Source organism: Bidens hawaiensis, unplaced genomic scaffold, assembly GCF_021521415.1.
Source record: "Bidens hawaiensis isolate Kalapana, Puna unplaced genomic scaffold, B.hawaiensis_p1.1 tig00006538_1, whole genome shotgun sequence".
Classification (NCBI taxonomy): Eukaryota; Viridiplantae; Streptophyta; class Magnoliopsida; order Asterales; family Asteraceae; genus Bidens; species Bidens hawaiensis.
In genome coordinates this window covers 253897-325985 of record NW_027491440.1, presented here as the reverse complement: position 1 = coordinate 325985, position 72089 = coordinate 253897, and the positions used below count along the sequence as shown (strand labels likewise).

Below are 72089 nucleotides of genomic sequence, written 5' to 3'. Positions count from 1 at the left end.
ATGCATGCTTGAGAACATAAATTAGAGTTTACCTCAGATGATTTGGTGGAGGTGAAGGCCATGAAATTACCTCGTATGACTGGCCCAATGAATCATAAGCCCACTTGAGCAAAATCCAAAGCTCACCTAAGCTGGGCCCGACACTACCAGAAACCCGAGAACCAAATACTTAACCCGAGAACCCAATTGATGATCCAAGAACTAACCCGTCTATCCGAGAACACAATTAGTTGCCCGAGAACCCGAATAATGACCCGAGAACTGCTGAATCAACCAGAGAACTAGAGAACCAGTGAACTAGTAAACTATCCCGAGAACCCTCAATCTTGGCAGAAAACTCACTTTACCCACCGAGAACGTTCAAAATTGGCCGAAAACGGTCAAAGTCTTCCCGAGAACCACTTTTGAAATGTTTTTAGATAAGAAAACAACCTCAAATCCCTAAAAATCAGGGATTTGAATTTCAGTTTTGATTTTGGTCAATCTTGTGTTCAAAATAGTCAAAAGAATTCCGATGAACACGATGAACACAACTTTAACAGCCACCACACTTGTAATTCCAGAAAACACACCAAAACATCAACCAAGAACCCAATAATTGAATCTTGATATCACAACCGAGCCTAGAATAGCTCTATAGGCTCTGATACCAATTGTAAGTCCCGTGTCGGAGGATTTTGCAATGTGATACCAAATACACGATGAAATGCGGAAAATGACAACGTGTTGATTCAATACGTGACTAATAATAGCAATGAGAACACACAAGAAAGGCTTCAAAACACACTATATAATAATCGGGTGCTTAAGCCCTTAAGGGTTACACAAGGTCATGGCTTCAATACTAACAAAATGACCAACCCTAAAATGATTTACATACACCATATATATAGACTACAAACCTAGGCCCAAAAGAAAGTAAAGCCCACCAAAATTAGTATATTTCGGTTTACATATAAATGCCTAACTAAGCCCAAAAATAAAGCATAAACCATAAATATAGCCCAACAACTATTGGAGCTCGAAAGTTTCTAGTCAATAAATATTGTCTTAGGGCATATATAGGACAAGGTCTAATAATATTTTGGACATGCTTGTACGACCTCACTTGACCTATCATCCATTAATTCCATCTAAGTGCATTTTCTTCTTACCATTAAGGGGTTGTTATCTTTTGGTGATATGTTGAACCAGTTTGCTTCAACCCGATTATTTTTAATTGTCTTTACTATGCTTGAGATGGGGTAGGTGGATCTTAACTCTAAAGGTGTGAGACCCACAGGTTTTTGATATCAAATGAACTTAAATGCTTAATGTGTGTGGGGGCTTGATAGGCTGGTGGCTGGGTTTAAGTGGACAACAATATCGGCAATCGCGGTTTTTACGTTTATCTGTGCTTTGAGATAACATAATATGTTTTTAAGACCGTATTTCTCCGATTCTGATCCCGTTGCAATTAGAGTTTTTCTGGGACGAAAAGAGATAAGTGTGGGGATATTTGATATAAGGCTAAATATATATAAATACATTGTATATTTAATATAATATTTTATTAGATTTCGTTTGGTTTTAATTAGAATTTGTATATTACTAATTTATTTGAATATTTTAGGTTCCGGGTTTCAATCATATCGAAAAGAGGGCGAAAAAAAACGAAAACAAGCAAAATGGGAGAAGGCTCGTCGCGCGGCACTTTGGGCTCAGTTTTCTAGAATCTTCTATAAATATTAAGTCTATAGGCTACGATTTCTAGAATCTTCTACAATTATTAAATTTATGGGCTCAGATTTCCAGAATCTTCTACTAATTTTAAGTTTATGGGCCTTGAAATTCTATATAAACACCCATAAACTTAACCCTAATCATAACCTGAATACCCTAGACGGCTTGGAAGAATTTGGGAGCTCAAGAGGTGATCTTTTGGAGGGTTTGAAAGCAAGGAATCAGCCAGTGACGTGCTTATTATTCAAGGACGAAGACCACGGGTTTTATCACCTTTAATCTTCCGTTCTTATTTATTTTCGCCATGAATTCCTTTAATATTGTTATGTTTGATTTATTATGCTAGGCTAAACTTTATAGACTGCCTAGGCTTATGATGAACCTTTGTTGATGTTTGATTTGACTTGGGATTTATTTATCGTTATGGTTTTATGAACTAGTAAAACGTTTAATTATATTAAATTGATGCATATGTGTGCTTAGGGTTGTTTATTGAGTTTTATTATTCCATAGTTGCCTTGAATATTGTTTGTCATTAAGATAGGTCGCTATTAGGTCATCTACTTTGTGTCTTTGACTATTTTATGATTGATTTCGAATAAGATCATAGGAATAATATTATTTAATTAAATAAACCTAAGTGTGCTGCTAACCTAAATAGCTGTAAGGTGCTAGGTTATTGATAGGTATTTGTTGATTAGGATTGCTAGATTTAGTTCTTCGTAAGGAGTTCGTCTAGGTTTGATTGACTAACTTTGTCTGTCGAGTCAATTGAATATATTAGACTGCCTTTGATTTCCGTGCTGTAAGGTAGGATTTCGTATAGAGGAACTAGTTTGTAATTAATTAGGTGACCGTAAGGAAACTTGATTTTTAATACTGGTGTGCGTTAAAACTTATTACAAACCTATAGGTGTCTCTTGAGAAGTGTCAGCGGTCCTGTTCGGGTTTTCTTTTAAGCGTCTATTTTACGATCCCAGTTCCATAACTAATATTTTCCCGATTAATTGATAACTGAAACTTAGGGGATTCTAACCTAGGTGGTTGTTTGTCATCATCAGAATTAAGTCCAAGTTTTAAGTTTAGTCGTCTTTAGTTTCCTTAATTAGTTTAAATTAGTTTAAAATTAGTTTATTAGTAAAACCCCCCTTAAACAAATAATAAATAAATAGTTGTGTCTGTAGTTGAGTCTAATTTAGCTAGTTTAATGTATGTAACTTTTTCTCTCCGTACAACCAACCCACCTTTTATCTCCGTACAAATTCCCAGCCGGACCCAACGTTCACATCTACAAGGTTCTCCGGCAATACCACCGGCAGAGCTTCCGGCACCAGGTAAGTATCTCTTCTCCACTCCTCTCGTATTCTCCACCACAGGTTCCCAACAAACCACCAACACGCCACCGCTTGAAAAACCGAAGGAGCGAGCAAACGGGATTGTAAGACGGCCGTCGACTTGTTACGTCAAGCGGCTTTCAAGCTACTAGGGAGTTCGTTTTTTGGTCAACGCGCACACATCTCCAACGGTCGGGCCGATCTTTCACTTACAGAGGGAACACCATCTCCGACGACCGGTACAATCTTTCACCTACAGAGGGAGCAGTGGTTAAGTTTGGGTTGAATTGGTGTTCCGATTACCCGGGTTTTATTTTTAGTTTTGTGACAAAAAAAAATTACTCGTTACCCACATCCTAAAACTTGGTCCCAAATTAAAAAATATTCTATTATTATACTTTGAACAATAGACTCATAACATATAAACAAAACAATTCTTTAACACAATACGACCAGTTAATTGGCTAAACATTTTTGTCTTGAAATATTATTTCACTAAAAAAAATATAAATTTAATACTCAAATAATACAAATTATAAATACAACATTATTAAAACATATTTGTGTGTTGTGACTTGTGAGCACTTGTGCTCGTATTGCTTTGGCGATTTATTGTGCTTTATCACTTGTACTTGTGTGATTAGCTGCAATCATAGACCGTAGTAGCCATGATGATCATCTGAGACCATGTCCGGAAACGAGGGGTGTAGGTAAAGGAAAAGAAAACGGGCATACATTACATTTGGCTTCTTGGAATGTAGGATCCCTAACTGGTAAGTTGCTAGAGTTGGTAGATGTGCTTAAAAGGCGTAGGGTCCATATAGCAAGCCTTCAAGAGACTAGATGGAAAGGTAATAGAGGAACCGAGTGTAATGGGTATAAGTTGTGGTACTCGGGTTCTGACGGGGCTAAGAATGGGGTGGGTTTTCTAGTGGCTAAGGAACTTCACACTAGTGTGGTAGAGGTGATAAGGCATAATGATAGGATTATGGTGCTAAGATTAGTACTAGGGGAGGAAGTAGTGGGTAGTTTGCGCTTATGCACCTCATGTCGGACTAGGGGATCAGGAAAAGAGAGAATTTTGGGATTGCTTAGAGGTAGTTGTGAGGGGCATACCTAGGGAAGAGAAGATTTGTATAGGAGGTGATTTCAATGGACACATTGGCAAGGATAGAAATGATTTTCAAGCTATACATGGGGGTTTCGGTTTTGGTGATAGGAATGAGACTGGGCTTGATCTTCTAAACTTTGCGATGGCCAATAATCTAGGTATTGTAAACTCGTACTTTAAGAAAAGAGAACCTCATTTGATAACCTTTAGTAGTGGGGGACGCAACACGCAAATAGATTATCTATTGTTGAGGCAAGGAGACCGGCGTTGGTGGAAGGATTGTAAGGTGATACCGGGGGAGACAGTCGTGACCCAGCATCGATTGTTGGTGGCAGATATAGGCTTCAGAAATAAGCTGACAAAGCGGGAGAGGAAATGCGCTCCTAGGATTAAATGGGGAAACTTGAAGGATGGCATGATTCCGTTGTTTAAGGATAGGCTTATCTCGTCGAACTTGTTTAGACTAGATGGGGACTCGAATCAGATGTGGGAGGCTATGGAGACGAAGATTACTCATGTGGCGAAAGAGACTCTCGGGGTCACAACAAGAAAGAAAGGTGGGCATAAAGAGTCTTGGTGGTGGAATGAGGTTGTACAAGACAAGATAAAGGACAAACAAGAAAGTTTTAGGGTATTTATGAGTTGCACAAATGCTGAGGAGCGCAAGGGTTTGAGGGAGAAATACAACAGAGCCAAAAGAGAGGTGAAGAAAGCGGTGGCGGAAGCAAAGACCACAAGCCTGTAAACGAATGTATGAACGATTACAAACAAAAGAGGGGGAACACGATATGTTTAAGATTGCCAAAGCCAGGAAGCATAGAAGGTAAGATCTAAGGGCTGTGAGGTTTATAAAGGGCGAGGATGGGCGGGTACTTGTTAAGGAGCAAGACATCAAGCTAAGATGGCAAACTTATTTCCACAACCTTTTCAACAATGAGAGGGCCTACCAAGAAGAATCTGACAGCACAATCACACAACCACAACAACGAAATAACTGCTACTGTCGACGTATCACACAGGAAGGGGTGAGGACTGCAGTTAAGAGGATGGGAAGGGCTAAGGCAGTTGGCCTAGATAATATACCCATTGAGGTATGAAAATGTCTGGGAGAGGAAGGGGTCGAGTGGTTAACTAGATTGTTCAATGTCATCTTCAAATCCGGTAAGATGCCAGATCATTGGAGGAGCAGCGTCGTAGTCCCTATTTATAAGAACAAAGGAGAAGCCCAATGTTGTGGGAACTACAGAGGTATCAAGCTACTAAGCCACACTATGAAGCTATGGGAAAGAGTTATTGAGGTTAGAGTTAGACGGAAAACTCAAGTCACGATTAACCAATTTGGTTTCATGCCAGGAAGGTCTACTACGGAGGCAATACACATCCTAAGAAGGCTTATGGAAAAGTATAGGGAGAAGAAACGTGATTTGCATATGGTGTTCATAGATCTAGAAAAGGTGTACGAAAGTGTGCCACGTAAACTGCTTTGGGAGAGCCTAGAGGGGAGAGGGATTCTGGGGAAATACATAGAGATAATCATGGATATGTATGCCAAGACTGCAACTAGTGTCCGTGCACCCGTGGGGGATACTGATTTCTTCCCGGTGGAGGTAGGCCTTCATCAGGGCTCAGCGTTGAGCCCATTTCTCTTTGCAGTAGTCTTAGACGAGTTGTCAAAGTCGATTCAAGAGTCAGTCCCGTGGTGCATGATGTTTGCAGATGATATTGTGTTAGTTGGTGAGAGAAAACAATATCTGAACATGAGGCTAGAGGAATGGCGATATGCTTTAGAGATGAAAGGTTTAAGGATTAGCCGTGCAAAGACCAAGTATCTCTGCTGTGACTTTGGTGGGGTAATCGACGATGAAGAGGTGCAGATCAACATTGAGGGCCAAGTGGTGCCGCAGTTAACGAAGTTCAAGTACCTAGGTTCGTTTGTCTAGAGTGATGGGGAAATAGATAGTGATGTGGCTCACCGCGTGCAGGTAGGTTGGTGCAGATGGAGAGCAGCTACAAGAGTTTTATGCGACAAGAGATTTCCAGCTAAACTAAAAGGAAGATTTTACAGGGTTGCGGTTAGACCAGCCATGTTATATGGAACAGATTGTTGGGCCATCCAGAAGACGCATTCACAAAAGTTGGAGGTAGCAGAGATGAGAATGCTAAGGTGGATGTGTGGGAACACAAGGTTGGACCGAATCAAAAATAACGTAGTTCGGGAGAGATTAGGGGTGACTTGCATATCAAATAAGATAAGGGAGGGGAGATTGAGATGGTTTGGACATGTGAAGAGAAGGCAGATGACGGCTCCTGTTAGATTGGTAGAAAATATTACTATAGAGGGGAGGATTGGTAGAGGTAGACCCAAGATGACATGGGAGGAGAGGATTAGACATGATTTGATAGATATGCACCTCTCCGAGGACATGGTTGAGGATAGAAACTCTTGGAGATGTAGGATTAAGGTTAAAGACCTCTAGGTCAATGCATAGTTTCTTGTTAGAAATGTATTTTAGGGTTTTTCTTTCCCTTTTTGTTTTGTGACGCTTCGTTTTTTGTCATATTTTCTTTTTGATTTTAACTCAACCTAATGTAATATGTTTAAGTATCCATCTATTTATTTGCAAGGTCTGAATGATATACTATTATAATATTTTATTTTATTTTGACATTATTTTCTACTATTTTAATATCTAGCACTATTATCAACGCCTTCATGTATCTATTTAGTATTAGACTATTATTATTCGCATTATCATAACAAACTATTATTATTATTATTATTTATTTATTCTTTTTCTCCTTTTTTTATTTTATCTTATTTATTTATTTATATTGTTATATAGTAGCCTAGTGTTGCACTTATGTTTTTCCTTTATATGGTTTCATACGTATTCTTTTAGAGCTGGTGGTCTCTCTGGAAACAACCTCTTTATTCTTTGGATAGAGGTGCAGTTTGTCTACATCCCACCCTCCCCAGACCCTGGTAATAGCTTTGCTATTGGTGTGACTTTTACTGGGTACGGTTTGTTGTTGTGTACATAATTAAAAGAGTCTCGTGGGTTCGATATCCGAACTTACTTAGCTGTACTAGAGTCGACCGGTTCACTTGCCGGTTAGTAGTTTAGATAAGTTTAAGAGTCTGGAATTTATTACTTAGTGTCTAGATTAGCGTAATTTTAGTTAATAATATTAAACTACTTTAAGAACATCAAGTTTTTGGCGCCGTTGCCGGGGACTCTTGGCAATTGCGTTATTAGCTTTGATTAGCCTTACTTGCTATATACGTGCTATTTGTATTTTGTTTTGTTTTTGAGTCGTAGGAGTTAGGTTAATATAGTTTAGTTTAATTGTTAGTTTTATTTAGGAGTATTTTAGTAGGAGTCTACTTCGTTTTATTTTATTTTGAGTCGTAGGAGTCTAATTGTCTGTGTCTTTTATTTGTCTTGAGTCTCGTAAATATGTGTGAGATTTGTACTATATTAAACTTATGTTTAATATAGTGTTGCACTTATGTTTTTCCTTTATATGGTTTCATACGTATTCTTTTAGAGCTGGTGGTCTCTCTGGAAACAACCTCTTTATTCTTTGGATAGAGGTACAGTTTGTCTACATCCCACCCTCCCCAGACCCTGGTAATAGCTTTGCTATTGGTGTGACTTTTACTGGGTACGGTTTGTTGTTGTGTACATAATTAAAAGAGTCTCGTGGGTTCGATATCCGAACTTACTTAGCTGTACTAGAGTCGACCGGTTCACTTGCCGGTTAGTTGTTTAGATAAGTTTAAGAGTCTGGAATTTATTACTTAGTGTCTAGATTAGCGTAATTTTAGTTAATAATATTAAACTACTTTAAGCACATCAAGTTTTTGGCGCCGTTGCCGGGGACTCTTGGCAATTGCGTTATTAGCTTTGATTAGCCTTACTTGCTATATACGTGCTATTTGTATTTTGTTTTGTTTTTGAGTCGTAGGAGTTAGGTTAATATAGTTTAGTTTAATTGTTAGTTTTATTTAGGAGTATTTTAGTAGGAGTCTACTTCGTTTTATTTTATTTTGAGTCGTAGGAGTCTAATTGTCTGTGTCTTTTATTTGTCTTGAGTCTCGTAAATATGTGTGAGATTTGTGGTGGATCCCATTTTACGCTTATATGTCCTCAATATGTGGGGTGCTTGGCACATTATTATACTAACCCTCCTGTGCAGCCGCAATAAAATTTTTGGCAGGGGCCTTCTTCGTATTATTATGATGATCTATCTCAGCAGCCTCAGCATATTCAGGGTCGATTTGATGGTCAGTATTCTAATAACAACCATGTTGAGAATAGTTTGTCCGAGAATAGTATGAAGAATTTAGAGAACATGTTAGCTCAATATTTGGCCTCAGATTCCCAACAGAAGTTAGTTGAGCAGGACATCATCTTGAAAAATCAGCAGAGCGTTATTACAGATCTCTAACGTACAATAGAAATCATTACTAGGAGATTGGTTGAAGAAGAGGAAGAAGAAAAGAGATTGAAGTTACTAGAGTGACTCTGATGATGAAATAGATGAAGAAGAGTAGGCTGCTTATCAGAGGTATTTAGTGAAGAAAGAAGAAATAGAGGAGGAAGTGGATTTGGAAGATTCACTTGAGTTGATGTTTGGTGTTAAAGAATAAATAGAGGAGGAAGTGGATTTGGAAGACTCGCATGAGTTGATGTTTGGTGTTGAAGAAAAGATAGAGGATGAAGTGGATTTGGGAGATTCACTTGAGTTAAGGTTTGGTGTTGAGGAAGAGGTTGAGAATACTTTATGTGAGGAAGATGAGTTTTTGGATTTGGAGTTAGAAGGGTTGCCTGAGTATGATGATATAGTTTAGTTCAATTCGGAGGGTGACTTGGCATTTTCTGAATCCCTATTAGATGATATGGAAATAGTGGTGGTGGAAGAGCATCACAGCTGGCCCGTGACACTTATAATAAAGGTTGCTCATAAATCAAAACCACGGCAGAAGGTGAAGAGAAGAGCATCTACGAACCGAAATAATTTGCAAGTCAGAAGATGGTCTATAGGAAAGAAGAAGCCATTGAAATTCAAGAATGATCAGTCTTCTCGATACATGTCATGCATCCGGTTCTTGCCAGGTGAGTTTAAATTTTGGTGGTCTGACCCGTTAAGATTTTTAAATCATTTTTCAATTCCACCGAGAAAATTTTAATGTTTAACAAGTACCGGGTGGCGCTGAACGGGTTATATAGGGTCCAGATCAAAGAGAAACCTCCTGATTAAGTTTAAGTGTGGGGAGGCTCCGTGGAGTTTGTGTAATTGTTGAGTCACTAACGTAGTCTTTTGTAGTTTTTCTTTGTTTTTGTGTTTTTAAGTTTTTGTGGGATTTGAGCTAGAAGAGCATCCCCATGAAATGTATTGCAAAATTCAAGTGTGGGGATGGAGCAGCAGGAGCTGTATACTTTTTTATTTATCTATTTGCTGCTATTATTCTTATTATATATTGGTTGTGTTGGTTGGTTTGGTAATACTTTGAATGTTTAACATTTATCAAGATTGATAAGATAAGCTTTTAGATCTTGTTTTTTTTGTCGCTTCCATTCGTGTGTGTGAGAAGGAGATACAGTTTGCTGAGTACGTTCGGAATTAGAGGGCATTCATAGAAGAAGACTATGGCATCATATTTCATGCGCATATTTCTAGCTAAGTCTTTTCCATTTATCTATCTTGCTTGTTTATTTTTATTTTTGTTTTTCTTTTTAGATTTTTAGTTTTTTGTATTTTGAATTTTTTTTTATTTTTTCGTCCTTATCCTTGCATTGAGGATAATGAAAAATTTAAGTGTAGGGATAGGACATTTGAGTCGTAGTTAAATTTTATTTTAATTATATTAAAAAAAAGTTTTGAAAAATGTCCCTTGATTTTGTCTCTTTTTGCATTTAAATGGGAGATGAGGATACTTATCGGGAATCGGTTTTTCAAACTACTAATAATATGATATAATATTAAAGAAAGCGTACTTAGCTTGGGATGTGTCGGTAGGCCCAACTATTCTTGAAAGGTTTCCCATTACATATTCTTAATTAACCTAATTAATCTTAGATTTTGTGGGTTCTCGTCCTAAGGGGGGACAGTGAAGCTGAAATTTGATAAGGCATAGAGAGTATTACTTACCCTAAGGTGGTGAGAATTAAATGCACTTTAAAATTAGCACGTCATTCCGTTTTATGAAAATAAATAAAGAGTGGTGGCGCCCTGCAAATGTCCAATTTTATACAAGATTTAGTCTTTAGTTATATATTTTTAGGTAAAAGATGCCTAAGTGCACAATAAAAAAACAATAATATATATATATAATAAATAAGAAAAGAAAAGGTGAGAAAAGTTATGTAATGAAAAATGTCAAAGAAGCATTCTCAAAAATAGAAAACGATGCCAAATTGCACATACTAGACGAGACTGAGAGTTTACGTGTTACCAAGGGGATGGCGACTCTGAGGATACACTATTAGGGCTCGAAAGTTTCTAGTCACTAAATATTGTCTTAGGGCATATATAGGACAAGGTCTAATAATATTTAGGACATGCTCGTACGACCTCACGTGACCTATCATCCATTAATTCCATCTAAGTGCATTTTCTTCTTACCATTAAGGGGTTGTTATCTTACGGTGATATGTTGAACCAGTTTGCTTCAACTCGATTATTTTTAATTGTCTTTACTATGCTTGAGATGGGGTAGGTTGATCTTAACTCTAAAGGTGTGAGACCCATAGGTTTTTGATATCACATGAACTTAAATGCTTAATGTACGTGGGGGCTTGATAGGCTGGTGGCTGGGTTTAAGTGGACAACAATATCGGCAATTGCGGTTTTTACGTTTATCTGAGCTTTAAGATATCCTAATATGTTTTTAGGACCGTATTTCTCCAATTCTAATCCCATTGCAATTAGAGTTTTTCAGGGACGAAAAAAGATAACTGTGGGGATATTTGATATAAGGCTAAGTATATATAAATCCCTTATATGTTCAATATAATATTTTATTAGTTTTCGTTCGGTTTTAATTAGAATTTGTATATTACTAATTTATATGAATATTTTTGGTTCTGGGTTTCAATCATATCGAAAAGAGGGCGAAAACCAAGCGAAAACAAGCAAAATGGGAGAAGGCTCGTCGCGCGGCACTTTGGGCTCAGTTTTCTAGAATCTTCTACAAATATTAAGTCTATAGGCTACGATTTCTAGAATCTTCTACAAATAATATTATTCAATTAAATAAATCTTAGTGTGCTGCTAACCTAATTGAATATATTAGACTGCCTTTGATTTTCGCGCTGTAAGGTAGGATTTCGTATAGACGAACTAGTTTGTAATTAATTAGGTGACCGTAAGGAAACTTGATTTTTAATATTGGTGTGCATTAAACTTATTAGAAACCCATAGGTGTCTCTTGAGAAGGGTCAGGGGTCCTGTTCGGGTTTTCTCTTAAGCGTGTGTTTTACGATCCCAGTTCCATAACTAATATTCTCCCGGTTAATTGATAACTGAAACTTAGGGGATTCTAGCCTATGTGGTTGTTTGTCATCATGTGAGTTAAGTCCAAGTTTTAAGTTTAGTCGTCTTTAGTTTCCTTAATTAGTTTAAATTAGTTTAAAATTAGTTTATTAGTAAAACCCCCCTTAAACAGATAATAAATAAATAGTCGTGTCTGTAGTTGAGTCTAATTTAGCTAGTTTACATAATTAAAAGAGTCTCATGGGTTCGATATCCGGACTTACTTAGCTATACTAGAGTCGACCGGTTCACTTGCCAGTTAGTAGTTTAGTTAAGTTTAAGAGTCTAGAATTTATTACTTAGTGTCTAGATTAGCGTAATTTTAGTTAATAATATTAAACTACTTTAAGCACATCATATATCTTGTTAAAACATTTATCAGATGACCTTGAAAGTATCTGTAGAGGCAGCGGGATGCATAAACCAACGCTAAAACTAACTTTTCAAGCATGGAATATCTGGTTTCAGCATCCGCCAACGTTCTCCTTATATAGTAGATAGGAGTTTGGATAGATTTTCTATCAATCAAGAGGACTGCACCAATCGCAATGACAAATGCAGACAAGTATAATGTCAATGGCTCTCCCATTTGAGGCGCATTCAAGGTTGGTAGCTCTATTAAACACCTTTTTACTTCCAAGAAAGTCTGTTCTGCTTCAGTAATCCACTAGAAATGAGTTTTCTTAAGACAATTCCGAAGCATGGATACAAAAAGGAATGATTTTGGCGCGTGATTAGCCAAGAACCTGTTTAAGGCAACCAGCCTGCCATTTAAAGTTTGAACCTCTTTGAGGGAAGAAGGAGATGGCATCCACGCTATAGCTTGTACTTTTTTAGGGTTAACTTTAAAACCATCATTTGTAACTATGACCCCCAGAAATTTTCCTTCCTCCATACCAAAAGAACATTTACTTGGGTTGAGTTTCATGTTTATTTCCTTTAGTGTCCGGAACATCTCTTCGATGTCCCGCAACATTTGATCTTCCTCAATATTCTTAATCACAAGATCATCCATATAAACTTCTAAATTGTTTCCAATTTGTTCTTTGAATGCGTTATCCATAAAACGCTGATAAGTAGCTCTCACGTTTTTTAGACCAAATAGCATCATTTTGTAGCAAAAAGTGCCCTGATCAATACGGAAAGCAGTCTTGTCTTCATCTCTCACTGCCATACAGATCTGATGGTAACCTTTGTAAGCGTCCAAAAAGCATTTTAACTTGAATGGAGCTACCACAACTGCTTTCAAATTGATTTCTGGCAGCGGATAACAATCATTTGGACACGCTTTATTCAAATCTTTGAAGTTGATGCACATCCGCCAACTCCCATTACTGTTGGCAACCATGAGACGTGGTACTGAATTTCAAGGATGATCCCTGCATTCAACAATTCTTGAACTTGTTCATTCATGTCTTTAGTTTGATCAGGATGCATCTTCCTCTTCTTCTGAATTATTAACGTGAACGCCGGATTTACACGCAGCTTATGTTCAGCCCTGCTTCATGATACGCCAGTCATGTCTGCAAGTTGCCATGCAATAACATAAATATTCTTTGTAAGTAGTTGCTTCAAGAACGTGTGCACAATATCTGACACAGTAGGTCCTATCACGACCATCTGCTCTGGGAATTTGGGGTTTAAAACCCATTTCCCTGGCTTGGTTCTTGCGGATAATTTTGGTGTTTTGACTGGTTTTGACCCTTCAGTTGGGAAGCAATGTTTGTTAACGTGAATTATAGTTATCCATGTCCATGTGGGAACTCCCACTGCACCATGCGTAGTTGACGGGTTAGCGTTGAAATCACTAATCGATTCCCGACCTAGGATCACATCATGTTTGGAACGCACAGAAAATACTAGGAATTCAACATATTCTATTCTCGAGTGAACCCCATCAATAAGCATTACTAGAAAAGTAATTACTCCTCGCGGATGCATAACTTCATAACCAAATCCTGACACTAGAGCGTGGATGGGTTTCAATCAAGCCTTATCCTCTCCTCAAGTTGATCAAATCATTGTTCATACATAATATCTGATGAGCTTCCCGAGTCAAAAACACATATTAGGATCGGTACGGGCCAATTAACACCGTGATCAACAATGGGTTTTTCATACAAGGGCCACACTTTACACTTGGAAAAACAACTGGTTCTGCCTTCCAATCATCACTATCAATTTCGAACCTCTTGTACCCACGAATCTGGCCGCTTTGGATCATGTGTACATTCAAATCTTTGATCTTCCTCTTCAGCAGGCCATTATCGATGCGGGCGAGTTGGTTACGCATGCCCTGCCTAACATTTTTAAGTAAATGTTCCAATTTTCCAGACTTAATTGCCTCTTCAATTTCGTTTTCAAGCTAATGTAGTCATCCGTGTGATGACTAATGCCAGCCTAAAACTTTTTCTGTCGCAACAAACACTTTTTTCATCGTCATAATAGCATCCCATGACTTAGGCATTCCATCTCGACTAATCAAACATCTTATAAGATCTTTACTGCGGACATTTTGCCTAAAGGAGCCCCTCATCATATCTTCACTAATTCCACCAACATTCAACCCTTCTTTGTTAATGAAGTCTTCAATCGACTCATTATCACACCTGATCACATTTAAAAATTCTGATGGATCTCGCGTATGCTTCTTTTGTTGGATGAAATGTTGTGAAAATTTTGCCACCATATCATTCCAACTTTGAATTTTCCCATTCGGAAATTTCTCGAATCACTCGGGGTGGCTCTTGTTAACGTAAGCGCAAACATGTGGCACCAATAAGGCAAACCTATCCGTTCACCCCTACCACTTTTGTGAAGTTAAGGAGATGATCACTAGGATCAATATTCCCATCATACTTCCCTAAATTACTAGGGATCTTCACATTGACATGGAAATAAACATAAAATTTTCCGCAAATGTTGCAGGTCGATATGGCTTTGTAAAATCCACCTCTGCGTCACTACAGTACTTAGTATATTTGATAAACATCCGCAGGCGGCTCGTTTCGTCCCGACCATAGTTCTTACTGTCATAGCTCAAGTAATCACTATTATCTCCATGATACGTGTCATCACGATATCTGCGGGAGGCACGACTCTGATCGTACGCGTGTTTTCGATACAAGCTCTTATCGTCAAGACATACCTTCTCCCAACGCTCCCCTAAAAACGTCTTAGTCTCAATACTAGTGCCAGGTTTGCTCCGACGGATTGTCGGTGGAGGGGATAGAGATAAGGACGGTGAGTCTTCATACGTTAACGTTCTTGCTTGTACTCGTTCATTACGTAACATACGCTCGTACTCCTCAGCAATTCGCTCTTGTTCTTTCTGCAGCCACTCTTTAAGAGTTTGAATTTTCTTTCCAGATATGGGCCGATGGGTGAACCAACGTGTCTCCCCTCCCCCCTACGTCGTGGAGAATCCCAGATCTGTCATCAAAATCTAAAGTCCAATGATTCTGACGAGTTTTCACTATCACACGTCCATCATCATCAGGAGTAGGACCTTCGAGAATGATTGTTCGCTTCATCATCGCCGAAGTATTTGCCAGATTTTGCTGGATCTGACTCATTTCAAACGAAAATTACAATGAGATGTTATTCTAGTCAAAAACACGGATGGCGCCAATGAAGAAACACATATAAAATCGGTAATAGGGCTAGCTCTATATTTCCACCGGATAAGGATCAACAAGAGAGTTAGGTTAATGTGAGTCAATAATTAAGATAGATCCAAAATTGTATCCTAAAAAACAAAAAAAAACAATCATGAGCTCGTTACGGGAATGACAGAACAGGGGATCTTCCCGTAAGCACCCTCCGACGTGAGAATAAGTATCGTTCTTTCTAGAAAGAAAGTAACGAATGATTGATGTAATATAGGACTTATGAATGCCTACCTCATGATGATTGAGAAGGTATTTATAGCCGGAGGTGGGAGAATGTGATTGGCTAAGTTATCACTATCCAAAAGATGCTTCCGTTCACCTGAAGGGATGTGTGGCTTATTCTGATAAGGCTTAACAGTCTAGCCATGTTCTAGGCTGTTGGGGAATTTCCAGTTGTTCCTTCTTCATTGGTTAGACTATTATGTGCTCCATGTTAAGAAAGTAAATGTCATTGTAAAGGAATCTTTTGGTTATTAACTTTTTGTCTTTCAAAATGTGAAGTAACTTTTACTCTTGCCTGCGGGTGTCCTCTGCGAGCTTCTAGAAGGAATACTCTATAAATGTTTGTTCTTCTGCCTACGGATGTATCCCGCAGCCTATCAAGACTCGTCTTTTCTTCCTGCTGGTGGCTTTCGCAGGTTCATGAAGAATGTTTGGAGTTGTTTCTTGGCGGATGTCTCCCGCGGCTAACATATGAGTGACCCACAGGGATGCTAAATGGGCTGATGGTTCTTTCTGGATTCTTCCTGGCCTATCTCTATAGCTAGTTAAATATATATAAAGTTAGTAACTATTAAATTAATCTAGTTTTTTTTTTAAAATATTGCTTAATTTAATAGTATACCAAAATAAAAATAAAACCTAGATTATAAAATAATTACTAGTTTACAAATTATAGTTTTATAACTATATAATATAAAAGTGGTTTTTTTTTTTTGCATATACATATCTCCCCCTTTTTAAGATATTTAATTACATATTTCCGCTTTCTAAAAAATTAATTACATATTTCCTCTTTCTTAAACATATATATTACATATATACCCATTTTATTAGAAGTTTCTTATTAATAGACAATTCTATCCTTTATTTAAAAAAAACAATAAATATATATAATTTAAATATGATGCCAACACCTTCTCATAATTTTTAAATATAATCTTTTAAACAATGTATTTAAAAGTTTGAAGATATCAAACTCATTAAGGATGTCAAACTCATTGTTTACATATATTCATTGGTTAGATATATTGAATTGATGTTTGAGAAATTATGAACACAAAATCAAGAAAATTATTAATGGATTCTTCTTCTGTCATATTTTTCTTCTACCTCACATGGTATTGTGCAACCCCACCCTCATCTCTGGCAAGACCCACAACTTCTGATGGAAAATTTCCGATCTATCACTCCCATTAACTACCTGAACCATCACCACCACACTCAATCCACCACCATCTCGTTTTACAGGTTTGTTCTATCCCGTCTCCGGCGACCACCACCGTAGTCACGTTTTTCATATCTGAATCGAAGCCTTATCCAAACAGCCAGTAAGCTAAATATTCAAGCAACTGTAATGTGTTTTATGTTGTATATTGATGGTTAAAACTATTCTAATTCGCCAGGAAAGAAGGAAAGAGTGGTGGTGGTCATTCCCGGCGGTAATGAAATGGCCGGAAATTCGCCGGAGAATTAAGCTTGACGTATTTAGGTTAGACTTGGAGAAGACGATCTGAGTTTATGTAATTGATTATAACTTTTTTTGAAGTCTTTTTAAATACTTCAATTTATTAGTTGTAAGACATTGGGTAATTTGGTAATTTGACATGATAAAAGGAAATATGTAATTGACTTTTAGGTGGGGGAAATATGAAATTAGTAGGTTTACTAAGGATAAATATGTAAAAATCATTTTTTTTTTCTAAACAATTTTCAAAATGTTCTTTATTATAATTTTTATTACTTTTAATCAAATAAGTTATAGAACTCATTATTAGCACAATAAATAATATAATTCTACACATTTTTTTAGATTAATTAATTTTTTTTTTCATAATTAACTACCCATTCACATTTCCATTTCCATTTTTAAGAATTCTAATTTTAACTTTTAATTAAAAAGTATACCTAAAATAAAGATATTTTTAAGAAAATAATCTCAAATTAGTTTTAAAAAGTGAAGGAAATAATCTCGATTGTTTCAGCATATGAAAAGTGAGAAATAAAAAAGTCTTCAAGGAAAAATGTCATTAATTGAAGAAATTATTGGAGAAATCAAAGCGTTTGGTTTTCTTTGGTATATTACATGTTAAATTTGGTATATTACATGTTAAAAAGGCAATCCATAGACTGGCTAAATTAATGTAATTTTATTTTAATAAAATCCGGCGGTTTTGGGTGGGTGGGGTTCTCAGATTATGGAATGTTGTGTTTTAGGTGCTTTTGTCACCATATGTGTATGAAAGTTTATACTACAAAAAAAATACTATAAAATTTAAAAATTTAAAAATCCTACTACTTTAGGTTTCCCTGCCTTAAAATTTAACAAAGTTCGTTTTACTTGTTTTTGTTTATGTTACGTTTTTTCTAAAACCAATATTTAAAAAAAAACACAAAATACAGCAAATATTATCAGTTAATCAACTATTTGTTTACTTTTAAATTATTGTAAGTTGTATTATACAATAACTTTATATTAACATTGTATTAAATATTTTATTTTAGTTGGTTAACGATATAGTTACAGTTCTCAAGCTAGTTATATAAATATATAATAGTTTCAAATCCATAAACTAAAATTCTATAGGATCCAACACCATCCATTAAGATTCCAATTCTATTGACTTCTAACAAACCAGAAGGTAACATCTCAACAACATCCATTACATACTACCTATACCTATCTGAATACCACAATTACAGGTGAAAGTTGCACAGTTCTGGTGAAGGCACAAAAGGAAACATGCTTTCACCAAAAACATCATACAGCTTCGGAAGCAAGTGTCCAGCATTCGTCTCCTTTTTCCATGCTCGTGACATCGCCACCGAAGACATTTGAGCAAGCCTATCCTTCCTCCCACTGCCACCTGGCACGTTCTCATTCGCCATAAACCTCGGCAGCCCCGCATCCGATCCCCCACGCCTTATTGAAAACCCACTGTCCCCTCCTTGCATCTCTACCTTAACCAAATGAGACCCCTCGCTTGTCGCTTCTTTTTTAAGCGGTTGGTCCATCATTCTCGACACCTTCCGTTTACCTAAAATATAATAATAATAATAATAATAATAATAATAATAATAATAATAGTAGTAGTAGTAGTAGTAGTAGTAGTAGTTTGGAACCAAAATCGTTAATTTGGAACCAAAATCGTTAATTTGGAAACCAAAATCGAAAATTAGGTAATCTGAATCGCTAATTTGGTAACCAAATTCGCTAACTGGAACCGAAGACCAATTGAAATCGCTAATCTGAAAATGAACAGATTTTTATTCTTTGAAACAACCAAAATCGCTAATCAGAAACGGAAACCACCCAAACACAGACTCTAATCTTGAAAGACCGACTGTTCAGAATTAAATAAAAAAAACACTAAATTGAACAAAATGCGTGCATCGTAGCGAATATGCAAATCAATGCAATACGCAAAATTGGCGCAACATTGGTGCATCATGTAAACGCAGGGCATCATATGCAGTGTTGCGCCTTCATCAAGGCATTATGCACACAATTTAAAACCAAGTGCTAGGGTAATTATGTCTTTCCAAATAGTCTTACAAGCTTCAGTACTCCTATCGTCAACTTCACCTTTAGTTTTTTAATCAAACATTAGCTTTTAGTCAAATAAAATGGGATTAACCTCACATGAAAGACTATTTTATTAAAATTTCAAACTTGAAGACATAATTACCCTCACATGAATGGCACATAACATTACTTTTTCATTGAAAACAAACTGGGACTAATGATGAGGACTAAACTTGCAACCCTCACACAAATGTTTAGAGTAAGCTTGCGGTTTTTAAAATTTGAAGACCAGACTTGCAAATTTGATCAAACCACGTTTGTGCAATATTCTCTAATAATTATCACAAAAAGATGGTAAAATATTTACTACAATTAAAGTAAGGCTGCGAGGTTAGAAAGAAGATATACTTGGATTTGATGTTCCGAATTTCGCATTCCGCTTCCAAATGTTATGTGGAGGTGGAGATAACAAACTGGGGATCATTTTAAGTTGATTGTAAACACAAAGACCGGCTGCATACTGCATATTGTCTTTTTATTAATATAAGCGGGTAAATGTGAATGCTAAAAGCAAAGTAAAACGAAAATTATATTACCATCAAGGCCCCATGCACTCGCCATGCCTCATGTCTCCTGCTCTCATTCTTTTGCTTCTCGAGTTGCATCTCGGGTTCTATGTATTGAAGAAACGGGTCAAGATTCGATAGTAAAAACAAACGAACCTGCGACATGTGGATAAAAGTGAGAAAAATCAGAATTAAAGATTACAAACGAGCTGAAACTGATAGCGTTCACGAGCAGTATGTATATATATACACACACTCAATTGAAGGTTATATAACTTTCTTATGTGTACATTTAAAGCAATGTGTTCCAGTGTTTTTATGACACTTGCACAGAATTAAAGATTACAAACGAGCTGAAACTGATAGCGTTCACGAGCAGTATGTATATATATACACACACTCAATTGAAAGTTATATAACCTTCTTATGTGTACATTTAAAGCAATGTGTTCCAGTGTTTTTATGACTCTTGCACTTCTCTATGAAAATTTGATCCTAAAGTGTACGCCCTTATATATATATGAGTTGTAGCGAAAAAGTGGGACAGCATGTTGGAAGATATTAAAGGAAATTATATTTCTGAAATATAAATCAACTTCTATTATAGTTTACCTACAAATCGTATGATTTTCCTAACTTATGAACAGGGCAGTGAACAAGCCAGCCAACTAAGCCAAGATGGGCTCAAGCTAGCTCATTTATCTTAAATAAGTAGAATGTAGAGCTCGAGCTCGAGCTCGGCTCATAAAAAGTTCAGCCAGCTCGTGGCTCATCGAGCCAGCTCTTTATTTAAAAAAAGTTAGCTTTTTTTTTTAATACATAATGATATATGTAAAAACAAAAAAGTAATACTTTTAGCATACACATAGTGCAAAATTTATAAACAAAAGAATTTATAATTTACACATAGTATAATGCTTTTGGGTTATAATTTATAAATATTTTAATTCAAACAAGCCAATTTCGAAAGCTTTTTTCGGCTCGTAAAAAGCTCGGGCCAGCTCGTTTAAATATTTTTAAATTTTTACACATATTGATATGTGTAAAGAAAAAAAAAAGTATATTTTTAACATACATATGGTGTAAACTTTATAAACAAAAAAAAATTAATAACTTTATATGTTAAGTTAGTTCCAATCATTTTGCACTCAAATTCAATAAAGTCAGCAGTCAAAGTTCCTATAAATAATGCGTCAAAACATAAATCAAGCATTTAAGCCATAAATTATGTTCTTTTATCTAGGACTTGTCTTATTTCCTTGTAAATAGATGATGGGAATAAGACGAAATCTTATGATTTGTTTAATAAAATCTGTGCTGACTACTTAATCTTATAGATTTCCGATTTTTGTTTTCGTTCCAACTTTCTAACATTATATATTAAAATTTGGGTTATACTTTTCCGTTAGAATTTAGAATTTATAATTATAAAATGGGTTTTAATTTAAACGAGCCAGCTAAACAAGCCTAACAAGCGAACCAACGAGCTGAGCTTACCTTGGCTTGGGCTCGGCTCATTTACAAACAAGTTTTCTTTAGCGAGTCGCAATCTTTTTTAACAGCCCTACTTATGAATGACTAATATACATCTTATCTAAGTATCTTATCTTACTAACTATTAAAGCAACACAAGTTGTCCACATGGCATCATTTTAGGGTATCCACCTAGATGTCATGTCACAACTTTCCTATCTTACCAATTGCCAACTCACTACCTATTATTTAAACCCTAATATTAGAAAACCCTAATTCACATTATTCTTTTTCTCTACCTCTTGCTGTCTAACTTAATCAGGTAATTTTTTACACGTTTAATTCTTTAAGCCTACTAACCCTAATTGTTATTTGCCTCCATCCAAAAATCCTCTGCTAATCCATAGCTACATCTCTATATCTTATTGTGGAATCCATCGCTCCATCGACTTGCAAGTTAAGGTGCTTTTAGCCTTTAGGTTTCCAGTCTTCCACCGTGTTCAACGTTCCATTTAATCCTCTCCAGACTTCAGGTAATCCGTTAATTTAGGTTTTTATCTAATTTCATGTTTTCAATCGTTTCCTTTGCATCAAGGTTGCAATTTCTCCATATCGAAAATTTTACCCGTTTAAGATATGTAATCTTACTAATCTATTAAAGCAACATAAGTTGTCCACATGGCATCATTCTAGGGTATCCACCTAGATGCCATGTCACAACTTTCCCATCTTACCAATTGCCAGCTCACTTCCTATTATTTAAACCCTAATATTAGAAAACCCTAATTCACATTATTCTTTTTCTCTACCTCTTGCCGTCTAACTTAATCAGGTAATTTTTTACACGTTTAATTCTTTAAGCCTCATCATCATCATCATCATCATCGTACTCAGTATATCCCACCAATAGCAAAGCTATGGTAGGGTCTGAGGAGGGTAAGATGTAGACAGCCTTACCTCCACCCCGTAGGAATAGAGAGGCTGCTTCCGATGAGACCCCCGGCTCGATAGTAGTTTTGCATCAAGCCTTGGACATAAGGCACATAACACTGAACCACCGGGACACCGGCCGATTGGTGCGTGTCCCTTGTCTTTCGGCTATCAACGCCACCACATGATGCCTGATTAACCTTCCGCCACTTTTAACGTTATTTTCACGAGATTAGTAATAATGTCAAAATTAGTGCAATTCCACTTTTGCCCACCCGAGGGTTCACACATATATACATTATATGTCGCACCGCAAGCAGGGCGTTTTAATTCTTTTTAAGCCTACTAACCCTAATTGTTATTTGCCTCCATCCCAAAATCCTCTACTAATCCATAGCTACATCTCTATATTTTATTGTGGAATCCATCGCTCCATCGAGTTGCAAGTTAAGGTGTTTTTAGCCTTTAGGTTTCCAGTTCTTCCTCCGTGTTCAACGTTCCATTTAATCCTTTCCAGACTTCAGGTAATCTGTTAATTTAGGTTTTTATCTAATTTCATGTTTTCAATCGTTTCCGTTGCATCAAGGTTGCAATTTCTCCATATCATTCATCAATGAATATGTTATTAGAAGATTTTACCCGTTTCAGATATGCAATAGTTCCATTTGCTTCAATGTTCCAATTCCGCCATCTCATTATTTTAATTAATTTTAATTAATGTTTTAATTTAGGGTTTTAATATTTAATATATTTACTGGTAAATAAGGATTGCATATAACAATTCTTTTTATCTATATGTTATATTTAGGTGTTAATCTTACGCTTTATAATAATCGTTTTGTGTAGATTATATTAATTTAGCAGTTTTGTTAATTTTAGGTTGTTAGTTTTTCATCAATAATGATGCAGTTTAAATAATTTAGGCATTATTAAATTATCATTCATTTCATTCATGACCTTTGACTGGGATGTTTATTTCAATAGTTTAATTCGGTTTTTAGTTTGTTATATTCTGAAATCCCAGTAAATATGTTATATTAACATTCCATATAAATATGAAGATTTGAAAATATCATATGTATGAAATAATGATTATGAAGATACGAAGATTTCAAATTACGTTTGAAAATATCATATGTTTGAGATAATGATTAAGAAAATACGAACACATGAAGATTTCAATGTATGTTTGAAAATATCATATGTTTGAAAATTACCAGTTAGATACAATAACGATTATTATGAATTTTTTCAAATTAACTCCTAAAAATAGCAACAATTTGACCTCTTAATTTCCGTAACTTATGAATTTTATTATTCTTATCATTATTATGAAATTAACAATCTTTCTATTTTTACACTGTTACAAAAATAAAAATAAAAAATTAATTATTTACTATATAAGATAAATGTCAAGAATTATATCTTCACATTGCCCTCATCATAAACTATGATGTTCAAACACCATGATTTTAAGTATTTGATATTCCCTACACCAATATATATATATATGGCTTTTTGAAGGACATGATAACATACATGGAAATTAAATTGAGCAAACTTTTATTAACATAATCCAGTAAAGGCAAATTTATGGGTGTTTTTTTGTATGTTCAAAATTTCGTTGCTTTCCTTAGCCATGTTTTTTAATTATGTAATAATATTAAGTATGATCATGAAAAGCGTAAGAACATGAACGTTTCTGCAATAATCATTTATTATTATAAAATGTGTTGATCAACCTAATTAGTTTTAGTTATTAATTTTGTTTTGAATTTTGTTATCTTCTGTAAATTCTTTTAGCCAATGTTTCCCAACATACGATAGTTATCAAACGCGTTAGGCACAGTCAAGGCGCATAGGCCTCGCCTAGGGCCTAGGCACAAGGCGCAAAAAAAGCAGAGGGTTTGAGGAAAAATAAGCACACTTAAATAAAATATTTAAAACATATTATGCATATGAAAAATAATACCATTCTTCAAATAAAATAAACCAAAACTATTATATAACATTTAATATCATCCAATGAGTGCCAAAAGTTCTAACATAGTCAAGATTCAAATGTGATTCTAAAACATGAATAACAAAGTGTATCAATATTGTGCCTTTTGACTTCTCCTAGATCTAAGTTTCAATAGCAACCCTTGCGTTTCTTTTGCTTAGCTTTTATGTTCTCATGTTCTTGGCACAGACAATGCCGAAGCGCTCGCCTAGGAACTAGAAGCGCATTTATTGAGCCTTGCCGGAAAAGTGGGCCTAGGGGCAAGAAGCGAGGGCTTTTAATAACTATGCAATATACTAAAGATTAATAAAGATGGCAAATTTCCCGTTTTACTACGATTATTCCCTAAATCAAGCAATTTCAAATCATTTTATTTTTAACATGAGATGCCAAATTAAAAATGTAAATTATGGCACTATATAACATGCCTACAACACGGTAACATTTCATCACTGCCATTCCATTAGCACTAAATCCAAATAGATCCAACCATGTAAGTTCTTCCGCCAATCTTTAAAATACCTTTAAATTTATGTTTCAAATATTACTCTAACCCCTTCATTATAACGGTTCAATGGAGATTTAGAAGATCACAATGCTTAACGAACCTAACTGATTATAATAATTAAAATATTAGTGTACTTATATTTAACACATTCCTTTATTTAGTGTTTGAATTTTATTTAATTTCATTAATTGATTTATAATTTCAAATTGGGTTTTCTTATTTTCCTTAAATCACAATTTATTATTTTAACTTTTAATTAAAAATTTAAGAGTTTTTAATTATTGAAAATCATAAATTGATTTCCCAATTTCACAAATTTGGTATAATAACAATAATAAATTGATTTAACGAGCATTTATGTCTACCAATCAATACACACAAAAGTGCCCTGCTTGCGGTGCGCACATATATAATGTATATTTGTGCGAACCTTCAGGTGGGCAAAAGTGAAATTGCACTAATTTTGACATTATTTTACTAATCTCGTGAAAATAACGTGGCGAAAGGTTAATCAGGCATCATGTGGTGGCGTTGATAACGAAAGACAAGGGTACATACACCAAAATAGGCCGGTGTGCCGATGGTTGAGTGTTATGTGCCTTATGTCCAAGGCATGATGCAAGCTACTATTGGGCCGGGGGTTTCACCGGAAGCAGCCTCTCTATTCCTACAAGGTAGAGGTAAGGTTGTCTACATCTTACCCTCCTCAGACCATACCATAGCTTTGCTATTGGTGGGATATACTGAGTACGATGATGACAATGATGAATCAATACAATCAATCAATCAATCAATCATACCCAGTAAAATCCCACCGACAGCAAAGCTATAAGTAGGGTCTGGGGAGGGTGGGATGTAGGCACACCGTACCTCTATCCAAAGGAATAAAGAGGTGGCTTCCAGAGAGACCCTCGGCTCTAAGTACATGTGTATGAAGCAAAATAAAGGAAATCAAAGTTTAACAGTTATATAAAAACTACTACTAATTATAATAATATTAATAATAAGATCACAGTTTAACAGCTATATAAAAGCTAATAATAATAATATATGTAAGGGAAATACCATTATGGTATGTGACCTAAATAAGTTAAGTCTAAGCCCTAAGGTATTCAATTCTCTCTAAAAATCCTTAACTTTAATTCTACTTCTCCACGAATTCCTATCCTCAACCATGTCCTCGGAGAGGTTTAGGTCTATCAAATCAATACACACAAATAAATAATTATAATTCATTTTTAAAATTTTTAAAATTTTAATTTTATAATAGCCGACTTTATCTAAATGTTTAAAAGTTTAAACGCCTAATCAATTAACTTTATAAATTTGGAAATAAATGTTTATATCTTATAAATTGTTTAAATGCTCTTTTGAAACCCATAAATCTTTAAAATAAATGTTTGTTTAATAGGTTTGACTGACTCAATAAGTTTTAAACAGTTTCATCATAAAATAAATATTTTCGCAAAATAGAATGAAAACTTTTATTACTATTCATTCGAAATTATTTATAGAAATTATCAAAATCAAAATCCTTTAAAACAACTTATATATCTTACCTTATCTTACTATTCTAATAAAAGGATACTTGGTTTTGCCACTTTTCAAACTCTAATCACTCACATTTTTTAACCCATATTCAATAAAATCTTACTATTCTAATAAAAGTCTACTTTGTTTTGTCACTTGTCAACTCCCATCACTCCTCATTTTTTTAAACCCATATTTAATAAAATGGTATTTATTTCGGGTTAACCCGCCCAAATAATGATTTCCGGATCCATATATTATTCAATGCATTTCTTTTCATTCAACGCACACCCCTCCCAAATAACAAACCCTAAGTTCTCAACGCTGCTATTAGTTTGCCGCCGTTCATCCCCACTGCTACTATCATTTATCTACACCGCTGCTATTGATTCAGACCTACGCGACCGTTCTTCCCCACCACCGTCTCCTGTTTCCATTGTTCCTTATTATTAGGTAATTTTACAATTCCCAGTTTTAGATCCATCAATTTACAAGTTTTATTAGTTTTAAATTGTTTTGATGGTTGAATAGTTTTAGATCAGATATAGATGGCTGAATAGTTTTAGGTTGTAAAAACAAATATAGATGTTGATTGAATTGCTACTGGGCCTTGTGGAAGTGAAGGTATTCTTTTAATGTATGCTTGATGTAGAAAACTCATATTCCATATGGTTATGACTCGTGCAATAAGTAAACATCACACCTTCATATTTTTTTATTTTTTATATAAAAATAAAAAATATGAAGGTGTGATGTTAACTTATGCTCCCGCAATTTTCTCTGATTCAAGCTCACTCATCTATCATTCGGCATCATAATCCAGATCAAAGGTATATTAAAGTGAATTGATTTCTTAGATTTTTTCAGGTTTTTTTTTCTTGATACACAAACCCTAAGGTTTCATATTAAGTTTGTTAGAAATCTAACTCAATGGAGCAGATTAGGATTTTAAGGTTTTAGATTATGTAAAACTGTTATTTTGTGTTGTTTAGTAGTTTCTAACTGAATATTTATTTATTTATTTAAGCTACTAGGTGTCACCTTTAATTTCAAGCAAGACTCCTGTAGTTATAAGCACACTCAGATTTGGGATAACGCTAGTCAATAGATGTTACTTTTTCCTATTTGATTATTTTACAATTGCTATTACTCCATTGATATTAGGTGAGTATTTACGGTTACTATATTTGTTCTACAACCGAGACGTTATTTCTTTACTTCTTCTGTCAAAATTAACAATTTTTAAGTTAATTTGTAATTTCGTTTACAATAAGAAGATCCCGTTGTTGGCCCTTCTAATTGTGTTTAACGAGAGATTTGACTTTGTTTTGGATTAAGTTTTGCACACGGTTGATTAATTTTGAGATAGACAAAGTTTACAAATATCTAGGGTGAGCAGATTAGGATTTTAAGGTTTTAGAAAATGCAAAACTGTTATTTTGTTGTGTTTAGAAGTTTTCAACTAACTCGATTAATTTATTTATTAATTTAAGCGAACATGTTTCTCCAATTAATTTCAAATGAAACTGCTATAGTTGTAAGCCGCTCATTTCTCTGATGCAAGATCTGGTATTACCACTGTTGTCTTTTTTTTTAATCAAACTTTGATAAATTAGCAAATTTTGACACATAAGTTGTTTGTTTATAGGTTATGGCTTTAAAATAAAGAGGTATTAAACATGCATATCTTTCTACTGTTCAAACTAACACAAGTGCAAAAAAGAAAAGAATGCTGAAAGTGGCTGTTATGGCGTTCTCTATATGACTCCTGATAAAGCATGCTTTGTTCCTACCAGGTAAAGATTTATTAAACAGTAAAGTTTTTTGTCATGGTATGATTTGCTATCTTGGGCATGATAATAAAATAAATGATGTGCTAATGTTGTTACATGCGTTTGGTATTTGAAGACTTTAAAAGGGTATAGTAGTCATTTCACATTTTGTAACCATAGTTCATATAATATATATAAAGGGTAAGGATCCTAAGAGAACCATTGGCAAATTGAGAACTTTGAGAACCATTTTGGACCACAAAAAAAAACCTCTAAAAAATATTTAAAAAAATTATAAAACAAAAAAAAAACAAAAATTTTAAAAATGTAAAAAAACCAAAATTCTTATATTTCATTGCGGTTTCATTAAAAAAAAGGTATAGTAGTCACTTTAAAAGGGTATAATGTTGTGCATTGCATTTCAAGACTTATAGCATAGTTCATCAAAAAATGTAACTGCCCTATCCGTGCAAAAGTGAAACATCTCGCCAATTAACTTTCAACATAACCAAGTGCATTGCTATTAAATCACGTGCCAAAGGTATGCAATTATCTTTTATAGTTAAGAGGTTGATGCTTGTGTGTATGATAAAAATCAGTTCAAGTTGTTTAGTTTATTATATGTAGGTAAGTGTTAAGTGTTCATAACAATTGACAAAATTTAATCATGGTGTTGCAACGATAGATATACCTGACGATCTACTTATAAAAGATTATGTTGATCCTATATCAAAACTTTTTAACTTTGTATATCCTGATATTCTACAAAATTACGAGAACCAACATTACTTTTAGGATAGAGCCATACTTGCACCAACAAACGAAATTTTTGATGAGATTAATGATAGTTTGCTCAAGTTTTTTCCATGTGATGAAGTCAAGTACTTAAGTTCATATACCATATGTAGTTTAGAATATATAAATGACACGGTTGACACGGTTGATACAACTTTATATCAATGACACGGTTTGTACTTGAAAGAACCCGTGTTCTCACATGGACAGCTATACGTCGCCTTGTCAAGAGTTACAAGCAGGTGTGGGCTAAAGATTCTGATTCTTGGTAAACAAAGTAATCTGACCAATACAACCACAAATGTAGTATACAAGGAAATTTTTTCTTATTTGTAAAATACTTGCGTAATGTTTGTTTTGTAATTGTATTAACAATATATGATAATTGTGTTACTGATTGTATTTTGCTTAATGTTTAAATATTATAATTTTCATTAATTCCCCATGTAATACACGGGTCTCAAACTAGTGCAATATAATTAACAAAAATATTTAATTTGTAACCAATTCAAATACGGGTTTCATTATTATTAATTTTGCATTAATTTAAGATATAACTTGTGGTATTGTTTGAATTTGTAACTAATTTGAGGTGGTGTATTCACAGGTTTGGGCATTTTACTGGTTCCTAATTGCTTTGGATAACGCACACACCGTCAAAGTATGTTTTCTTCAATTATGCTTATACAGAGTTTTTCTTTTTATTAATTAATTTCCTTATCACTAATTGTTTTTTTTCTTAATGTATGTGTGTTGAATTTACATAATGTTTGTTTTTGTTGTATTTCAGTTATTGTATATGAGACATGGCATTTTGGATGTTGATTTAGTTACATGATTAAGTTTTAATTAATATATGTTTTTTGTTCTCATGTTATAAGTTATAAAGACTAACTTTTTATTTTTTCTTTGTTAGTCTTTGTATGTTTTTGTATTTGAATTAAAATAACAATTTAATGTCTCATAATTTATGTAAAAGTATCCTTTTTTATATAAATATGGCATTTGCATTTTACTAAATTTATAATATATATATATATATATGTGTATGTATGTATATGTATATGTGTGTGTGTGTGACGTTTTAAATATGTTTCACCCGTGTGTAACACAAGCACTATCCTAGTTAATAAAATAAAACTGTAATGAGGCCCACATATATATTAGTAGAAAGAGAAAAGAAAAGATACCGCATTTGACCCGAGGGCAGTAATCCCTTTTATAGCACCATAATGTTGCGGAAACGCCTTTGCAGGATCCAAAAAAGAATGAAGAAGAGTCCTTGAGACACGTAGTTGGAGATCATTATACCCGTACCCAAACCTATACAACAAGAAGTTAAAACCAGTTTACGAATATCAAATATTAATGTAAACGTAGTTCTAAAATCATCTCATTAATTAATATTATAATTACTTTCTGCATATAAAAGCCACTAGATTCGCTGTAAAGTTTCTAAGTTCCCAGTGGTTGTCAGTTAACTTATTCCCCAAGCTTTTTGCAAGAAGGCACGTCATTACAGGTGGCATCAGTTGGTGCAACTGAAAACAATAAACAATTCGATATTAAAAGCAATGCCTTTAAACACAATTTTAAATCCACAATATGAACAATACTTACATATGGTTCTATATTCAAGAATGGATTCTGTAAAAGACTCCTCACAAGACGCATTAAAGCGAAAAGAAGCTGGAAATTGCTTAAATTGCTATTCACCTGAAATCATTGTGTACAGTCCAATAAGCTTATATATCCTCTTTAGCAAGCAAAACTTTCATATAATATATATAAAGGGTAAGGATCCTAAGAGAACCATTGGCAAATTGAGAACTTTGAGAACCATTTTGGACCACAAAAAAAACCTCTACAAAAATATTTAAAAAAATTATAAAACAAAAAAAACGAAAATTTTAAAAATGTAAAAAACCAAAATTCTTATATTTTATTGCGGTTTCATCAAAAAAATTAAAAAAAAAAAAAAACCGAAAAAATTTTTTTTCTTTTTAATTCGTGTTATACCTATACACATATGTATACTTTCATTTAATCTCTAGTTACGTAATGTACACATATGTACATTATCATTAAATTATACATATGTGTATAAGAAAAAACATGTGTGTACATATTATACATATATGTATAATAAAAAAAACTGATTTTTTTTCTTTTTAATTCGTATTATACCTATACATATATGTATACTTTCATTTAATCTCTAGTTACGTAATGTATACATATGTATATTATCATTTACCTTAAATTATACATATGTGTATAGGAAAAAAACATGTGTGTACATATATGTACATATTATACATATATGTATAGTTTAGCTAAACCGAGAAATTTTTTTCTTTACGTTTTTTTTTTAGAAACAGGGATGATAAATAAGAACTTTGGTTTTTTTATTTTTGTGTTTTTTTTTGTTTTATGATTTTTTTTATTTTTGGGTTTTTTTGTGGTCCAAAATGGTTCTCAAAGTTCTCAATTCCCAAAAAGTTCTCACATGATCCTGATCCTATATATATAATATATATATATAATATATATATATGGTTGTTTCAACATATCAATCTCTATAGACCCTCCCTACCATAGTTGTCAATAGCCAATAGCGGTAAATAGCGACGGTCACCTATATGCTACGTAGCGAATAGAGGTAAATAGCGCCCGCTATTTCGTGTTTAGCGATAAGGTTAATTTTATAATTTTTATATATATAATGGTAATTTTATAACTTTTATGCATAAATTTATAAGTTTAAGGACTAAAGGTAAACTAGTAAAGATAGAGGGGTTAAATGTTAAGATAAAACAACTAATTTTACTTCTTTTATGTAAAAATTTATAAGTTTTAGGGGGTAAATGTAAACAATAAAAACATAGAAGGGTTAAACATTAAAATACCTATATATTTAAACCTAAAAGGACACAACACAATATTCGGCAGTGGCTACTTATACTTCCTGCAGCCGTTAGGTTTCCGGCAGAAATCGCAGCGCCGGCGCCGGAATATGCCGTCGGAAGTCGCTATTTGGTCGATATGTAGCCGCTAAGTACCTTGTAGCGGTTTATGGCCCCCTCGCGACGCTATTCGCTATAGCGCCCGCTATGGGCGCTATTGACAACTATGCTCCCTACCTTTGACCAAATTATACCCAAAATCACATAACCAAAATATACGAAATCGCAAAACGAGCACCTCTTCAGCAACAAAGTATATGATATAAGGAATCAAAGGATGGAGCCCTGCACTAGCCGACAAGCTCAACAATGCTTTGTTAAAAATAACTGAATTTGGTCGACCTACAGTGAGTTCTGTTATCTTTTCAAAGTAAAGCTGCACAACAACCAAAAAGCAGCAACTTATAACACATTTCGGGCAGGATCATGTGCTGATGGATGTATGATAACAACAATATACCTGAAGCTCTATTGAGAGCACATGTTTCACAGGTGTTTTAATGTCAACAGAACCACCGTCTTCTTTGCAATCAGGTTTCCTATTATTATCATACGGCGCTGCAATCACTGCAAACAAAGCGATAATTAATAACAGTTAATTGGTTACTTAATAAGAATTCATACTAGAATAAGGTTTAACATACCTTCAAGTGGAGCATTTTCAGGAATCGCAGGTTGCACGCCTTCAATAGCAAGCCAGTGACTGGTAACCGCCGTATCTAGAGGCGCCTTCGGAAGAGGAGCTTCAATAACCTGAAGTTTTTAATCGAATCATATGAACAAACAAATCTTACAATTCTAAAAAAAGTAACCACTTTATTAGTTATTAGTCTAGGGCTGGCAAACCGTGTCTTATTGTGTTCCGGTTAGCGACGACGCGATAGCTCAAACTCAGCAGCCTAGCTTCTCTACAGAACTACGATCTACGACCACCCTCTCTCAACCGAAGCCATCGTTGCATAGCATATGTATCAACGAATCCAAAAAAAGACAAGAAAATTGGTTCCAGGGAGTATCAAACATGAAAACGACTCATTTAACACTTGGCTTTGATGGTTTGAGCGTGGCAGTCATATGTTTTATGTATCAAGAAGGAAAAACAATGAAACCTAGCCTCCTAATTTTAACTGTTTTTAAAAAAGTATGAAAGTGCTGCATAGTGTAATAGGTCTTATCATATCTAAACAGGTTGTGGGCCCTAGATATTACCTCTCTAAATTCAACTTCCTTGTCCTCAACGTAGAACAAATCCTTACTCCTGGGAGCTCTTTTGAACCGCGACGAGGAGTTATTACCGGATGCAACATACAACGGCTGCGAGGATACACAACGTCAAACGATACTACTGTGTGATAAAAGGAAAGGTACATAATAAAAAATAATAAGATACTTGGATTTTTCTTAATTCTAGGGCACGATCAACGTCCTCTGAAGTCATAGCAGTTCGTTTCGCATGGTGCATACATTTGATAGCCTCCTGTAATTGAAATTATTAAAAGAGATTACTTTTTAATAATAATAATAGTTAGGGTGAAACTGAACCTGCATGATCTCGCGAACTCGGTATTCGATATCGGCGGCGAGAGCGAGCAAGACATCGGGGGATAAATTGGTAACGCCGATGCTTTGGGTGATCACTTCAATGCTTTCTTTCTCTACAACGCTCATTTTCCCTTAGATTATTACAAATACATAAGCCGACGATCATTGAATCGCAGATGAACAAGGTTGAAGAGGATTTGGGGATTTTGATTGATTTGGGGACCAGACGAGACTATATAATATGGGTCAGGCCCATCTCTTGATACGGGTGGGAAATATGAGCACTAACTAGAGATGATCAAAAAAACCGGTTCCGGAACCGGAACCGGTGGACCCGAACCGGTTCCTACCCGATTTTTGTAGGAACCGGACCCTATCTGATTCAACCCGATGATCCGTGACCGGTTCTTGTATTTCTGAGTGGGGGCGGGTAGGAACCGGTTCTAGCCGTTGGATCGATATAGCCGTTTTTTGGCCGTTTTTTGGCCGTTTTTTGACCGTTGAGGTCAAAAATAGCGGTTTTTTTGGCTCCCCCAAGCACCCCACTACTAGTATAAATAGGTATTTGGTGTCATGGGTTCATCACAACACTCAAAACGCAAACCCGAACGCAAAAAAATACAAAAAAACGCTATTACAACGTTTTGAGTTCTCTAATCTCTTGTTTTCTCTTCTTCTATATTCATAGTTGTTGTTATGGCTGCCTCACAATCATCGGTTGGTCAAGGTTCCAACGCCGAACCAAGTTTCGTTCGTATTGTACCTCATAATCGTAATCAAGAGATTTGGTGCAATTGGGATTTGGTTGAATTGAGTGACCATTCATTGAAGGCTCGGTGCAAATTTTGTGGGGTTTATTTAAACCCACTTTCGAATTCAAATTTGAAGAAACACATCGAAAAACCGTATTGCAAAGCGTTGAAAAAGAACGTCGATTCGCAACAAACGCAAATGGATAGTGAAGGCGGAATATTTACATACCAAATTGATCGAGTTCAAGATCGTATGGCGAAGTTTGTGATTCAAGAAGCTTTGCCGTTTAGCCACTTCGACAACCCTCGCTTAACCGCCATGATTCGAGATACGCTTCAACCACAATACACTCACGTAAGTCGTCATACTCTTAAACGTTATTGTTTAAAATTGTGGAAGAAGGCCAAAGAGGTACTAATTGCATATTTTGAAAATATAAATACGGGAATAAACTTAACTAGTGATGTTTGGTCGGCTCCACATGGTCTACCCGAATCTTATCTTTGTGTCACCGCTCATTGGGTAGACCCGTCATCGTGGGAAATGATGAAACGCACCATTGCTTTCGAACTCTTTGAGTATCCACATACGGGAGATAATTTGTTTGAAATTTTAGATTATGTTATAAAAATTTATAAACTAGAAAATAAAATATTTTCAATGGCATTTGATAACGCGTCGAATAATATATCGGCGGTTGATAAATTAAAATTAAAATATACGCCGATTTGCAATGGTGTATTTTTTCACTCAAGGTGTGTTGCACACATCATTAATTTAATCGTGCAAGACGGACTTGCTTCGGATGAGGTTACATCGGTTATAAACGATTTTAGACTAATGATACATGAAGTTTTTAAGAAAAGTAAAAAAAGACAAATGGATTATAGAAAATTTTGTAAAGATACGAGAAGAAAAGCTTTGGGAGCTAATTGGGATGTACCTCATCGATGGAATTCCACTTGCATAATGTTTCAAAGTGCTTTGGAACAAAGAGAAACTTTACAAATGTTTCATTCTAGTCTTGTCGAGAATGATTTGGCAATCCCCTTTTCAAATGAGAAATGGGAAATTATCAATGACTTATCGACTTTTCTTGAAGTTTTTAAAACATCAACTACGAAACTATCGGGAACGTATTATCCGACAAGTCCCTTGGTTCTTTCAGAGTTATTTTTAATGGTTAACAATCTTAAAGAATTTGAAAATAAAAGTCCAATGTTTTCAAACATCATATTACCAATGAAGTTTAAATTAAAAAAATAATTTCTTGAATTGCCACCGGTTTTTACTTGCGCCGCCGCTTTAAACCCAATGTTAAATGTTACAGGGGTTGAATGTGTGATAGACGAAATTTTTTCAGCCTTAGATATGCATGAAATTGACCCAAACTTTTCAACAGAGGCAAAAAATTATTTTAACTTGAATTTTAAATTTATGTATGACTTTTTTTTAAATAAATATGGGTCAAACATACACATGCCTATGCCGGGGGGGTCTTCATCAAGTTCAAGTGCTACTAGAGTACGAGATCCCATGATTAGCCTTATGAACACCGTTCGCAACGTAACGGCTAAAAAACAAAGGGGTAACACCCCTTCAAGCGAACTAGGAAGGTATAGTGCAAATGATTACTCTACCGGTTTATCCGAAGAGGAATATGGCATTTGGCTTGGTGGAAGGTAAAGGAAACCGAGTTTCCGATTATTGCCACCATGGCCCGTGATTTACTAACCGTCCAAGCTTCTACGGTAGCTTCGGAATCCGCTTTTTCTCTTAGTGGCAGGGTAATATCGGTGAGAAGAACAAGACTAAATTCGGAGTCGGTGGAGATGTGCATTTGCTTAAAGGATCACTTGGACTCAATCGATCGTATTCAACACTTAACCACTCTCGAAGATGAAACACCACTTGATGTTCGAGTGCACGACGAACAAGAAGGCATTTCTACAAGTAATTCCGAGGAAGAAGTCGCCGCTCAATAATTACGACGAACAAGAAGGCTTTTCTAGAAACAATATGTCACAACTTTATATTTATAAGTTTAATGTTTTGTTAGTTTGTTTTTGAATATTTTAAAACATGTAACCTTTTTTTTTTGAACTTCTTAAAGTAAATAAAATGAATTTTATGTTAATTGTTTTGTTTATTTTTCATGCTATACAAATACGAATCGTAGTTTAGAATCCAAATCGCAAACGAAAAACGAAAAATAAAATAAAATTTTTACACTGTAACCGGTTGGAACCGGTTACAGTGCAGGAACCGGTTTAGGAACCGGTAAGAACCGGTTCCATAGGTTAGGGGTCCGAGGGTGGGAGAACCGGTTCGGTTCCCTAACCGGTTCGAGCCTAGAACCGGTTTCAAAGGGGGTTTTGAATATAGGAACCGGTTAGGAACCGGTTCCGGTTCCTAGTCCCAAACCGTTTTGAGCATCTCTAGCACTAACTACCAACTAAATCACTTCATCCATGGATTTGTAAAATTTTATTTATCAATATTTATATTTTATTAATCAATAAGGTATGTTATTATCAGCTATATTATTAAATTTAATTTTTTTTTTTATTTTTAACCACCCATATATTACGATGGCTATATTAAAATATAAATATATATCGATCATAAATGTTATAGTTCATCACTTCACATCCTGTGTTAGTAAACCCAAATCTTAACTTCCTTAATAAAAAACTATAAAAAGAAGATTAAAAAAAAGAAAAAGATAGACTTAAAAGGTTATATTGTCAGTTACGGGAACTTAAGCACACTACTAATACTAAACTAATGTTGGCTGGCTGGTGGGTTCATACAGATGAAGATAAACTAAGCAGGCTTTAGGGTTTATCTTTTATTAGAGGATCAGGTTGCTATTGATGAAGAGGTTTTTGGCAAGCATGAAGTTACTACTCGCATCAAGAGTCACTAATAGGCTTTATCTTCTAGTGGTACACTCCCACGTGAAGTGTCCACTAATAGATGATGAAGCATATGGAAATTACCATTGATGGCAACCGTTAACATGATCCTCAAATCAAATATATAGCTTACGTAAGTTATCACTTATGGTAACATGTAACATGAAGTCTTCACTATAATAAAAGATTAAAAGATAGAGTTGATATAAGTTACCAATGATGATAACCTCTGTCATAAATTCTCCGCTACCTAACGATGAAAGTATTCGCTATTAAATCACGAATAAGACAATATATATAAATAAATAATTTTGAAAAATTACAACTTTCATCCTCCAACTTATAGTTGTTTTTTTATATCAAAAATTAGCCGTCTAGCCTTATCTTATTAAATCACGAATAAGACTATATATATAAATAAATAATTTTGAAAAATTACATATAAAATTCTAATCCGATTAATTCTGATTAATTTAATTGTTATTATACATTTTCAAAACTAAAACTAAAAAATAAAAAGAAACTCGTTGAAGCCCCCGCTCGTCTGAACCACAACAGGCTCAAGTGGTTTCAGCAATGTCTTTATCCGGTGCACAATTAGCTTCCAGTCAGCCATCATGTGAAGCAATGTTAGAGGATGAATTCTGGTTGTGGCTTCAAACACAACACACCGCCTAACTCCACAAAAACAAAACATGTTGACGGTATATGACGCCACTATTCATCATGAAACTCTCTCTCATATCCATGATCAGTGCGGAGTTTTCCTAAAATGTCACATCAATTGTGTAAATCCTATGATATTAGTGAAAGCATGGAACATTAAACAGTGGTTAGATATGGTAATTAACAAGCACCGGTAAGCATTAACCATGTTCACACATTGTTCAAAGACGATACTTCTCGCTCGCTAACACCGGTTATAGTAACACCAAATCCTAGAATACCTAACTCTTATTCAACAACTCTAAACTTTAAGGTGTAGCGGGAGGAGGAGATGCACGCGGCGCCACATCCTCTTTTGAAACAGCTGCGTGTTTCATAGGAGAAACAGATTTCGTGCTGTCCCTCTTCCCGTCTTTATTCACCGACCTAACTCCATTTTGATTCAAAGATAACCGTCTATTAGCTGTCCCGTTCGCTCGAGGGCCCACCACCTTCTTTGTACTATTAGCTGGCCGAGCAGGGCTTGATCTTGATCCAAATGCAGTTTCTTGCTCTGCATTTGGCTGTTCTAGGATTTTCTTCTGATCCTGTTAAATTCCAAAATTATTTATATATATATATTAAAGGAATAATAAAGTTGAATAAAAAAAATATAGCTACCTTTAGCCTTCTTTTCTCTTCTTCCTTTTCATGCCTGAGCATTGCATATTCATCAAGCATGGCGAGTAATGAAACACCATCATACATGAAAGTCAACCCATGGTCTTCTTCCCATGCTCGGGTCTTCGCTACCAATGTGTCAACAAGAGCTGGGGCAACCGACACGCGTTAATTCAGTTACCTCGTAAAACAGTAGGGCTGTGTATGGTCGGTTTTGGGCTCAAACCGAAACAAAAACTGAAAATTCGGTTTTTGAGTTTTGGAAACCATTTGGTTTTCGGTTTAGGTTCAGTTCGATTTGGGTATTTTTGGGTTTACCATTTGGACATGACATTTTTGGGCCAAAAAAGACCAGCACGAACTGATGAATTTTAGCCTAGATTTTTTGTTAATTAAAAACAAATTGTTATTATACTTCTGGGCTCAAACGAAACCAAAAACTCGGTCTTTGAGTTTTTAAAAACCGTTCGGTTTCGGTTTTTTCAGTTTTACCATTTAGGCTTTAATAATTTTTGAGCTGAAAAAAAACTGACCCAAAATAATGAATTTGGCCTATATATTTTTGTTAATTAATAATTAATTGTGTACTATACTTTTGGGCTCAAACCAAACTAAAAACCGAAACCGCTCGATTTCGGTTTTTCCGGTATGGGTTCAATTCGGTTCCGGATTTTTCGGTTACACAGTTTATTAATCTTAGAAACTATTTATCAAGAATCATAAATACCTGGAATTTTGTTCACTAAAATTCTCGCCTTTTCAGCGCGTTTGAGATTCAAATGCGCGCCTCTGCTTGCATTGTACCTATTGTCATCCTTTAACACAGAACACAAAACCACCAACAGAATCAGTTATAACTTGGTTCAACAATATTATCAATTTATCATTATGCCACAACACATAAGTTTCAACTTTTACTTGCCCTGTTGTAATCTTCAAGCCAGCTCTCTTCCTCACAAGCTGACATCCACTTTTCAATCTTTTCCAAAATATCTTTTCTACTGAGAGCCTCTTCTTTCGCTTTAATAATCTGATTGTCCATGTCAGCAAACAACTCAGAAGGTTCCACGTTCCCAGAATCAATCAGCACCAGAATCTTCTCCCGAGCAGCCTGTGTGTCGATCTCGATGTGTGCGCGTGCAAATATCTCTTCGAGCTCGTTTTGTCTCTTAAACGCAATCTCTTTCATTCGACTCGATTTTAATTGATCTAGCCTTGCAACTTCCACCTCAGCCTTGAAAACAAATAATATGTTACATTATGGTAAAATAATAATTAACCCTTTATATGTAAGCTCGTAAACGATCACATGTAACGTTCAGTGGCTAGAAGTCTAGAACTTTGTTCATTTAAATTCATTTTATGTTTGTCTCTTTATGTAATTATGTTCATTTACGTTTGTTAGTTCACATTTGTTTAAGTTGGTTAATTTACGTTTGTTAATATGTTCATTAAAAAGTTTTGGCTCGTTACTACTTAATCTAGTTTTAATAACATTTTAGGCCCAACACATTGTTCTTCACATTACTTTTAACTAGTTTTAGCTCAGTTATGTCCGTTCATCTACGTTCAGCTATGTCTGTTCAGCTGTGTCCATTCATTTACGTACATGAACCGTTCTTTTATACTGTTGAACATAAACGAACAAGAAAACCTCGCTTGTTTAACTGTTAGTGTACTGTTTGATTGTTTGTTTGGTTAAAGTTAACCAAATGAACACGAACCTGCTCTGTTTATGTTCTTTTGGTTCAGTTTTAATTTGTTATTTTTCAATAATTAACGACCCGCTACCTGTTCAATCAAATCTTTAGCAAGAGCACCTGGAACATTAACTTCGTCCACTGAAGCCGATATGTTACAAGTAACATGATCAAATAAACTTTGTTCTTCCACGGGTGTATCCATCAAATTCCAAAGATCGGTTAACTGGGTTGCTAATTCTTGAAGCTGTAAATTGAAAAACAAAACCAGATATTAAACCATTTTCTCTGTAATGTCTAAAGCCTAAACAACTGTTAGCTATCAAAATAATGAAAGTGGGTACCTTTTGCAATCTTTGCTTCTTATCTTCTTTCAAAGTTACAACGGTCTTAGCCAACCTAGCTAAAGTGTCATTGCTTATGCTTTTAGATTGCACGTCAGTTGCATTGTTTAAGCTCGGGTGGACCTCGGTGACAGTGCTATAAAAGTCAATCCCAAGTACAGCACAAAGATCATGTACTGTGTCCACTAACTCAAGAACCTTGTATAGCCTATCACTCTGTTAAGTCAACAAAAGTCAACTTTCATAGTCTTTGTAACAAACAAACATCATGCATTAAATAAGTTCTACCTTTTCTTTCTGAAGTTGTTGCAACTGACCATGAAACTCATCCAATTTTTTCAAGGATAAATCAGACGCGTCAACCGTTTGAATTCCTGCACGGTCACTATTGCCTGCAATTTCTCCACATATTTTCTGTATCGATGTTTGTACATCCGAAAACTCCTTTATTCTTTCTTCTTTTTGCTTCCATAATTGTTCAAGTGCCGGTGCAATAGCAGCAAGTTGTTCTTTGATTGTTCCTGAAGTCTTGTCAGGCTGCATATTAAAATATTAGAAGCATTATTCTTCTTTTGTTTTGTTAGTAATAAGATGCATTACTGACCATCCCAACAAACGTTTTCTCCCCGAGCGATGCAACAAGAGTGGTGAGTTCAAGTTTAGCATCTGCTAGTGTCTGCAGAAGGTGTGACCTTGACTTTGTGGCCTGGTCAACCTTCCTCTTGTAGACGTCTAAGCATTCACGCTCAATTTGAAGAAGCATCTTATCCCGTTCAACGTCCGTCTCACCTACTTCATCCCAAATTTTCTGCCAAAACACATTCAATTCAAGTTGAGTTTTCTAAAACTCTAATTTTATCGATCAGGTAAAGAGAAAAAGAGTATTAGGAAAGAAATGTATTCGACTTGCAACTGATCGAGTAAAGATCCACAAGTTGCAACTGCCATCACTGCAACCAAACCTGCATATATATTTATTTAATTTGTAATCAACAGCATGTACATCTATCATTAGATATTAAGGATGACAGATTCAATCATTCCAAATGTGATTAATTATACAACACAAGGATGATCCTCAAATCACATATCAGACCTACCAGACGAAACAAAATCACAAATTTAGAATTACAGGTAGGTAAGTAAGAGAAAATGAAAATGTAATAAAGATCTGGAATGGATTAGATAGAACAGAATGCTGCTGCAGGAGGATGATAGTAATGGCGGAGAAACAAGTACATTAGAAGAAGTTAACAACTTACAGGTGAGGTGAGGTGAGGTGAGGTGAGGTGGTATTGTGTTGGTTAACAGCTTAGGGCTTTGTTGGATGGATCTACTGTATGGTATTAAGTAATAATTTCCTTCTTCTATTTGCGTTTTGGACTTATTCGCATTCTGTCTAATTAATTTTTAACGTTACTGACAAGGAGGGTATTACTGAAATTACGCCTACTCCTTAGCTAGCTGATGATCACGATTTCGATCCTTTTGCACCCCGCTACAATACAACGACACTCCTCTAACGGCACTGACCAACCACTCCATATATAATCAATCATTAAGAAGATGATGAAAGACTATATAGTGAAGAACAGCAATATGGAAGGAGGAGAAGAAATGAGCTACAACCACTAAAGAAAGAAAAATTTAGTTATATGGACTAGCGATCAACAAGTCGATTTGTCTAAGGCTTGGATTCATATTTTATTAATTATTTTGAGATTTTATTTAGTTTTTTATGCTTTTAAATACATAAGTTGAGTTTTGTATTATAAAATGAAAACACAAAATTCTTTCAATTATGATTATCTTCTCTGTAAATCTCAAACGCTCCTACTAAATCTCCATATAAATATTCAATAATCTTATACTTTTGATATGACACTCTCTCATTGGTCGATCATTCTCCATAAATGTCCATCCATTCATAACAACCAACTTGCATTCGTTTTAACTTTTTAACAACATTGAATGCATGGTGGCACCTAAAGTTTTTTAAAAAGTGTATGTGTTTTATGGTTTTCAAAGATGTCTTTTGATTTTCTTTTTCTCGACTTTTCGGTATAAATCTTGTTGAAATTTGAGTTGTTTTCAAAATAGAATATCTATTTTCTTTTTAAGTGAAGTGTTGTACTGTGATGAGCCCGACACCGGTTCCGACCATAGATCGATACTAGTGTCGGTAACTCGGTATTATCATAATCGGTATCGGTATTTTTTTTTGGTGTTTTATTGATTAAAATGAATGTGTCAAAATCCATTTGGGGTATTACGACTTCATTTTTTAGGTTTTCTTTTTTAGTTGCTATTGCTAGTACGGATTCCGTAATGCACCAAACTGATACCGACCAAACTCACATAGCGTAGTCGCCACAACGCGTGGGTTCCTTTTGCCAATTTTTATAAATAGAGCTCAGTCCCCGTGCAAAGTAACCATTATCTAAAAAGTAGGGGGTGTTATACGGAACGGGTAATTGGTTCTATGGCACGAGTAATTGGGTCCATTTATGAATACAAGTCATAAAACAGTTTTATGTTAGGTAACACCACAATTTTATTGTAAAACTCAAAGCTATAATGGCAACAGTTACAATTGTAATGGTAAACTTACCATCATCACACTTATAATGGTAATAACCGAACTTGTAACCTTCATTACTACATTCATATTTTATGTGGTTTTCCTCATCCAACTAAAGGTTACTAATAAACTATATCAATCAATCAATCAATCTTACCTATAATAAAATTTCTACCAATAGCAAAACTATTGGCATGGTCTGGGAAGGGTAGGATGTAGACAAATCGTGCCTCTATCCAATAGAATAGTGAGGTTAATTTCAGAGAGACTTATAGCTCTAAAACTATATATAAAAGGAGCATAAAACTTCAATGCCAGATCTCTAGCCAGCTAGAAGTAGTCGTAGCAGCAGCAGCATAGTAGTAAATAGATAAATAAAAATAGTGATAATATTTCTGAGTATATGAAAAAAAATAATGTATTAGTATATGAAATACCGAATACGAAATAAATAAACTATAAAACTTGGCTATATATGAGTACTAACTTGGGTTATTTTAGGTTTTGGTTTTGGTTTACGCGGGTTATTTTAGGTTTTGGTTTTTAATTATTTTAATATTACATTTTCTAATTATTTGTTTTATTTTTCAACTGATTTTTTGTAATTTAATACGTATATATTAGTTTCTTATGCTAATTATATTTTTTAACGTTTTGGCTATTTCAATTGAGATTCATAGGTTTATTGTTGTAGCCCGCGTATTGCACGGTTTTTGTTAGATTTGTTATATATATATATACATATATATATATTTTAAAAACCCATATGAGTTATAAAAACTCTAAAAACCCAACCACAACCTTTGATCTTTCTAATCAATGGATCACATTTAAAGTAAGTAATCCTCACTAAGGATATAATAAAATAATAGATATAAGGACAACTAAGGGTAATATGGGTAATGACAAAGTATCTTTCTTCTCTTTTCCCCTGAGCTTCTTAGGTGCTGTTTGTTTTTTCAAAGGTAAAATGTCTGCAGTCTGCGGATCACATCTGCAGACATCTGTAGCATAAGAGGTGGACCAAACCTCTGCACTCTGCAAGAAGAAGACTGTTTGTTTTTTAACGTCTGCAGACTACTAAAACTTTCAATATAAGCTTCTATACTAAAAACACAAATTATTCGACAACAATTAAAAATATAAATCCAAATTTTATACCTCTGAACTAGTAAATTATAAAACTTACATAAACAATTTTCCACATGAATGTTTTTTCCTCCAAAAGTTTCTTCAATTGTTTTCGAAAGTAGATAGTTCATACAAACGAATGAAACGAGCCAAAACTCGAGCTTAAAACAACTCACAAGCCGATGACATAAACCTAAACTTTCTACAAACCTTTTTCAACAAAAACTTTCTATAGACTTTTTATAATTCTTAACTTTTTACAAACTTTTTTCAATTAAAAACTAATACTTAAACAATTATGCAAAATTATAATTGAACAAAAAAGAAAAAACTAATCAATTAACAACTCAATTGAACAAATCAATTAACAAGGATTCAATTAACAAAAACTTAATAACTTAATTGATATCTGATGGAAATAATGAGTTTAGAAGAGGTTGGAAGACTATGGTCCAAGTCTGCACCAAGAAGAGGGCGCGTAGACGTTTTTTAGTGAAACGTCTTCGAAAAAACAAACAGTCTGCAGGGGGTAATGTCTGCGCGTGGTCTGCGCGCTGTAGACAAAAGAGGTTAGAAAGATCTTTTGTAAAAAAACAAACACCACCTTACCCTTCTAGAATTTCAATAGTACAAATAAAGTGATATAAGAGGTTGGAAGACTATGGTCCAAGTCTGCACCAAGAAGAGGGCGCGTAGACGTTTTTTAGTGAAACGTGTTCGAAAAAACAAACAGTCTGCAGGGGGTAATGTCTGCGCGTGGTCTGCGCGCTGCAGACAAAAGAGGTCAGAAAGATCTTTTGTAAAAAAACAAACACCACCTTACCCTTCCAGAATTTCAATAGTACAAATAAAGTGATATAATGTGTTTTGACAACAATGCCTCAAGTAAACCTTAGTTATATGTACACATGAATGTTTTTCGAGAAAGTAACCTAAGTCATTAAATTTACTATTCATAATTTATTTTTTAAAGTTTTAACTAATGTACTTTTTCATTTATAGCTTAGATCTAAATATATAGTTCACATAATTAATTTGTCTAGGTTTTATAAACTTAAAATTAAGAACAATTATAAAAGATAATTTAAGAATCAAGAACTATCCATACATATTTATTAGCTATTAAACCAAAGTATAGTTAGCAGATGATTTTTATTATAATATGAGTAGGACATGCCCGCCTTTTATACAAATAAAAAACATTTTTAGATTAATTTTAAAAACATATATACTATTAATCTTTATTCACTAATTCATTGATATTTTGTTATTAAATAAAATAATAAATTTCTAATCCCTTTATGTAACGAGCATTCTATGCATACATAAATAGCATGTTTATAGAAAGAGATAATGACTATTAAATGCACTACATGTAACATTTTGTTATTCCAACATTTCAAGTATACAAAATTTTGTAACTTTTTGTTGGTACATCACTTTCAGTGCATAACACGTTGTAACTTTTTAATGCTACATCACTTTTAATACATGACATGTTGTAACTTCTGTTTGTTACATCATTTTTAATACATAACATGTAACCTTTTATTGTTACAACATTTAACTTTTTATTGTTACATCATTTTAAATGCATGAGATGTCGTAACTTCTTTTTGTTACATCATTCTTAGGAAAAATTGTTTTTATATGCTGTAACTTTTTGTTGTTACATATAACCTTTTGTAGTTGCATGTTGTAACTTTTTAAATTATATAAGAAATCGTAAAATATTGGTTTTGTATTAGTGGTAGCAATTGAAGTAAAGTATATTATGCCTCGTATGTAACAACTTATATTACCTTTTAAAAATATGTATACATATAAAAGTAAAAAATGTTACAACATTATTAAAGTTACTTTGTGTTGGATAAGTATTTGTAGACACGAGAAAATTAAAAAATGTTGCATATTTTAAAAATATAACAATATGCTTGTATATAAACTTGTTTGAAATTTTGTTACATATTTTTAAAAATATTTTACAAATTAAAGTTACTTTTACATATTTTAAATATTTAAAGTTGTTTACATATTTTAAAAAATACTTTTCCAAATATAAAAAAAAATATGCTTATATGTAAACTTGTTAAAAAATTGTTACATATTTTTAAAAATATTTTTACAAGTTAAAGATATTTTTACTTATATAAAAATATGTAACTTATTTAAAAAATATATAAACATATTTAAAATTTTGTTACATGGATATTAGAACTAAAAAATGTGAACATATATTTAATTATTAATGTGAAATAATGACCAAAAGTAATAACAATTGTTTTTGAAAACTAATAAATTTGTGAAAGTGATACCTTCGTGAAATATGTTAAAAAGTTATATTTTAATAATTAATACTAACCATGAAAATTAGGAAAAAAAAAAGAAAAAATACACAACTAATGCTAAACTGAATCAACTAATATACTAAATTAGTTCACAAAACAAATACAATAAATGATTAAACTTCATACAAGGTCATATATTATATAAACACTAATTTATTGCATATCATATTTTAAAACTTGGACTTATACTAGGATATATTGAGGAATACTTTATTTGTTGACAAACCCAGTAGTTAAACACACAAATTTGAAATATTATATGTGAAGATAAGAAAGGATGATTGATGTGAGCAAACTAACATGCTTTTTGTGTCATAACCTGGTAAGAAAAATACCTTAATGCCCTTATTGCGTAAACTAGTAAAGGATGGAAAAAGGAGATGTGGCATGTTAAGGACCATGTATTGGGTTTTCATAGTTTCTTTATCTCAATGGGGTTTTCAATCTATACATACCCTATATATATATATATGTTTAAGTTCAGGAGAGAAATGAAATTACTGTGAGAAATGAATATGAGCCACTAGTTTAATTTTATGTTTTAAATGCTTAAAAATAAATGAAAAAAATATAAATTAAACAATAAATGTATCATCTCTCTTCAATTAATACAACTAATATAACTATAATAACTCATCTCTAATTAATAAATATCATAACATAATAATTTTTTTTTCAATTTATATACTTAGAAAAATTAGTTTTATAAATAATAATAAAAATAATATCATACTGTGTTCATTAAATATAAACAATAAATATACAACCTACACAAAATTATATAACCTACACTTGTTTTGAGCAATAAAAACGTACAACATACAAAGAGGTATACAACTTACATATGTAATTCGACATTAACAATTATATAAACTAGACAAAGATACACATAATCCTATAATGTGTGTAGGTTATATGTTTTTCGTGTGTAGGTAATATGTTTTCTTATTCTTAGAACAAGTGTATGTTATATGTTTTTGTGTAGGTTGTATATTTTTTATTGACATTTAATGCTAACATATGCAGGATAGTTTTTTGTATTATTCATCATAGTGTACCTAAGTATTGATGGATATTTATATATTAAGTTGGAAGAAATTGGTTTTGGATAGAAAAAAAATTTAATGTATGAATAAATTGTATTTGTGTAGGATAAAATTTTCGAGTGTAGGTTATATGTTTTTCGTGTGTAGGTTATACGTTTTCGTGTGCGTGTGTGGTTTATTGATGTTGAATTTTGTGTGTCGGTTATATGTTTTTCGTGTGTAGGTTATATGTTTTCTTATTCTTGAAACAAGTGTAGGTTATATGTTTTTGTGTAAGTTGTGTATTTTTTTGTTGATATTTGCAAACACATGTAAGATAGTTTTTTGTACTATTCATCAAAATGTAACTACGTGTTGATGGATATTAATATATTGAGTTGGAAGGAATTGGTTTTGGATAAAAAGAAATTTTAATGTACGAATAAATTGTACTTGTGTAGGATAAAAAGAAATTTTAATCATCATCATCATCGTACTCAGTATATCCCACCAATAGCAATTTATTCATACATTAAAAAGAAATTTTAATGTATGAATAAATTGTACTTGTGTAGGATAAAAATTTAAAAGAGAAAAAATAAGTTATAAAAATAAATGAATTTTTAATATTTTCTAATTATAATAATTTAATTAGTTATATTAATATTATAGAAAACTATTATATTTATTAGTTATATTAATTGAAGAGAAAGCATGTATTAATACTTTTCTCATTTATCTTTAAACATTTAAAACCTAAAATAAAACTAGTGGCTCGTATTCATTTCTTACAGTAATCTCACTTCTCTCCTGAACCATCCCTTATATATATATATATATGGTTAGGTTAAAATAAAAACCCACTTGAGTTGTGAAAACTCTAGAAACACATTCTCAACTACATGTTTTTAATTAAAGTTTAAATCTTGTGGTACACAATTAAAGTTCATAAAAAATGTAAATATAAATATAACTTTTTCTCTCTCTTGAAAACATATATAAAAATTTGTAAAAAGATGTTAAAATAGCAAAATAAATTTTTTTTTCGATATTTTGTATTAAATGTTACAACATATATTACGTGTGCAAAAAAAACAAAAAAAAAAACAAAAAGAAAACGATGTTACATACGGTCTTCACAGGTTTTTCTCTATGCAGAAGGTTTCTGTAAAATTCTTGTCACATGTGTGGTTAGAACCTTGATACATCCCTCGTGTCTCGCATTTAACCCGACATAGCGAACAAGTGATCATTGACACACCATTCTTGATCTGCCCTCTTTCTTGATTTTCTTCCACTTCTAGGAAAATCAACAAATAATTGAGCTTTAATAATTCAACCAATGCTTTATGAACTAATAATAATTTAGACTAATAATAACAGATAATCATTGATAGAACTAGGGATGAGCTCGGATGGTACCGGTATCGACCGGTACCGATCCCGAAAATCCCGATCTTGAAATTCGGAAATAGTTGGTACCGGTATCGGTACCGAAATGTTCGGTTCGGTACCTGTACGGCACCAGTATTTCATGAAAAATTGGGAAATACCGGTACCGTACCGGTACCGAAAACTCAAAACTTGGTACCGATTCGGTACCAAATCGGTACCGGTACGCGTACCGAAAACGCTCATCCTAGATAAACAAGCATCATACTATAAACAATGAGGGTCGTTACTAATAAGCAATTAGCTGATTTTTGTCACAAACAAAATATTGCAAATTTTTAAAAAGAAACAAAATGAAAGTGAAGGTAAACCGGAGTTACTTTTCCATATTGTAGTGGATAATAAAAAGTTCAAATTATCATTAGTCATTTTAGTAGTACATGCTATGTTATGTGACAAATGATCATAGTTTATGCTAATACATCATCTGTCTTGGGGTATTTTATTTTATTTTTTTTAAGTTTAATATAATTCTATATCATAATCATCCTCATATCAAATCCAACACCCCTCAATCATCCTCTCTGATAGGTTAACCACCACCGCAACTACTGTCGGCACCTCTAACCACCGCCATCATTTTCTCTTTCCTGTCCTCTTGTAGCCACAGTCACAAACTATCAACCCCTTCTATGATCAACCTCAAGTCAAGTGCCACACTTTTAGTTGAAAATTGTCCTGTATTTCAATAACAAATTTAGGGCAAACTGCCAAACATCATAGAAAATACAACTATGTTCCAATATGTAAATTACAAACAAGATTTTATACAACCACCAGACCAATTACAGCATTTGTTTTTTGTAATCAATGTCCAATATATGTAACCGTGCACCTCTGTTCATCAAATGGCAGAATCAACGCACTTATTGCTGCTGTTGTTTCTTTGAATAATCCCTTGGACCAAAAATGGTTGACCCAATTCTTACATTCGTGCTTCCCATTTCAATCTGCAAATGAGCGTATATCTATTACTCATGTTACACTGAATATGCAATTAATTAAGTTACACAAAAAAGGATTTATGGAGAGTGAACTCGGGTTACATTTTATCTTTACCAAGCCAAAACAAATAGTTTAAAAGGAAATAGGTCAAAGGGGTTGTAAGTAGCCCAAACCATAAAACCTCTTAAATCATTTTATCCAAAAATAAGATTATTAATTAATCTGTCATATACAGTTTGCAATAATATCTGACACAATAAATATACCGCAAGTTCAAAGTCACCAGACATGCCCATGGACAGTTCACACTGGTTTTCAGGCATCCCGAGTTCCTTGCAGATCTCAACTCCGCACCTCGATAGTGTCTGTAAATCCAAACTATAAAAATAAAAAACCTGATTAACAATATTAAAACTGTGCCGACGCAAAGGTAAGAGAGTTACCCTAAAATTCTCTGGAGTGGATGTGTAATCTGGCATGCCAATAGTCATTAAGCCAGAAAACACAAGGTTCGGGCAGCCAAACTTAACATGCTTCACAAGCTCTATACAATGTGACGGTTCAATACCAGATTTTGCTGCAATATTTATTTTATGGGTTACTGATTCGAAAACTTCACAATGTGCAAGACATTATAATACGTGTTTTTCACCTACATATCTCTCCACTGGTGTTGACTTGGACCATAACCGGCAAAGGCCTTCTGCCAATGCTTGAAACTGCACGATCAAGGTGATTCGCAATCTGTCAATCCAAAAGGACCAAAAGCCATAAGATTGACTTACATACTAAAGACATTATATAAACTAGACTAAAAAGCTACCTTCTCGTTATCTACACCTTGTACCATTGATAGATTTGGAACAGCAGCTAATTACACAAAAAAAGCCGTCAAAAAGAAGCTTCTAACCTCACTTACATTATTGTTCACAGAACTGAAATTGAAAGAGGCCATGACATCTATAAGCGCAGTTTGAACTGAAGCTTTAGCCGTAGCAAATGCATTGATCAGATTTTGGCACCTCGAGTGGTGGTGAATACAATAGAGATGATAAGTTAAAATTGATACCTTATATTTATCTAATAACTATCCAATAAGTAAAGTAGCAAAGAAGCCTTTCAATAAAAGATGATTACCAACAAGGGATTTTGCTTTATTGCTCTGTAAATGCCCAATAAAGTGCCAGTCAATATCTTCAGGAAGCTGCAACAATATCATCATCAATCATCATCAACATAATAATAATAATAATAATAGTATTCAATCTCGAACATGCATTAAGAGAACCTGAGGAGCCTTTTCGATGAATTCTTGGACATAGTTTTCCCCGAAACACCGGTGTCCGGCATCGTAGAGTTGTCGGATGAGAGAGACAGGTTTGGTCTTGCTGACTGCAATCACCCGCACATCGTCGGCGTTCCGACCGGATCTCTCTGCCGCCTGACGGACACGCTGGAAAACTGATCGGAGAGCCGTCACCGCTGGGCCTTCTACTGCCTGAGCAGCCATTGTGGATGCTTCTGCTTCTCAGAAATACAAAACATAGTGTGAGGCTGGTATTAAAACATGTTAATTACAAGTCTGAGGTCGTGGTTTTGTTTTTGTTTGGTACTAAAATTTATCTACCTGTTTTAATAAATAATAATGTAACATAATTGTCTATACATTTTGTGGTTATTTTTACAATTTTTTTTCCTTTAAAAACAAATACATGTCATATCCATAATAATTCACTTTCATTATACTTCATTAACACGATTAAATTATTCAAATTTCTTTAATTTCAATTTCAATCTATAATATATATAAATGAAACCCCAAAAATTCTACGTGTTGCGATGTGGTCGCCCCCCCCCCAATTTATTGAAGCCACCAGATTACTTGATTTTTAAATGGAGGTCTCCCATTGATTTAACCCAAATTCATAGATATGGGTATTACTAAAACCAGATAGCTCTTAAACGGGTTATAACATCTCATTAAATTAAAAATAAATCTTACCAATTATTTGATATGAAAATCTTATAAAATAGGGATATACTAAAATTTTAATATCCAATTTAAAAAGAAAAAGATATAATTTATAATTAATAAACAACTTTTATAGTAAAAAACATAAGAGGGTCATGAGTCACTAAATCCAGATAGCTTTTAAATAAGTTATAACATATCATTTATTTATTAAACCCTTTCATCATCAAACCCCAAGTATATTATTAACTTTCTTACAATAAAAAAAATTAAAATCCAAAAAATAAATATTAAAAAATGTAAAACAACCATTCTCTCAAGCTATCAGATTGGTTTTTTTGTAATTGAAGGCTTCTCACGCATTTGACCCGAATTCACGGGTAAAGGTTTCACCAAACTCAGATAGCTCTTAAACGGGTTATAACATATCACTATATTAAAAATTAATCTCATCAAATATTTGATATGAAAATCCTATAAAATATGGATATACTAAAAATTAATATCCTATTTTATTTAAAAAAAGATATTATTTATAATTAAGAAACAATTTAATAATAAAGAAAATAAACGGGTAATGGGTATCACAAAACCCAGATAGTTTTTAAACCGCATTATAACATATCATTTAGTTGTGAAACAATTTTATCTTCAAACCTCAAGTATATTAGTTATTAACTTTCTTACAATAAATAAAATTAAAATCCAAATATATATATATATAACGTGTCGCGATGTGGTCGCTCCCCCCCTTTAATGGAAGCCACCAGATTGCTTGATTTTTAAATGGAGGCCTCTCATTGATTTAACCCAAATTCATGGATAGGGTCTTACCAAACCAGATAGCTCTTAAACGTGTTATAACATCTTATTAAATTAAAAATTAATCTTACCAATTATTTGATATGAAAATCATATAAAATAGGGATATACTAAAATTTAATATCCAATTTAAAAAGAAAAAGATATTATTTACAATTAATGAACAATTTTATAGTAAAAAAACATAAGCGGCTCATGGGTCACCAAATCCAGATAGCTTTTAAACGAGTTATAATATATCATTTATTTATGAAACCCTTTCATCATCAAACCCTAAGTATATTATTAACTTTCTTACAATAAAGAAAATTAAAATTCAAAAAATAAATATTAAAAAACAAAAAATGTAAAAACAACAATTCTTTCAAGCCATCAGATTGCTTTCTTTGTAATTGAAGGCTTCTCACGCATTTTGTCACACCCCAACCTCAGGCGAAAATGTCAGGGTGTGATTCGATTTCTCACAGTTCGAAGACAATATTATAATATAAAAGTGACAATATCTAATTAATTATTTTATATCAATTATACACACAATATCCAAATTAAACAAACGATTTAAATAAATAAATATAAGTTCAAATAAAGATTAACTTGATTATATCCTAAAGTCTTGTCTACGTATCCAACTTCAATCTTCAATACAAGCAACCTGCGTATGCGTAGAAAATGGAGTTTTGTCAATATAAAGTTGAGTGAGAATATCACCAGTTTTGATACAACAATATAAATAAGCATAACGTGATAAGTGCGGTAAATAAAATCAAACCATAAACAATTATGTAGACTGTTGCCAAGCGAATCGGGCGTTGGTCACTAGCAGGAACACCCGCTATATGATTGATTGAATAGTAATCCCAATATACGATTGATTGAATGGTAACACAAGTAAGCAAGTAGCACATATGTTTGATTAAATCACTCACAATAACACGTGTGCATTTGTTTGAATATATATAGTATGAAATACGAATACGTACGCATATGTCCCCAAAACGTTTAGAAAAGTTGTAAAAATAGGGGAATGATAAACTTACCTTAAGCGATTACTAAATGCGATTAAACAAGCTAACGAATAAGCGAGTCGTCCAATACATGTCAAACGATATATATAATTCAGAACCTGAGATTTTAGTATATAATAATATAAATAAAAACAAACTCGTGGCCGCTAGAATCAATCCAAACGGACGTTTAGAACTCAAGTTATGTTTGTTTTAAGATTTAAGCGAGCTGGTACTGACCAGAATCCGAACAGCGATTCAGAATTCGGGTTTTGGTAAGTAGCCTTAAAATTACGTTACGAGAATAAAAGTCTTCTGGACCGAACGTTGAATCAAATCAAAAGTATGAGAAAACGGTAAGTCAAACTAGTTGACTATTTTGCCCTTTAACGAGTTTTAAACGATTTGACCAGTCAACATCCTTCAACCACCGAAATTGATTGAAATTTATTGACTAAGGAGTGTATATGAATGATTTCTATGTTTACAATTTACCCGGAAAGTGAAAGAATCAAGAGAAACGGAAAGTCATAGATCCACATGTATGCAAAGTTAACCGTTTATGAGTGTATCTTCAACAATAATGCAAAAACCGAAGGAGATGGTGAAGGTTGAAGGTAGGTGACGGCTGGAGGGTCACTCTAGGGTTAGGATACAGGTTTGTGGCAAAGAATTATGATGTGTTTATATAGAGATTACAAATACGAACTATATTTAGTAAATTCACTCGTTTAGGAAACCGAATATGCATTTAATGATTAAATCAATGAAATAAGCTTTAGATTTTGTTCATGATCAGTATTTTAGAGTATGGACTTGTATATTTAGTTAATATCCTTTTGTTGGACCTTAATTCACTCGATTTTTAGCCGTTTTAAGCGATTTTAAAGGTTTCTAATGGCTATTTGGCATAATTGAAAGTTATGAAATTATAAAATAAGTTAAACCAAGTTAAATACCAATAAATACAAGTTTAAAATAGTTTGGAAGATCCAAATTACGTTCCCGAATCGATTTAAACTTAAAAGAATACAAATACGAAAAATCTGAGATGTTACAGTCTCCCCTACTTTAGGGAATTTCGTCCCGAAATTAAGGAAAACCAAAACATAAATAATTGAACTTTTTAAGAAAAATATCATAATCTAGAACTTCTAATAACCGAAGCAACGCTTCTAATGACAATCCGATAAGGGCACTTATATATAGGATGTACCAGCGGCGTATCCACCATGTCCTTATCATCTCATCATTCGTACGGTTACCCAAGCTACCTTAGGTTCTAAATCATGACACATAATTGTACGTACTATGATTTCCATGCGAGGACATTGGTAATTAAGTGTCGACCCATAATTACTTAGATTGTCGGATGGTCCGCATAACTCATTTCATCATGTGGGTTATAAAATATTTAAAGCCATCATTTTGAAAGAAAACAAATGTTTTGATAATTTTTAAATATAAATTCAAAAGATAATTAATACATGTTCGAGTTGAATTTGTTAAACCGTGAAATTTCTAAACACATTTTATAGCAAAGTTACAAATTTTAGAGTTTGGAATGGATTTCGTGAAACAGACATTTGAAGGGAATTATGATGATAGAGAATAAGCTAAGAGTAGAATATGAAGTTAAACGTGATAGATAAAGGAACTTGTTTCATGAGATGATATGCGCAAAAATTTAATTTATAACAATTCTTACGATAGTTAATAAAATGTGGAATTTTTAAAGATCGTATTCATTATAATAAAATTCTTAAGATCGAGAGTGTAAGTTTAAACGAAGATTTTGATGAGTCGAGTTTGATTAGTTCAAGAACTTATGGGAATTTAAATAGAGGTTAATATAAAGTTATAGCTTTTCAAGTTGGTAATTTTGAGATTAGATTAATTCGATTAAGATATTCTAAAATATTATAATAGTTAGTAATTAATAATTTAAATATTAATGATAATGCGAAAATATACATATTTGAATTAAATTGTTAATAGATTACACTGGGAAGCGGATATTCCCCGAATCACCGAGATAGTCATATTCCAATTAAATCCTTAAAATTAGATAAAATATAAAGTTAGCTAATTAAAGATATTAAATTAGATTAATTTGGGAATTCATGGATTATATATATATATATATTTTTACAAAATAGTTATAAATAGTAGGGAATAAGTTAATTGAGTTATCGATGATTTATAATGGAAATTCAAGTAAATAACAAAATTTTAAATTAATTATGATACCAAAAATAAGATGTGAATTAACATAATAAAATAAGATAAACCGAGGCTAGAAATGAATGAACCACCATGACTATTCTAACAACTACGAATTCATCATTAAAACGTTCAAAATTTTCAATATATAAAATAAACAACATAAAGTTTGTGAATTGACCTCCCATGAGCGCTCTATGGCAATTTGATGGTCCAATTCAAATAACGAGTAATAAACAATTGAGTTATTCTGTCCATGAGCGTGTACATGACATTTAACTGACCCAACTAATTAACGAATTATCGAATCAATGGAGTTGTTCGGACCATGAGCGTTACATGGCATTTACCGACTCAACTAAATATCGAATCAACGAATCAAATATAAGTAGTTGGTGTATCTCGGGAACCACCCCGGACGATAAGTTCTAACCAAAAAATCAAATCAAAAATGGTTTTAAGAAATGAATAGTTGGAGTGCCCATGGATTTTCATGGATTTTTCACCCAACTAAGCATTTAAAATAATTTAAAACACAATTTGGAAGTATAACTGTTTAGCCGGTTATGTTTACCACGCAACCGTTTAGCCAGTTACGGGTACCACTTAAAGTTATAGTTGTATGACATTTGTCATACCCCCATGCTTCAAGGTGAAGAAACAAAACAAAACACGAGAATTCTTAAGGAATTTCCCACAATAAAAAGTAATCTAACAAAAATAAGAGGATTTAAAAATATTTTGAAAGTGAGGCGTAACCTCAGAATTCGTGTGTGTGTGCAATAAATAAACAAGATAAATACAATTTAAATAATTAATCTAAGCAAGCTGCAAACAATTTATTAAATAGCACATAAGGCAGTTTAGATAAGCACGTATACGGGTTCCTAACATATGTATAGGACAATTTCTAACGACCTATCTTAAAACCTTCGGCTCTGATACCAATCTGTCACACCCCAACCTCAGGCGGAAATATCAGGGTGTGATCCGATTGCTCACAGCTCGAAGACAATATCATAATATAAAAGTGACAATATCTAATTAATTATTTTATATCAATTATACACACAATATCCAAATTAAACAAACGATTTAAATAAATAAATATAAGTTCAAATAAAGATTAACTTGATTATATCCTAAAGTCTTGTCTACGTATCCAACTTCAATCTTCAATACAAGAAACTTGTGAAACTATTTTATCATCAAACCTCAAGTATATTAATTATTAACTTTCTTACAATAAATAAAATTAAAATTCATATATATATATATAACGTGTCGCGATGTGGTCGCCCCCGTTTTATAGAAGCCAACAGATTGCTTGATTTTTAAATGGTAGCCTCTCATTGATTTAACCCAAATTCATGGGTATGGGTCTTACCAAAACCAGATAGTTCTTAAACGGGTTATAACATCTCACTAATTAAAAATTAATCTTACCAATTATTTGATATGAAATTCATATAAAATAGGGATATACTAAAATTTTAATATCCAATTTAAAAAGAAAAAGATATTATTTATAATTAATAAACAATTTTATAGTAAAAAACATAAGCGGGTCATGGGTCACCAAATCCAGATAACTTTTAAACGAGTTATAATTTATCATTTATTTATGAAACTCTTTCATCATCAAACCCTAACTATATTATTAACTTTCTTACAATAAAGAAAATTAAAATCCAAAAAATAAATATTAAAAAACGAAAAATGTAAAACAACCATTCTCTCAAGCCATCAGATTGCTTTATTTGTAATTGAAGGCTTCTCACGCATTTGACCCAAATTGACGGGTAAAGGTCTCAGAAAACTCAGATAGCTCTTAAACGGGTTATAACATATCATTATATTAAAAATTAGCCTCATCAAATATTTGATATGAAAATCCTATAAAATAGGGATATACTAAAAATTAATATCCTATTTTATTTAAAAAGAGATATTATTTATAATTAAGAAACAATTTTATAATAAAGAAAATAAACGGGTAATGGGTATCACAAAACCCAGATAGCTTATAAAACGGATTATAACATATCATTTAATTGTGAAACCATTTTATCTTCAAACCTCAAGTATATTAATTATTAACTTTCCTACAATAAATAAAATTAAAATCCAAATATATGTGTGTGTGTGTGTGTATATAACGTGTCAGATGTGGTCGTCCCCCCTTTTATGGAAGCCAACAGATTGCTTGATTTTTAAATGGTGGCCTCTCATTGATTTAACCCAAATTCATGGGTATGGGTCTTACCAAAACCAGATAGCTCTTAAACGTGTTATAACATCTTATTAAATTAAAAATCAATCTTACCAATTTTTTGATATGTAAATCATATAAAATTGGGATATACTAAAATTAAATATTCAATATAAAAAGAAAAAGATATTATTTATAATTAATAAACAATTTTATAGTAAAAAACATAAGCGGGTCATGGGTCACAAAATCCAGATAGCTTTTAAACGAGTTATAACATATCATTTCTTTATGAAACCCTTTCATCATCAAACCCTAAGTATATTATTAACTTTCTTACAATAAAGAAAATTAAAATCCAAAAGTAAATATTAAAAAACGAAAAATGTAAAAGAATCATTCTCTCAAGCCATCAGATTGCTATATTTGTAATTGAAGGCTTCTCACGCATTTGACCCAAATTCACGGGTAAAGGTCTCACAAAACTCAGATAGCTCTTAAACGGGTTATAACATATCATTACTAGCTTTTAGCCCGCGTGTCACGCGGGTTACTTTTATTTTTCCTTTTATATTATTATGAATATACAATTTTCTTGTACAATGGGTTTAATTATTAAAATAAAATGCTACATGAATCAATAAATTATGTTTATAGTTGAAGTTTAGTTTCTTTGGTTCATCTATGTTTGTATGGACATTGTTATAATCTAATAATTATATAGTATTCAATTCTTTTAACATGTTTAATGTATGTTGTTTTTTGTAGTCCTGTGTGGTTTCATTTCATTTTGTCAATAATTATAAAATTTTTTAGTTTTATTAATTTCAGTTTGCGGGTTTTTAGTATTTTTGTACGTGTTTGTTGTTTGTAGTTAGGTTGGAGTTTAAGTATAGTTTTTTTTGATGATCCTGTTAATTCAATATGGAAGTCCGTGTTCATATACAATGTATGAAGCTAAAATTCAATATTTAATGAAAATTGTCAAATTTATGGTAAATTTTCACGATTTCGTTCGAAAATTTATATTGGTTTGGAGCCCGGTTACCTCTCGGTAGCTTCGGTCACCCCTATGAAAATTTTAAGTGTTTGAATTCAGTGTTAAATTTTTTTAATATTATCTCTGTATATCAAATTAAACACTGAATTTGGAGTAATGTCATGACATTTTTAATTGATGTTATCGTATCATTTCTAATATTTATATATTTTTTAATTTTAATTTTATTTGTTGTAAGAGAGTTAATTACACATTTAGGGTTTGATTATGAAAGAGTTTTACAAATAAATGAGATGTTATAACCCATTTAAAAGATCTAGGTTTGGTGAGACCCATGATCCGCCCGTATTATGGGAGTTGTTTTACATTTTTCGTTTTTAAATATTTATGTTTTGGATTTTAATTTTCTTTGTTATAAGAAAGTTAATAATATACTTAAGTTTGATGAAGAAAGAGTTTTACAAATAAATGATATGTTATAACCCGTTTAAAATCTATCTGGATTTTATGACCCATGACCCGTTTATTTTTTTACTATAAAATTGTTTCCAACATGTCGTTAATATATGATGGAAAAGTGAGTTGTTGCTATTTGCTAAAGTAAGAATAATGTAAAGTGGATGCTTGGTGTGGCAAGTATTGTTGGCTGCATATCACACTCATTGATGAAAAAAATGTTGCACCTTGTCATTCTGTACTTGCTATGCATACATATCAATGAATGTTTTATGTTGTAGTGGTGAATAGCTTATGTTGTAGTTGATAGGATAATATTATTTTTTCCATTTTAGACACTTTTCATGAAACTTCATCTAATTGAAGTGCACATTTTTTGCCACTCAATTTTAAAGATTAATTTTAATAGGTCATTATAATAAGCAACAATAGTTATAAAATCAACATTCTTCATTTAACTTGTCATTTTTTCCCTTTAAACACTTGGGTATTAATCTTGATAAATATTCTCTTGTTGAGATAGCTACAAATGTATAAACCTTATGTTATAAGACAACTGATCACAAATTGTTTTGCTTCATTTTTTCTTGAACATTCTCTACAAGAGAGAGAACATTTTTAAGATATGAGCAGCTCCGTTACGCCATAATACCTAAACAAAGAAGAACCAAGTGACCGATCATCAAATTAATAATGATTGTAGAATCAATTTGCAGCCAAATACTAATAATAGCCAAACATGAGGAAATCAAATTATCAGTGTAAGAAAATGATCATTATCATTAGCATCAGTTTGACATCCAAATAACATGTACCGATTACACTTCTTTGAAGCATTTAATTGAACAGACATATTAATAGTTGACAAAATGCATACAATATGAGTAATACCTTAAAATCAACCCTTGGATGGAAAACATGAACTCTATTGGGCTACATATTAACAGTCGAACTGCATAATGCATTTTGAAATTTTTGAGCATAAATCTCTTCATCGTACCACCATCAAAATCCTGAATAAAATGAATTTTGTAGTGGCATATAGTGGTTCATGAGATTTTGGTTCTTATTTTAGGTAGAGATACTACCATTGGAAATTTGGAATTGGAGCTAAAGGTCAATTTAATGGAAGCTTTGAAAGCTAAACACACAGCCCTATTTGAATAATTGTTGCATCTATCTATCCGCATGTGTTTTTTATTTGATAGAAGCTTTGTTCATTTATGTTAGTGAACTTTAGTTCTCGTTCTTTCATCTAAATCGTTTATGATCGTTCGTACGTTCATTTATGTTCGCTAGTTTACGCTTGCTTTAAATGTATGTTTACGTTTGCTAATAAATTCATTTAAATTTTTTAGGCCCGTTACAACCTAGTCTATTTTTAGTAGCTTTTTTATGTCCAACAAATTGTTGTTCACATTTATTATTAATGGTCTGTGATCATTTACGTTCGTTCATTTATGTTCAATTATGTTCGTCCATTTAGATTTATGAACAATTCGTTCACACTGTTAATAAACGAATTTACACGAAGACGAACAAAAAAAGTATGTGTGTTTGATCGTTCATGTTCGGTTATTTGTTCAGCTAAAACTAAGCAAGCAGACATGAACATGCTCCGATCTTGTTCGCTAGGTTGGCTTACAGGCTACCGGCCCGTACTAAAAATGAAATATTTAATTTGAACCTGTTTTGGCCCGTTAAGCCAACCACAGCCCACCTATCTTGCCGACTCTACTTTTGTAAGTTAAATTTTATATATCCACCAAAAAGAAAAAATAGCACAAATTTATTAAAAGCTATTCATCATATATGTTTAGATTACACTATCACACGTCATATTAGATCTATCTACATTGATGATTTGATGACATCTGAAGCAAAAACCCAACTAACCTCTTTACGAGGGCCTTTTTCTGAACGGTACAAATTCCAATCCAACCACCACACCCGCACATGTAACCTTCTCGGCTGCATCTTTAATCCGATAGGTGATCAATTCCCGTTTAATGTATTCTCCTTAGAAACTAACTCACTCGTCTCAACCGCTATGCTTATATTTTCACATTTTCACATTAAAAAAGCGTCATTATATGACAGATGCCAATTTTTGATTTCATGGTAATCCAGCAATTAGTCCTCCTGTTTCACAAGAAAACTTTAGCATTGTATGCTTATAAAACATGTATTAAAAAATATATGTGTGTAACAAATATTATGAATGGTGAATTACCACTTACCAACATAAATTCGTGCAATCAGACCACACAAATACTTGCATTAGAGTTATTAGTACAAAATATGCACAAAAAATGTTATCAAATATAATAAAGTACCTTGTTGTTAGCATCTGAGTTAAACTTCTTGGTTCGATCTGCATTACAAAAATTGAACAAATTAGCAGTTGAAAACAATACATACATACAATGCATAAAATTTGTGATCCTTAAACCAAGTTAGTTTACACCGAAGTTTGTTGGTTTGGAAACTGAACTGACCCTAGTCTAAACATTATCCCATGTCAAAAGTTTAGGTTTAGTGGTTAACCGAAGCGAACTAACTGGCAATAAGCAAATAATCGAATCAAAATTAACCGAATCGATCGGTAATGGTTTTTCAATAACCGAAGTGTTTAGTTATGATTTCAGTTAAGACAGAGCTAAGAGAAAAGAGGATAAAAAATTGTGAAGTCGTATGGCGGGCCTCCAAGAGTCTTGGGCCATCTTCACATCAGTTCCGGTAAATAATGGGTTCCGGTAAATAATGAATGCACTTTGGAGTTTGGACGGTGTTCAACCTATTTCTCACCCATCATAAAAACACCCCCTAAACCTAACAGCAACAAATTATACCTTTGACCTAGACTAAAATTCATAATAATTACTATATATCCGAGTAATTTAGCTTCGATTTCGCAACAAAATATCATTCAAACCTCAATAGCAGCTGCTAACAAAGAGGGTGAATCCATATGTGAATAAAAAATTAAACACAAACTACAGATGGTGTAACTAACAAATTGAAAACTTACCGAAATCAAAACGGATTATACAATTCCAAAATCTCCGTACTGTAGCCGCTCTTTGTGCCTTACCGGAAACAATCAATTACATCAAAATTAGAGCTTGAACTTGAAATCAATGATGAAATAATCAGATCATAAAATTGATGAAAATAGGGCTTACGAGTCGGATGCTTGATTACTCATGATGTTGAACACGATTGAGAGAACGGAGTGGGCCTTAGGAGTTAGGGTATGAATTGAGTGGATGCGTGAGAGGTAGAGGCCATCAGTCAATGAAGGAGAATTTGTCTATCTGATTTGGCAGGATTATGGTTTTGAGTAGTCTCGGTTTACTGAAGAGGAAGATAGAATGGAGGATTTAGGGTTAAGAGGATATAGTTTGACCCTATCTAAATCCATTTGAAGACCTCGACCCGCGAATTTAAAAGCTTAAATTGGTTAAAAACGGGCTAAATCAAGAAGAGTTCACCATTTACAAATAAAGCAATCTGGTGACTTTCATAAAATGGGGAGCGTCTATATTATGACACGTAGGATTTTAGGGTTTTCGTTTATATATATTATGGATATTAAAAATTAATCTCATCAAATATTTGATATGAAAATTCTATAAAATAGGGATATACTAAAAATTAATATTCTATTTTATTTTAAAAAAAGATATTTATAATTAAGAAACAATTTTATAATAAAGAAAATAAACGGGTAATGGGTATTACAAAACCCAGATAGCTTTTAAACCAGATTGTAACATATCATTTATTTGTGAAACCATTTTATCATCAAACCTCATGTATATTAAGTATTAACTTTCTTACAATAAATAAAATTAAAATCCAAATATATATACATATATATATAACATGTCGCGATGTGGTCGCCCCCCCTTTATGGAAGCCACCAGATTGCTTGATTTTTAAATGGAGGCATTTCATTGATTTAACCCAAATTCATGGGTATGAGTCTTAACAAAACTAGATAGCTCTTAAACGGGTTATAACATATCATTAAATTAAAAATTAATCTTACCAATTATTTGATATGAAAATTATATAAAATAGGGATATACTAAAATTTTAATATCCAATTTAAAAAGAAAAAGATATTATTTATAATTCATAAACAATTTTATAGTAAAAAACATAAGTGGGTCATGGGTTACCAAATCCAGATAGCTTTTAAACGAGTTATAACAAATCATTTATTTATGAAACTCTTTCTTCATCAAACCCTAAGTATATTATTAACTTTCTTACAATAAAGAAAATTAAAATCCAAAAAATAAATATTAAAAAACGAAAAATGTAAAACAACCATTCTCTCAAGCCATTAGATTGCTTTATTTTTAATTGACGACTTCTCACGCATTTGACCCAAATTCACGGGTAAAGGTCTCACAAAACTGAGATAGCTCTTAAACAGGTTATAACATATTATTATATTAAAAATTAGCCTCATCAAATATTTTATATGAAAATCCTATAAAGTAGGGATATACTAAAAATTAATATCCTATTTTATTTAAAAAAAGATATTATTTATAATTAAGAAACAATTTTATAATAAAGAAAATAAACGGGTAATGGGTATTACAAAACCCAGATAGCTTTTAAACCGAATTGTAACATATCATTTATTTGTGAAACCATTTTATCATCAAACCTCATGTATATTAATTATAAACTTTCTTACAATAAATAAAATTAAAATCCAAATATATAATATATATATATATATATATATATATATATATATATATGTATAGGGGAAGTATAGAATGAAACCCATTTGAGTTGTGAAAACCCGTGAAAACCCTATGTAACATCGTTTTTTTTTGTTTTTGTTTTGCACATGTAATATATATTGTAGCATTTAACACAAAATATCGAAACATAAAAAAATTGTTTTACTAATTTTTAACATTTTTTTACTAATTTTTTTAATATGTTTTCAGGAGTGAGAAAAAGTTATATTTATGTTTATATTTTTTATTAACTTTAATTGTGGATCACATGATTCAAACTTTAATTAAAAATATGTGGTTGAGAATGAGTTTCCAGAGTTTTCACAACTTAAGTGGGTTATTATTTTAACCTAACCCTATATATATATGTAGGGAGAGAGAGAGAGAGAGAGAGCAAGGTTGGAATAAGAAGTTAATATTTCATAAGAAGTGCAGGAAGTAACTAGAACTATTGGATTAGATAAAACACACAAGGATAAGATCATCCATACATTTTTTTTTGTTATTTTTGGTCACAATATCTCTTCATATTTCATCTACCTAACAATATTCACTGCCCCCAAATTATCTCCGTGCCTCCAAGCCACCGCCCCCCCACCGCAAGCCCTACAACTCTTGCCACTAAAACTCAGATCTACAACCGCTCCCGTATGAAACCGCAACAAAAACCAGTTTCCGTTTCGTTTAATTCGAACGACATCGACCGGCGACGGAACGATACCGGCGAAGAACACATCTCTTCTTATTTCTTCTACCACCACCAATATCCACCGCCCTCAAAATATCTCCCTGCCTCCAAGCCACTGCCGCCCCCACCGCAAACCTTGCATTTCTTGTCACTAAGGTTCAGATCTACAACCGCGCTCCGGTATGAAATCGCAACAAAAAGATCGCCTTATTTTACGTCCAGTTTCCGTTTCATTCAATTCGAACGACATCGACCGGTGACGGAACGATACCGGTGAAGAAGAACACAATGACGTTGAACTAGAAAGAGATGATAATAGCGATTTGAGATCAGATCTTAAGAATAAGAAAAGCGTTCCGTTGAAGATCCATCTCGATATGAAATTCAAGCAAAGATCAGAAGTTTAAGAGTAAGAAAGTGAGAATTAGAGTTACCGTGACATAAATAAGGCGGCGGCGCCGGTCGGTAAGATGGATGCGACGGTGAGAACTATGATGAGGAATTTATAAGTGTGTTTTTGTACATAATTGTTGGTTCTTTGTAACTATTTTGAATCAAGAACATAGTTTGTAAGGCCCCGTTACCGGTAGCCCTACTTTCGTGTTGGATTTACTCATAAACACAGTTCTAAATATCAGAGTTAATTAAAACATTTACGCGGAATATAAAACTTTCATAAAACATTACATAATTCATAACTTGTCTCAAAACGTCCTTTGTCTTTCAACATTAAAGCATTAAAATTAAAACATCATAAGTCTTCAGACGCCAGACTCTTGTTCAATGCCACGTGTCTCCTCAAGCGAGCTGCCTCATCCTACTCACCTGCGTGCATACTAAAAGTCAGCTAGGCTGAGTGAGTTCTAGTTAATCGTACACTATACAATACACGTAAACTTCTGTTCTTTCATTCATACTTTCTTACTTTCATACTTTCTTTCGTATTAACTTACTTTCATATCTTACGTTATAAAGAGCATTACGCCCTACATTCCTCGAGTATTATTAGGGCTCGGTACCCTCCTTCCTCGAGTATTATTAGGGCTCGGTACCGGGTACCGAGCCCTAATAATACTCGAGGAAGGAGGGTACCGAGCCCTAATAATACTCGAGGAATGTAGGGCGTAATGCTCTTTATAACGTAAGATATGAAAGTAAGTTAATACGAAAGAAAGTATGAAAGTAAGAAAGTATGAATGAAAGAACAGAAGTTTACGTGTATTGTATAGTGTACGATTAACTAGAACTCACTCAGCCTAGCTGACTTTTAGTATGCACGCAGGTGAGTAGGATGAGGCAGCTCGCTTGAGGAGACACGTGGCATTGAACAAGAGTCTGGCGTCTGAAGACTTATGATCCTTCCTCGAGTATTATTAGGGCTCGGTACCCTCTTTCCTCGAGTATTATTAGGGCTTGGTCCCTCTTTCCTCGAATATTAGTAGGGTTCGGTTCCCTAGTTCTCGAATATTAGTAGGGTTCGATTCCCTCTTCGTTACCATACAACCATCATTTCCTTCTTTTATTAACTTTATCACATTCATACACATAAGCATACATATCATACTTACCTTATACTTAGCGTTACAACCTGACAGTACGTGCAATATCCGAAGATCGTTCACGTACCATCAAGCAATCGTTCATACATATCACATCATTCACATATGGCATACACTTACCTCTTACGATAAGCGTATTAACAAACATATCGAGTATGCACACATCCCCGAAAACATAACACAAAAATGGGGCTAGAAACTCACCTGAACACGGTTACGTTCACCGTTAATCGTAATTCCTTTCTTCAGTTGTGCACGGCTGACTGTATAACAAGTATACGTATCAATTAACTATCACTTTCTATCTTTATATGACCCACAACGAAGGGGGGTCCGGGGGCAGCGCCCCTGGCAGCGGGGTCTAGGGGCGGCAGCCCCTAGCAGGGTCCAAGGGGCAGAGCCCCTAGCTGGGGTCGAGCTGCCAGGTCAGCTTGGAAAAATTTTATTTCCATTAACTGTCTTAACACATTTTTCATTAGGTTTTTAATTTATTTTCTAATCGAACTTAACTTTAGGCGAAATTAAACCTTAGGCGAACTTAGCTCTAGGCGAAGTTATCAGGCGAACTTGGCTTTAGGCGAAGTTAAACCTCAGGCGAACTTAGCTCTAGGCGAAGTTATCAGGCGAACTTGGCTTTAGGCGAAGTTACCAGTTAGGCTAACTTGGCCGTAAGCGAAGTTATCAATTAGGCGAACTTGGCCTCAGGCGAAGTTATCGCTTTGAAGGCGAAGTTATCGCTTTGAAGGCGAAGTTGCCCAATTGCAGGCGAAGTTGCCCAGATCAGCCACGGCTTTGATTTCTGTCCAGCATTTTGGGCGATTTTAACACCCTTGTTATGGTTCGACATCACCCACTACGTTTCCCAACCATTTTCGGTCGTATATACGCTATAAAGCTCGGATCTTTAAACTTCAAAGATCAAGAATCATACCTTTTTGAGCTTGTTTGGATCTCGTTTACTTGTTATCACAACTAATCGCTCTCTCTCTCTCGGATCTGCCCGGTTCTTCCCTCGGCCGGCGGCGAAGTTGTGTGGTGTGTGTGTGTTTTGGAGTGTGTTAGAAAAGTGATAGAATGAAAGATATTTTTGGGTTTAGGGGGTATTTATATCTCTTAAATCCCTTGGACCTAAGGCCCATTCTCATTTAACCCATCTCAATTAATCCAAGTCCATGATCCGCTCCTTACCCGATATTAATTAATTACGCGAAATCACTAAACATAACTTCCTTTATTCAACATTATAAATTTTAGGATGTTACAAGTCTTCCCTCCTTAAAGAGGTTTCGTCCCCGAAACCTAACTATTACATAAACAGACTAGGGTAAAACTTGCGCATCTCATCCTCGGCCTCCCAAGTAGCATCTGATCCCTTGCGGTGTTTCCATATCACTTTTACCAAAGGTATAATCTTGTGACGAAGCAGCTTCTCCTTGCGGTCAACGATCTCTATCGGTTGCTCGATGTAGTTCAATTGTTCATCAACCTCAATGTCCATCAATGGCACGTGAGACATGTCATCAGCTAGACACTTCCTCAGATGAGAAACATGGAAGGTTGAATGAATTCCTTCTAACTCATCGGGTAAATCCAATTTATAAGCTACTTCACCCACACGATCTACAATCTTGAACGGTCCAATGTACCTCGGACTCAACTTTCCTCTATTCCTAAAACGGATAATCCCCTTCCAAGGCGAGACCTTGAGCATCACATAGTCACCAACGTTAAACTCAATTGGTCGCCGCCGCTTATCTGCATAAGACTTTTGTCTGTCTTGAGCGGCTTTCATTCTTGCTTTGATCTGATCGAACTTTGAAGACGTTTCTTGAACCACTTCTAGGCTTCCCATTTCTTTCTGACCAATCTCACCCCAACACACCGGGGTTCTACATCGTCTACCGTAAAGCATCTCAAACGGTGGCATACCAATACTTGAATGGTAACTGTTGTTATAGGAGAACTCTGCCAGGTGCAGATGATCATCCCAACTTCCACCAAAATCTAAAACACAAGCACGTAGCATATCCTCAAGGGTTTGGATCGTCCTTTCAGACTGTCCATCGGTTTGAGGATGATACGCCATACCGATGTTCAACCTCGTCCCCATAGCTTCATGGAATTTCTTCCAGAACCTCGAAGTAAACCGTGTATCTCTATCAGACACGATCGATAACGGTACTCCATGCTTGGTTACAACTTCTTTGATGAACAAGCTTGCTAACGTTTCTGACGAGATGGCCTCTCGTATGGGCAGAAAGTGAGCACTCTTGGTCAAGCGGTCCACAATCACCCAGATGGTATCATGTTGCTTAGCTGTACGAGGTAGCTTAGTTATGAAGTCCATGGTGATGTGTTCCCATTTCCACTCAGGTATCTCTAGCGGTTGCATTTTCCCATAAGGCTTTTGGTTCTCGGTTTTGACTTGTAAGCAAGTTAAGCACTTGCTAACATAATCCACTACATCATTCTTCATTCCTGGCCACCAGTAATCTCTCTTCAAGTGTTGCTACATCTTTGTAGCTCCAGGATGGATTGAGTACCTTGACTTATGAGCTTCATCTAAGATTCGACTTCTAAGATCACCATGGCGTGGGATCCACATACGGTCGAACCTAGTTTTAACTCCATGAGTGTTTTCCATCAACTCGTCTTGCTGGCCATAAATCCTTTCTTTCTTTACTAACCCTTCGTCTACTAACACCTCTGACTGCACCTTGATGATTTCTTCAAAAAGACTCGGGTTCATGATCAACTTGTATGACTTCACTGTTGCAAGGACTTCCTCATTCTTACGACTTAGCGCATCAGCGACCACGTTAGCTTTACCGGGGTAATATTTAATCTCACAGTCGTAATCCTTTATCAATTCTAACCATCTTCTCTGCCTCATGTTCAGTTCTTTCTGCTCGAAGAAGTACTTTAAACTCTTATGATCTGTATAGATAATACACTTAGTACCGTACAGATAATGCCTCCATATCTTAAGAGCATGTACTACAGCTGCTAACTCCAAATCATGCGTCGGATAAGTACTCTCATGGACCTTCAACTGTCTAGATGCGTAAGCTATCACCTTCCCTCGTTGCATCAACACGCAACCTAACCCTTGATGCGAGGCATCAGCACAAACAACGAAATCCTCGTCACCATCAGGTAGAGCAAGGATTGGAGCTTGCGTGAGTCTCTTCTTTAATTCTTCAAAGGCTTCTTCTTGAAACTTTCCCCAACTGAATACTATCGACTTTCGGGTCATACCGGTCAGTGGTGTGGCTATCTTGGAGAAACCTTCGATGAATCTCCTATAGTAGCCAGCTAACCCTAGGAAGCTTCGTATATCAGTCGGGTTCTGCGGAGTCTTCCAATTCGTTATCGCTTCAATCTTAGCTGGGTCCACGGTAATCCCCTCCGGATTAACCACGTGACCTAAAAATTGCACTTCTCTTAACCAGAACGCGCACTTCGAAAACTTGGCATACAACTTCTCCTTCTTCAGAGTCTCCAATACCTCTCTCAGATGCTCAGCATGGTCAGACTCGCTCTTTGAATAAATCAATATATCATCGATGAAGACGATAACCGACTTATCTAACATCGGTCGACACACCCTATTCATCATGTCCATAAATGCTGCAGGAGCATTTGTTAGACCGAATGACATTACGAGGAACTCGTAATGTCCATACCGCGTTCGGAACGCTGTCTTAGGGATGTCTGCCTCCTTCACCTTCAGCTGATGGTAGCCTAATCTGAGATCTATTCGTGAGAACCAACTTGAACCTTGCAGTTGGTCAAACAGATCATCAATCCTTGGCAACGGATATCTATTCTTTACCGTAAGCTTATTCAACTCACGATAGTCTATGCACATTCTCATACTTCCATCCTTCTTTTTCACAAACAAAACCGGTGCGCCCCACGGGGAAACACTCGGTCTTATGAAACCTTTGTCGAGGAGTTCTTGCAGTTGGGACATCAATTCTTTCATCTCGGACGGTGCTAGACGGTAAGGCGCCTTCGCGACAGGTTGGGCTCCTGGTATTAGATCTATCTGAAATTCCATCTCTCGCTCCGGGGGCAACCCCGGAAGATCCTCAGGGAATACTTCTGGGTAGTCGCGCACAATAGGAACATCTTTCATTTCTTTCGTCTCGGCCGTAACGTTGACGACATACGCCATGTAAGCACAACACCCTCGCCTTAGCAAACCCTCGGCTTTTATCATCGAAATGACATTAAGCCCAGAACTTTCCTTATCACCGTAAACTGTCACCGCACTACCATCCAATGACTTTAACCTTATCATCCTACTCTTACACACTATCTGAGCCTCAAACTCAGACAACCAATCCATACCCAAAACCACATCGAACCCTCCCAAGGTCATAACGTACAAGGTAACCGGGAACTCATGTCCTTCCAATTCTATCTTACAGTTCTTAACCATCTTTGTTATTTTAACCGAAGTGTCACTAGCGGTTTCTACTACAAAAGTTTCAGACACTCGGTAGCCTTTCATTTTAGCGAGTTTACTAAATGTCGTAGCTACAAAACTTCTATTTGCACCAGAATCAAAAATACCGCAGCAGAAATGCCGTTTACTAAGAACGTACCGGTCACAACATCAGGAATCTGTCTAGCTTGCTCTTGGGTCAACATGTAGGCTCTAGTTCTTGGCCTAGCTTGATCGGCATCCTTCCTTCTACTACCTCCAGCTTCACTCTCGGTACACTCCCTAGCAAAATGACCTGTCTTACCACACTTGTAGCATGCAGGCTTAGAACTGCACTCATGAGCATAATGACCTGCCTTCCCACACTTGTAACAAACATTCGACCCAAATCTACATTCTCCGGCATGAATCTTTCCACACTTATGACATGTATCCGAACCCTTTCCCCACCTACACTCACCACTGTGTGCCTTGCCACAGGTCTTGCACGACCTGTTCTCCCAAACTCTCGGCTGCTTGTTCTTAGGGTTCCACATCTGGGTACCGGGTCGTTTAGCAGGAGCGACCCATTTCTTTTCTTTCTTCTCGTCTCCCACCACCACATCATCCGCAGCCAAGTCCGCATTGACTATTTCTGCGAGTTCGACAGCAGAATCGAAAGTAGCAGGTTTACTTGTCCTAGCTAACATGCGGACTCTCTGTGGTAATCCCCTCACGTAACACTTGATCCTTTTAGCCTAAGTGTTGACCATATCGGGCACCAACCTAGACATTCGATTGAACTCGGTGGTGTACTCACGATGTGTCATTGTCCCAGCTTTCAAGTTTAGGAACTTCATCTCCGCCCTTTCAACCTCGGCGTCAGCACAGAACTTCATCATCACTAACTCCTTCAGATCGTCCCACTTCATCTCTTTGATCTCTTCACGGGTCTTCCTCTGCTCCACACTCTCCCACCAATACATAGCCTCATCTTCAAATGATTGAGTAGCATAACCTACCGCTTGATCGGGGCGGCACTCGCTAATGCGGATAACCTTATCCATGGCGGTTATCCACTGAAGAGTAGCGATTGCGTCTCCTAAGCCAGTCAGCTTAGGCGGGTCACAACCTTTGAAGGACTTATCGTTGCAACCGCCTCGGCCCCTCTTCCCATCATCAACTTTCACGGACCTCACCTCACTTGAATCACCCCTTTCCCT

The 72089-nt window shown here is 34.2% G+C and overlaps 4 protein-coding genes across 5 annotated transcripts; 1 reads left to right on the top strand and 3 right to left on the bottom strand.

The window, feature by feature from the left end:
* Positions 1-4309: 4309 nt before the first annotated feature.
* LOC143632874 (uncharacterized) lies at positions 4310-4912 on the top strand. The gene has a single exon (XM_077101291.1). The coding sequence runs from the start codon at positions 4310-4312 to the stop codon at positions 4910-4912; it is 603 nt and encodes a 200-aa protein (XP_076957406.1).
* A 13263-nt stretch (positions 4913-18175) lies between these two features.
* On the bottom strand, positions 18176-33334 carry LOC143632880 (transcription initiation factor TFIID subunit 6-like). Its single transcript, XM_077101298.1, has 12 exons — positions 33207-33334; positions 33055-33141; positions 32874-32978; positions 32309-32417; positions 32125-32231; positions 31903-32040; positions 30319-30414; positions 30115-30239; positions 29889-30021; positions 19719-19844; positions 19531-19642; positions 18176-18634 (listed from the first exon to the last, which is right to left on the bottom strand). Exons 1-12 carry the CDS (start codon positions 33330-33332, stop codon positions 18294-18296), a joined length of 1605 nt encoding a protein of 534 aa, XP_076957413.1. The 5' UTR covers positions 33333-33334; the 3' UTR covers positions 18176-18293.
* Positions 33335-37820: 4486 nt separating this feature from the next.
* LOC143632879 (65-kDa microtubule-associated protein 1-like) lies at positions 37821-41195 on the bottom strand. Its single transcript, XM_077101297.1, has 9 exons — positions 41154-41195; positions 40852-41055; positions 40536-40784; positions 40248-40463; positions 39995-40150; positions 39126-39437; positions 38931-39018; positions 38204-38352; positions 37821-38124 (listed from the first exon to the last, which is right to left on the bottom strand). Exons 1-9 carry the CDS (start codon positions 41193-41195, stop codon positions 37852-37854), a joined length of 1689 nt encoding a protein of 562 aa, XP_076957412.1. The 3' UTR covers positions 37821-37851.
* Positions 41196-49527: 8332 nt separating this feature from the next.
* On the bottom strand, positions 49528-51240 carry LOC143632878 (uncharacterized). 2 transcript variants are annotated; one of them, XM_077101295.1, is made up of 7 exons: positions 51018-51240; positions 50867-50933; positions 50553-50599; positions 50386-50473; positions 50173-50306; positions 49996-50094; positions 49528-49734 (listed from the first exon to the last, which is right to left on the bottom strand). In XM_077101295.1, the coding sequence occupies exons 1-7, from the start codon at positions 51237-51239 to the stop codon at positions 49651-49653; spliced, it is 741 nt and encodes a 246-aa protein (XP_076957410.1). In that variant the 5' UTR covers position 51240; the 3' UTR covers positions 49528-49650. The 2 variants fall into 2 exon arrangements, with proteins under 2 accessions (XP_076957410.1, XP_076957411.1); XM_077101296.1 differs by having other exon boundaries at positions 50867-50891.
* Between the last annotated feature and the right edge of the window lie 20849 nt (positions 51241-72089).

Excerpts from the sequence above, each read along its gene's own strand:
- LOC143632880 (XM_077101298.1), bottom strand. The coding sequence starts at position 33,332 with ATGAGCGTTGTAGAGAAAGAAAGCATTGAAGTGATCACCCAAAGCATC. Across the intron at positions 32,979-33,054 it reads TAGAATTAAGAAAAATCCAA|CCGTTGTATGTTGCATCCGG; the intron begins GTATCTTATTAT and ends GTATCCTCGCAG. Across the intron at positions 32,232-32,308 it reads TGAAAATGCTCCACTTGAAG|TGATTGCAGCGCCGTATGAT; the intron begins GTATGTTAAACC and ends CTTTGTTTGCAG.
- LOC143632874 (XM_077101291.1), top strand. The coding sequence starts at position 4,310 with ATGGCCAATAATCTAGGTATTGTAAACTCGTACTTTAAGAAAAGAGAA.
- LOC143632878 (XM_077101295.1), bottom strand. The coding sequence starts at position 51,239 with ATGGCTGCTCAGGCAGTAGAAGGCCCAGCGGTGACGGCTCTCCGATCA. Across the intron at positions 50,934-51,017 it reads TCATCGAAAAGGCTCCTCAG|CTTCCTGAAGATATTGACTG; the intron begins GTTCTCTTAATG and ends ATATTGTTGCAG. Across the intron at positions 50,095-50,172 it reads CCACTCCAGAGAATTTTAGG|ACACTATCGAGGTGCGGAGT; the intron begins GTAACTCTCTTA and ends TTGGATTTACAG.
- LOC143632879 (XM_077101297.1), bottom strand. The coding sequence starts at position 41,195 with ATGGCAGTTGCAACTTGTGGATCTTTACTCGATCAGTTGCAA. Across the intron at positions 41,056-41,153 it reads CTTTACTCGATCAGTTGCAA|AAAATTTGGGATGAAGTAGG; the intron begins GTCGAATACATT and ends GTGTTTTGGCAG. Across the intron at positions 39,438-39,994 it reads CTAAAGATTTGATTGAACAG|GCTGAGGTGGAAGTTGCAAG; the intron begins GTAGCGGGTCGT and ends TTTGTTTTCAAG.